This window comes from Micromesistius poutassou (assembly GCF_964030765.1).
Source record: "Micromesistius poutassou genome assembly, chromosome: 19".
Classification (NCBI taxonomy): Eukaryota; Metazoa; Chordata; class Actinopteri; order Gadiformes; family Gadidae; genus Micromesistius; species Micromesistius poutassou.
In genome coordinates, this window is record NC_140289.1 from 14,773,993 (window position 1) to 14,843,708 (window position 69,716).

A 69,716-nucleotide genomic window follows, 5' to 3' on the forward strand; every position below is an offset into this window, starting at 1 on the left:
TGTGGTACGATGAGTGACCTCTCCTTTTTTAATGTGCAGCCTCACTCCAGAGCAACTGATTGCTCGTCTGTAGTCGCATGCTGCTTTATTCCTCAACACCGCTCTTTACTTTTCATGACATATGTTGATCCTGTTGTATAACATATTGGCTTCAATAAACGTTTCAAGACAAATTTGCGTTTGTCATTAATCTCGTTCAACTCTATCCGAGTCTTGTACGAGGAGAAGAACCCTATAATGAAGACTACTAATATGTGATATGAGGCCATTGTGTTTCTGCTTATAAAATTTGATTTCAAAAGAAACAATATTTCTCACGGTTCTCAAATGTAAGCACTGTGTAAAAGTTTGTTGCCTAAATGTCATGCCATAGAATGTATTTAAATCTACACAATCTTTAGAATTTACAATCGAATAACCATTATTTTACATCTACATCAATCACAGGGCTGTATCAAACGTAGATGGCGGGACGACCCAATGTTACATGTTCTTTTACATATTTGTGGTGTCCAAATTAAGAAATACAAATCCCAAGGTTTCAGAAGCATTGATAACGCTTGCAAGAAGTATAATACTCAATCCAACTAAAATGGATAGTCTGTATATAGGCTATGGGGGAGAACGGGTTGAATTGTAACAAGTGGAAATTGTGACATCTCAAATTGAACACAAAAAATATTATGCACATGGTCTGGGATAATCCATCTATTTCCCTACTCTCCACTCTTTTTTCACTCTACTCGTATTTCAATTATGAAAGTAAACTATTTATTTTATTTTATTAAAATAATTAAGCTTTAAGACCTGTGTCTAAACGTTTTTCAACGTTTTGCAACGTAATGACTGAAGGCTGTATTTTGCATGGATTGATTTGTTTCAATATGTACGTAGCTGGTGTTTAAACAAACTACTGTATCCCATAACAATTTCAACAATTAAAATATTACAATATTTACTACTGGAGCAGTATTAAAAAGCGGAAGCGGAAGCGCTTCCACACTAGAAAGTCGTTCCAAACTCCGAACGCTACAAACGCTAGGCAGCACTCTTCAAATAGCATAGCACCTGATCGCCAAAGGACGCGACTCGCAAAGAAGCATTCTAGCAAGGCTGCTGCCTTCACATTGGGAAACATGTCTGGTTTTTTCAAAGGCAGAGCAGGATACCTAGTGCTCGTTTTACACCGAACGTCTTTTCTAGCTACTGGGGGACCATAGGCAGGCTAGGGGAACTCATATTTATGTTAGAAAACCTCAAAGTGAAATGTTTATGCCATGGGACCTTTAACCCTAATGTCTATTAAATAAATCGGTCTACTTATGATGATCGTTCAAACATTTGCTATCTTTGTCTAGCATTCTTATCATTTGGTTGTGTCTAGCCATGGGTTCATGGGTTGGATGATTAATAGGCAATTGTAAAACTTAAAATTGACGGCCACAACATCCAAATAGTTATTAATAAATGAATAACCATTATTAATTATAAATTGTTCATATATTCGTTTATATAATTAATTAAACTGGAATTAATTGTTGATTGGAGATACAATTGTTTTACTTTTTCATTAGAATTAGTTTTTATATTTTTGTAAATAAATAGTTCAAGTTTTTGAGAAATGCCATGAAAAACACATTGTTTTCACACCTACCCCAAGTCTCCCTTCTATGTTTGTTCTTCATTTTCTAGACCACCGTACTAAGGTAGGTTCTGAAGGAGAACTACACTAGTAAAAACAGACATAACAGGGAAAAAAATAAGTATAAATAAAAGACACCAGGGGGAGACCTTGCAAGTAAAAAAATACTCCAAGCAATGCATGTTTTAAGTTGCGTTTTAAGTTCTTATTTGATGAATGTTCAATACAACTTCTGTAGGCCTATTTTCACATTCTTTAGAAAAAAACGAACCCAATGTCCCATGTCCTCGCTACTGTGTGTGTGTGTGTGTGTGTGTGTGTGTGTGTGTGTGTGTGTGTGTGTGTGTGTGTGTGTGTGTGTGTGTGTGTGTGTTTGTAATGTTAGGGTGGTGCCTGCGCATCCCTGGAGCGAGGCGCACCTGGATTGGACCACATGTTCTAGTGGTCTGAGGTCAACACTACTTAAATTTATACCCAAGGCTAAAGAAGAACAGCTCTCCCAGGCGTCCAGTTATCACAGGACAGGGTTGGAAAATCCATTGCCACGATGAAGTCTACTTTTTCGTGCGTTTACTGCGTTTTGCTGTTGCTATCTGGTGTTTTGGGCACATACCCACCGAGCGGACTGGATCTCCACCACATAACTGCGCAAAGTTACGCACAGTCTAGAAATATTGCTCGACCACCGCACAGAACGCTGAACCCATCAAGTAAGTCTCGATATTCATTCTCTAAAACTTTATTTATTTTTTATTATCAGCAAGTGTTTCAAAAACAATAATTATTTGTATGATATATATATTGTCTCGTAGGTTTGTCTTATTATACGTAAGCATATATAAGTCTTTTTTATATGCATACAAGTAAGAAAGAAAATACTTTTTCTAGGTAAAGGCCCAATGTTCTGAAACTAGACCTACACACTATTTTTCTATAAAGATTAGTTAAGTTAGAGATAAATAAGTGTTATTCAGCAAATTGTAGTTTCATCTTTTAATATTTCCGGCCAACCAATAAGTGAAGCCTAACATTTCACCACATATGACGTGCATGATATCTTCAATATGCCTACTGCAAAGTCCCTAAACATGTTAAAAACGGTCTAGGTGGCTGTAACTACTAATGCCTTAACTAATAATTTGTTCATGCTTGAACAAAACAAACAAATAATTTTACTCTATACAACTTGTATAAAGAAAACTTTCACTCTACACTTTCAATTCTCCCTTCAAGCTGTTAATGTGCCCTATCGCTTCTCCTTTCTGGTGGCCCATAGTTCACGGCAGTGATTACAGGTATAGAGGCTATCACTACCAACACCAGCCACCCAGGATTCCACCGCCGGTGGTGTACCATCCCATCCCTCTCTCTCCCCCAGTGACTTACCACCACAGACACTCTGTCCCCATGCCACCCCCCTACCACCACTTCAATGGTGCCATAGCACCCCAGTGGTACAACATCCACAGAGCTCACTCACCACCTCTAGTCCACCATCACAGGGCTCACGGCCCCTTCCCCGCCACTGGCTATTACAGACACCAGGCTGTGTGTCCATCCCCCCCACCCACGGTGCAGCCAGACCCCACAGTAGCAGCAGCCACCTCTAGCCCCACCCCAGTGGTTTACCTCCCCACCACCACCCTGCCAGAGTTGCCCTCTACAACAGTGGTAAGCCAGGCCACTGTGCCCCCCACACTACCGGTGACCACCCTTCCTCCTGTGACCACTACCACCCCCGTGTTGGTGACCACCGAGCTCCCGGTGGAGACCCCCGCTCCTGTGATGCTACCGGTCAGTACCCCAAGCGGCAACGCCACCAGCGTCAGTCCTGTGGAGACAGGTAGAATATTCAAAGTCAGGTTTGCTTTACGAAACGAACATGAATGTTTCCCAATGCTTTGAAATGTAAGTTCTTGTTTGTTTTGACAAATGATGGCAAAACATTTGCAAATGGAATTGGTGTAAAAGGACACATTTGGATTATAACATTATGTTCTGTGTGTGGGGAGAATTAAAACATTAGATGAACAAAAATAAGCCATTACAAATATAGTATTTGGATTTTCAGGCTTTCATGATCCTAACCACTATTCCAGCACTGCTCAAATAAATGGCCGGAAAAAAACTTTTTTAATCCTAAAAATGCTGAAGAACTCTTTCTGACAAACATCTTGGTGAACCATTAAAAGCTGGCTACAGTATGCCCTCTAAGACATACTGTATCATTTTTATTAAAACCTCACAAGTTCCTGTCAATTGACCCTAGTAATGTTTCAAAACATACTTGTTAACCCTTTGTTTTAATCTTCTGTAGACTGTTCGCAACCCTTTAATTTTTTTTAACATAATTGTTATTTTTGTGAAAGGTGCAATCAATGCGGTGAATGTTTCACAATGTTTGCAAACACAGTTCATAATTCCAAGCAATTCAAGGCAATGCCTGTGATTGGTTGCCATAGAAACCGATTCTCAGTGCAGGAGTCGTCCCCTGGATCTGGTGTTCATCATCGACAGCTCCCGCAGCGTGCGTCCCGGCGAATTTGAGAAGGTCAAGATCTTCCTGGCCGACATGGTGGACACGCTGGACGTTGGAGCCGAGGCCACCCGGGTGGCCGTGGTCAACTACGCCAGCACCGTCAAGATCGAGTTCCTGCTCAAGGACCACCTGAACAAACCCGACATGAAGCGCGCCATCACCCGCATCGAGCCCCTGGCCGCCGGCACCATGACGGGCCTGGCCATCAAGACGGCCATGAACGAGGCCTTCACCGAGCAGTCCGGCGCCCGGCCCCGCTCCCGCAAGATCGCCAAGGTGGCCATCATCGTCACGGACGGGAGGCCCCAGGACCAGGTGGAGGAGGTGTCGGCCGCCGCCCGGGGCTCGGGCATCGAGATCTACGCGGTGGGGGTGGACCGCGCAGACATGCGCTCCCTGCAGCAGATGGCCAGCATCCCCCTGGAGGACCACGTCTTCTACGTGGAGACCTACGGCGTCATCGAGAAGCTGACCTCCAAGTTCCGGGAGACCCTGTGCGGTAGGACTGTGAAGGGGGGAGGGGGGCAGGGGCACGGAAGAGACCATTCTCCCGTTAACCTTAAAGCCGTGCTTCCTGAGGAACGCTTTACAGGGCGGTGATCCCTCTTCACGGATCATCGAGGTAACTAATAATAATTGCACCTGGGATTATACACTAACTCTGTGGCTGAACGTTAACAATGGAGCTACATTCTAAGTGACCTCATGATGTGGAGCCGGAAAAGACCACATGTTGTCACACGCACATGGAGTGCAGATGTGTGAGCTAGCACTGGCTTGTAGTTGCTAACACAAGCCCAGCGGAAAGTATTGGGGCCTAAAATGGTCCTCAACTTTCACCTTCTTTTTCAACAGCAGAAAGAAAGAATGGTGCTCTGTAATTATAAACACGGAGAAAGCTTCAAAGGACCGAGCCCATCAAAGCATCGTCACCAAGAAATGCTTTAAGAATATTCTCTCTTAGCATACAGTGATATAACTCCATAGAACTTTGTGTATCCAAACTACAAATAGCTGACAGTTGGAGAGACGAAAATACAAAGAAACATAGACTAAATACATTGAAGGAAACTTACGGACTCCAAATTCCTATTGTTGAGATAATACTGCCACCTACACTTAAACAGCTGTGCTGGCTAAGCAAGGTTCTACAGAGTTATTTATATAATTAAGCAACTGATGGGTCAGATTAATCAATGTAAAATGTGCACGGCTCCATAATGTTTCTCTGTGTTTTAGCTTGTGTTGTCCAACACACGGTTAGCCTAATCAGTGTGCAAATGAGATGTGGCTGAAATGTGAAGGTTCTAGAGAGTGTCTCTGGGTTTCTATCCAGAGAGAAGTGCACTTCTGCCGGCAACACTTAAACCGCTGCGTCGATAAGAGGCTTGCTTCCCAAAGATAACGCTTGATGGCATGGGAAAAACATCCCTTAACTATGTGTGTGAATAAATATGTTATTCGAGTGCAGCTCAGTAGGAATACATCAAAAATATGGATTTCTACAGAATATCAATCTTTCAAGGGATGGCACTGAGGTAAATAAGGCATGCCTTATTGACATCTGTGGAACATTGGATTGGTTGATGGTTACAAATGTATCCCCAAATTTTATATTAGAAAAGTCTCCTCACCCACCTTCATCCCGCCAAGGCGCCGCCATCTTGGTGGCGCCTCCTAATCCTGGCTTATTCCAGGTGTGGACCCCTGCGCCACGGGACACCACTGCGATCACATATGTGTCAACAGCAACGCCTCCTATTACTGCAAGTGCCGGAACGGTTATATCTTGAACACGGACAAGAAAACATGTTCCATGAAACGTAAGAACCTAACGGGGCCCTGCTTATCGGCGCCATGTTGTAGAAATGATCATACAAACATTTAAAGACGACCTGAATTGCTGATGTGATACTTATGCCATTTAGAGACGTGCCCATTACAGCTTTAAAACAACAACTCCAATGCTTTAAACAAATATTTCATTTATTTGCCTAAATTGAAGTGCGTCCTAACATCCCATCCGATTGGAGCAACACAGCTTGACTCCTTTGATTGACTGTTGTGGTTTCCCATTTGTTGGACAATAAGCCATGTGGCACTCACACGATATGTGTTAAACTTAGTTGAGAACACATGAGACACAGTACGCTTTTAACAGCATGTCTGTTCATACGGGACAAAGTGCAGAAGGCTGATGGTGAGTTGGTAGTTACAAAGTCATTCGGGATTATACTACTCTACAGGACGTGTGACATGTTATATTTTCCCATCTTCTGTGGAGAAAGAAAGTAAGATGTTTATCCAAAGTATGCATTTTTGTGCTTGATCAGGAATGTGTTGTTAAACAAAAGCACTGGCTGTATTGCTGACGTGTGTGTGTGTGTGTGTTTGTGTTTTCGCCCTGCGTACGTAACCATTCTGTTGCACGGATGTGAAATGTGTGCTTCCCCCTCCTGAAGAGGTGAAAGCAGTGGTGGTGGAGGACCCCTGTAAGTGTGAAGCCAGGCTGGCGTTCCAGAAGCAGACGCAGAACGCCATCCAGCAACTCACTGCTAAGCATATCCTTCACCCGCTGTCCACTGGCTGATCTGACCCACTCAGGGGTCATTCCCCACTGCCCTCCGCTGTCTGGCAGGCTTCCTTGAGCAAGGAGGTTTATTTTTTTGATTTCAGTTTTCTTTTAAAACAATCACATAGAGCAAGAACGCCTAACGCCCTACCTGTTCCTTAAGGTCGTGTGTCTGAGGTATCACTAGAAGTGGCTTTGCGTATGTGGCTAAATAGCACTATATGGGAATGAATACGGTGCTGAGACAACCCCAATAAGGTCCTCTGAATTCAAAACAAGCCTTGTCAATGGTGAGGCAACAGGAATAACCATACAGCATGTTAACATCGGCATCCACCAACATGTTTGTAACATCCCGTAGAGAATGTGTGACGGCCTTGACTGCCCCCACTCAGTGACGTCAGCGGGAGAGTGAAGCAGCTGGAGAGCGTGCTGGGTCGTGCTTAGGGCGTACGCTGAGTAGGTGAGTGAGGCTTATTTCTCTCACGGCTGATTGGTGGGCAAACAAAAACAAGACACTGCCCACAGTTTGACGTTGTGTTTATTTGACCTCCACAGACCCACCAGACTGTGTGCATCCTGTCGGCGTCACGGACGTGGACCACTGCAACACTGGCACGCAGTCCCTCTCACTTCCTGTGTCTATGAACGGCAGGTTATACAGAGCTACTGTTCAGAAACAAAGGGCTTTTTCATTTTTTAGCCATTTATACATTTTGTTTGTTTTTGGCTATTCATAATTATTATTTTGTCATGTTGATGTTGAAATATGCTGTAACAATTTGTGTGGCATTTCACTTAATTCCTTAAATACACACATATATGTATGTATATATATATATATATATATATATATATACACATACTTATATATACATATATATATATATATATAATAGTTTGAAAAACAAACTAGTTTGAATAGTTACAATTAACAAAACAAATATATAATTTCTGCTGTTAGAATGTGTTTTTCATTTTAATTCTGTTCATCATTCTTGTTCCTTTATTACAAAATTGATTTACAGCATTGTCTTTTGTAAAATATATATGAATAATTTAGGTTAATGAAAATGTGGTTAGCTGTTGCTTTATTTACAACTTTATATATGTTTTTTTGCATTTATTTATATTTTTATGATAATTGCAAGATATTATTCTCTTTCCTGTTCCCCATTATCTTGCTTTAAAATAAGTATTGTAATATGTTGTTAATCAGCTCTTCTAAAGATATAACACTGATTGGTTTTCTGTCTTTCCTTTTTTATTGATATTCTGAAAAGTTATGACATTAAACATGTTTTGTTTTTTCAAATTAAACAGCAGAAGAGTTTGTTGTGTACAATTCAAGTGATTAAAATAATTATACAGTAGTCTACAAGACATTGATGTCTGTATTTTTCATGGGATCATGTGAAATGGATGTAATGAAAAAGTAAGATGCAGCTTCTCTATTTAATCAAAGTAGTATTACTATATGCTTTACATAGCTCCAACTGTTATGCGGTCCGATTTCAAAGAGTTTCTATCCCATACCAAGCTGAATACCTATGTCTCCGCCATGTCTTCCTATAGCCTGAACGTCAATATTGAAAGTAAATATCCAGCTCCAGTGAAGAAGTCTGTCCTGACAGCGTGTTAAAATGGACCGTGGACCTCCAGTGAAACCCTCTCATAGAGCCAGGGGTCAGGGAGACAGATCAATGTCACTGGCGGACGACCAGTGTGTCTGGCTTTCTCTTCGGACCTAGGTGTCACATGGGTCTGCTTCCGATACCATGATAACACAACCGCTCTTGAGTCAAGAGCCTTTACACATGAGAGTCAAATCCAGTTATGTTTCCAACACTGAGCCCCTGCCCCACTGATCAGAGAAATCTTAACTCTTATACTCCTAAAACATCCACAAGAGGAATGTGCATGTTCATATGTGCCTTTAAACACCACAGACAACAGGACTATGACTGCTCTGTGCCTGTGTGAGGCCTGTGAGTCAACACACCAACATTTACCTCCAGTCTGGCTCAAATCCCCCCCAACCGTGCTCTTACCATTCAGCCAGCGGTTGTCTCTTTGTATGCTGGTGGCTTTCTTGACTACCACACATACAAAGACAGAGACAAACAAAGGTTACCTCAAACCAGTGGATCAATAGAAGAGCAATGGAAATGACATGCCTTCACTGTTGACACGTGAACTGTAAACAAGATGGGATGAAAAGGAAAACATGACTGGCATTGTCCCCTGTTTTAGTGTGAGTACCTACGCCTAGTTAAAGGTTGAAATCGTATGGTTTACGGTTACACAAATACTAGTGGGAAAGAATGTCTTGTTGGTCTTTTCGTGCAAAGGTCCATGTAAAACAAGCTTCTAGTTGTAATTGTAGTGTTTCCTCCAGATGCAGGCAATAAGCTTTGAGAGAACACCTTTCAGCCATACAGATATTGAATTATCATTATTTAGCTTTTTTATAGAGGTTAGCAGTTCATATCCCACTGATATACTTCCATATATAGGCCTCATGGAGATATAAGTGGAAATATTGTAGGCCAACCATTAGATACAATACCAATGTATATTTTTCTAAATTCGTGTCTGTTTGGTGAAATGCAAATGGAGATTCCCTCACATTCCCCATTTAGAAATGGGAGATTCTTACTTATTGTGGCAATGAGACCGCATTTTGGGAAGGTATTGCGTAGCGTGCACAAATAAGAAGTGCTGCTAGGGTGCTGCTATGCGGCTTTAAGTCCATAAAGTGAGTGGCTGGGGGGTACAGGACATGATGATGAATGTTTGGTCAAACCAGAGGACCTTTATCCCCTGTGTTAAGTCTCTCAGCAAACCGCAATATTTGAACTTACAGAAGAGATGCCAACTACTGGGACTTTTAGAACAAGATTCAGATGAACAAGTCATGTTTGCCAAAATATAAAGGTTATTTTTGCTTTTTACAAGGGATACGGTTAACTAGATCTGTTTTTATGGAGCATGTAAGAACAACTCTCCATCGGAAGCTTTTTATCGGCCTGAATGTGTTTTGTTTCAGGATGCAGCATCAACAACATACACCTAAATGCTAGAATCTCCAACTCTGGCCTCTTTGCTATTAAGGAATGATCGTCTTCAAGAACCTTTATCCTTTTGCAGGTGGAAAGCCTTAATGCCATTCAGACAAAATGTCAGCAATGTAACGTCTACTACAGAGAATGCAAGCCACATTTCCACTGCGGCTCAGTGAATATAAAGGTTCCAATGTTATTCTCACGCTCGTCTCTCTCAGTAAACAGCCTGCTGCATGGGTCGGCTGGTCTTCCTTTGATCATAGAGCAGCACACACGTGCAAACTGATAAGACATGTGGCGGGGAGAAGAAGACCTAACCTATAGCTCCTCTCAGGGGGCATTTTCCACCAGGACAGATGAGATATTAACACGGGAGAACGTTCAAGAATTTCTTGTTGGCTTATGGAAATGTTTCTTTGAATGTTTCAGTGAATCATTGAGATTTTACTGCCATGTTGACTTTGAAGTGAAAACAGTAGGCTACACACGACAAAGATAAACTAAAGCAAAATAATTTTTTGGATGTTATTTCTTGTGGATTTTGACACCTTTGAATTCTTTCCATGACCTAATAGGCGCACTGTAGGGCTGAACAATACGACAAACCGAAGCCGAATGTTTTACAGATAGACAGAAGGAATGTAAATGTTAAATGCGAAATATTTCCTTGAAAGGGAAGCTGTGGAGCCCCAGTTTTCCAACACATCACTGTTAAGATTCCCTTCCAATGTATAGCTCAACGTTTTTTTCCAAGGAATTGTTTGGCTTTAGACATGTATTTTGCTTGCTTTGGGGATTTATTATAGTTTAATGTAAATAAAGAGACACATATCAGTTGTGATAAGTGATCCATTACTCGAAGATGAATCAATTGGAGCCATGAACATTTTGGATTTATGATTGACTTGCCTGGATGTATGTGTGTGTGCGTGTGTATGTGATGTGTGTGTGTGTGCGTGTGTGTGGTTGCATGTGCATGCGAGAGAGAGAGATTGCACAAATCCTCCATGTAAAAACTGTACCTATCTTTAATTTATCTGTTTATAGGAGATACTGTTTACAATATCGCACATTTAACTTTTTTATAATACTTTCATAGTATAATATCAGATATGTATATATATTTTGTATTTAACATTTTGTACTTATATTATACAATATAGGCTACCTGACCTTTTTACCTGACCTTTTTATTTTATTGTTCACCTGCTTTGGCAATGCAAATGTACATTTTTGAATTGAATTGAATTGAGAGAGAGAGAGAGAGAGAGAGAGAGAGAGAGAGAGAGAGAGAGAGAGAGAGAGAGAGAGAGAGAGAGAGAGAGAGAGAGAGAGAGAGAGAGAGAGAGAGAGAGAGAGAGAGAGAGAGAGAGAGAGAGAGAGAGAGAGAGAGAGAGAGAGAGATTCTGCCACCATCTGGTTGTTTTTAGAAACTACATAGTAACAGCCAAGCCGTCATCATAGCTCAGATGGTTTATTTTATTGTTTGGTCCATCCAATTAATGAACCTAATCAATAACCTTACTGCATGGTCAATTTAGTATTTAGGCCCATAGCGACGTGTGCTTCACAGAAATGTAATAGCGACGCCGACCTCTCTTACGTCACATCCGCAAGGACGTGACGTCACGACCATAACAACCCGACATGGAGAGCGAAGATGTTTTATGCGTCGAAAATAACCCTCAAATACTTGAGAACGCTCACTCGGAGTTTAGAAAACGTAATTTTGAACTGGCAGAAGAACTTTATACGAAGTTCATTTCGTCGTGTTTGCATAAGAGGTAGTACTAGTGATCTTTTTAAGCCTACTTTCATGTAGTTAGAAGCTTGTATCTGGCCAAGACAAACAGTTCATTTCCTGTGATAATAATATTGGTGTCTATTTAAAACAAACATAGTTAACATATTTGTTCCATGTTTGAATTCAGGATAAATGTGTTTCATTGAAATAATGTGACAACTAATAATAATCTTTCATGATATTATTCTATACACATCTTACTCGTAGCTTGATTTTCAAGTTGGTTCCCGATAGCCAAAACTTCATCCAAAGTCAGCCTCATGTGGCTGCTCACACAGTCTTTAAACCAGCATCCAGTGAAGGCAAGAGAACATTAGGTCCAGTCCATAGAGCAACATACCAAGAAGATATTTGGTGCAAGAAATTGCTTTACTTGGCTGTTTGTTCGTTTTCCGATGTACCTGCGACGACTACTGCCACCATCAAATTCAATAATACGCTGTGAATATCTGATCCATGTTTGCAGGGAATGTGAGGCAGGTGACCTAGCCGCCGCATACAACAGCCGTGGACAGATCAGATACCTGAGGGTGGACTTCACTGAGGCAGTGGAGGACTACACTGAGGCCATAGGGGTCCACCCTCGTTTCGAAATACCCTTCTACAACAGAGGACTGATCCACTATAGATTAGGTATTACATCGTTAGTTTAAAAGTTAGACCATATCGTTGTACTAATGTTACCGATGGGTTATACTCCATTTCCAACACTAGATGGAGCCAACGAAAAGACAATGAAAACATGTACTTTAGAATGAAATCATGCATGTGCAGCAGAATAATTAAAGACTGTGTCTGGTGCCAAATCATGCATATTAATTATATGCATGATTTTCTGAACCTTTACGGGACACTGCTGCCAACATAAAGTACACCATATATTCATTCAGGGTCACCATCATTGAGCGTCCATGAAATGTACATTTATTCTACAGGGTTTTTTGAAGAAGCCAAGAGAGACTTTCAGCAAGTCCTGAAGATCAATCCAGACTTTGAAGAGGCCAAAGTCAGTCTCCTCCAGACGCTTCAGGACCAGCAGCACAGAATGACCCGGGGATACTGACCATGATGGACCAGTAACACACAATGACCCAGGGATACTGACCATGATGGACCAGTAACACACAATGACCCGGGGATACTGACCATGATGGACCAGTAACACAGAACGACTAGGGGATACTGACCATGATGGACCAGTAACACACAATGACCCGGGGATACTGACCATGATGGACCAGTAACAGGCCTCAGTCCATGATGGACTGAGGCCAATGATTTTTTTTTCTGATTTTTTTTGATTTACATTCAATTATTGTTATTGTTATTAAGTTAATAAAAGTGTGTGATTATTTTAATGTTCTATTTTTCCTGAGTATAATGTAGATATTGGATTTGTCTAAATGAAGGCATAAATGAAGAACCTATAGCCCAGTGCATCTGTAAAGCCAAATAGATAGTATAGGTGTGTATTAGTGTTACGTTTGTATGACATCGCCAGACCAAAGCAGTCCCGCTTGTAAGTCATAATAACCAAAAACATATCTACCCTTAATGGGTAATTCTGCTTAATACCCTACAAAGGGGGGCGTTTGGGTAGGGAGGTTATCTTTGCTATACAATAGGCCATACGCCTTTACATTGCTTGCCCGTCATTTAGGGCTATGGGTTTTGATTGGCTATTGTGCGGGGACAATAATGAAGGGTGTTTTATTACGGGCTAGTGCAATCTAGCTGCCTAATTGGACTTATTGATCAATTGCTACGCATGCGGAGTCCCGTGCTGATTAGGTTAAAACTGGTTAAAACAGCTGTTCCAGACGCCCTCTAATCACCTGCGTTTTTATTAACAGCTTGGTCTACTTGGGCATGTGTAGGCTTGCCTCTCACTTGCCATTATGAAGATACACTCGAGTTTGTACGTATTTATTTAGACGTTTACTTGTGAGTTATTTATTAATGTTGGGATACATCTTGAGTTCCTGTTGTGTCCTTGTTTCACAGCGTATTCTGGAATTTGATGGTGGCAGTAGTCGTCTCAGGTCATGAAAAGCCACACAGGAAAACGAACAAACAGCCAAGTAAAGCAAGCAGTCTTGCTAGAAATATCTTCTTGGTATGTTGATCTATGGACTGGACCTAATGTTCTCTTGCCTTCACTAGATGCTGGTTTAAAGTCAGACTGTGTGAGCAGCCACATGAGGCTGACTTTGGATGAAGTTTTGGCTATCGGGAACCAACTTGAAATTGAAGCTACGAGTAAGCTGTATATATAATTATTCATGTACGATTATTATTAGTTGTTGCATTATTTCAATGAAACACATTTCTGCTGTATTCTTATTCTGCTAGATGGCACTGAACATATAGTATTGACGCCAGGCTTGGCTGCTAAATGTGGATATAGCATGGAATCTGACCCATGGGGCAACACCAGAATCTATACGTCATTGATGGGCTGCTATGTTGACAACACGGTAGGCCTATGTCCAACTACAAAAAAAAGAGAAAAGCCGGATATTGGGGGGTGAAAAATAACTTGAATGAAATGAGATTTTTATTTGTTTTCCATAGGATGATAAACTGTTCAATATTGAATTAAGACTCAAAATGTACAGTGAAGGGACACCGGATGTGGTTACTCATGACGTGACCAAAACATGCAGCTACTCTGCCTGGGCCTCCCAGGAGATCGTTTGTGACAGAAACTACATGGAAGTAGGTCCCTTGTTGATCATTATATAAAGAACGCTTTCTGTTTTTGAATTGGCAACGTTTTATTAATCAACTTGATTAGGTCTCCAAAGACCTGGGCCAGAGAGACACAAGCCCTTACACCAAAGGACATGCTGGGAACATTAAGGATGACTTGACGAACAACGCAATGGAGGCTGTATGTTAAAGGCCAATATTATTATTGTTTTAGTTTGACAATGCTTTCATGGGATCTACCTAACGATATGTCTTGTCCTCAGGTCAATGACACGGCATATGGTATCTGGAAGATGACTTTTTACACCCCTGAGCCAACCGTGATGATGCTGGATGAGGTTCACCAGGCTGGCTATGGCGCTATGACTACTCCTAATCGACTGGTTGTGCGAAGCCCATACAACACGGCACAGACCTACTCAGAAGATGTAGGCGTTGACTGGAAACTCGTATCAACATTTTTCTTAACCCATTTTGCATTTGTTTAATCCTCTTGTGACTCTTTCAGGTGGCTGGTGTGCCAATGGAGGTTGTCAAAGTGGCCACTTACTTCACCACGCCACAGGGTCTGAGAATTGTGGATTCAATGGCTGCTTGTCCTACTGGTGAGTCCCCTAGTCAGTGGTGGAACTTGTTACTACCCCTCATCTGGATTGTGGAAAGCACTACAATGCCCCAATAATGAGTTCACTATGTTCTGTTTAACAGGTGGTGTGACCATTAATGATGGCGTGATCTCATGGAACATTCCACGCTACATTACACCCCTGTTGAATGGCAGAGTGAAAATACTGGAAATGCACATGGGCATTAATGGCCAACGGTTGGATAAGGCTCAGATGGCTTCCAGGGGCTACACGCTGGCTTCCACAGAATATCACCTGGTCATTGAGCTCCCAATTGGCTCCCCCGATGGTTACTACAAGGTTGGACTCTTTACTGTAATGAGAAATGCTTCATAGTGGGCCACAGGTCAGTGGTGTTTTATTTAAAACTGCATGAATTATTGCAGAGCCATGCCCCAGATTACCAGTACCACCTCTCCTACACCGTGGAACCCATGCTTGAGTTGCTGTGGATTGCAAAGGCTTCTCAGTCTGATACAAGATATAAGGTTCTCTTCCCAATCACAACCCCTTTGATGCCCTGGTATCCAGATATTGTCGATGGTAAGTCTACTAAAAAAGGAATACTAGAAAAATAATTGCATTCTTAAACAAGCTTGATCCCTTTTTTATTCAGAAACCGTCCCAGAGGAAGGAGTGTTTAAGGTTTGGCTTGGCATGGTGCTGCATGATGTGAACTTGGTGAACATCACCTTCTCAACTGGGGTTCTGTCTGCTGCGGAGTGCAATGCCAAAGGGTTCCTTCACGAACAAAAGTACTCCAATGGCTCAAAGGTTTATCTGCTGCAAGTGCCCTTCTCTGACGACGTTGTTTTAAAACATGTAAGGCTGCTTGATGACTTAGAAACATTCTAAATTCATCCAGGCTGCTGTCTTAACTAAACTCTAATTTCTTCAGAATCCAGAGCCCTTGCTTACTGGCTACTTCCTGCCAGTGACCTACGGGTTCATGGTCATGCCAGAAGAGACACCGTTTTCCTACTCTCTTGCGGTGGACGCATCACTGCAAGATGTTGGTAAATTCACTTTAAGCTGATAAAAAAGTAGACCTGTGATCTCCATCTGAAGCACTCCTTCTTGTCATTGTAATACAGCTTGGGTGACAATGATTTCTCTCTAGTTCTTCCCAGTGTTTTTGGCACATGCGATGATGCTACATTCTTCATTACTGTGAAATATGGGAGTCAGGGACGCAACTTTGAGACGATGCTAGGAACACAGATGCTTACTCCGGAGCTTGGCAGAGTCTATGGTCAAACTGAAAATGGAACACACTTCAGCCTGTCCTTGCCATACAATTCCCTGGATGTAGCTTTTGAGGTATCTTCAAGTGCTGTGAAGCAAGATCGCTCGCTATCACTACACTAAATACATCTGCATCAAGCTTTTCATTTGTCTTCCAGTTGTTCGATACAGCTTCGGTCAAAGCAAGGCTTGACGTGCTACTGTGGGAGCCCATCAACAACTGGACCCTCAATGATTTCTCCCTGGCCTGCAGCTTTCCTTTGACCACAACAAGTAACATGTTGGCCACATGGTGTCATTGTTGTTTGTCAGGTTGACACACTGGTGACATTTGGTGTATTTGTATTCTCAGAATGTTACTCCAATGGGACCATGACTGCCCTCAGTGTGAAGTTGGAATCTGTCCCCAATCTTGTTCCACATCAGCTAACCCTCAGAGACAAGTCGTGCAAACCATATTTCAGTGATGACCGGTTTGCACACTTCTCGTTTAATGTCAATTCCTGTGGGACCAGTAGGGTGGTAAGTAGATGACCTCTTGTCGCCATTGATGGTAAATGTGGTAACACTATCGAGTAACAAGCTTTTTCAATCTAGTTCTTTGGAAACTACTTGCTGTATGAGAATGATGTCTCCCTGGATTATTCAGCGAAGGCCTACACGTCACCAGTTGAGCCAGACTTTAGGTGGGTAGTTTACGACCTAACCTAACCACAAGGTTATTGGAAGCATGCCTAACCTATTTCTTCCTTGCCCTTCGATAGGCACACTGTATCTTGTTACTACTTGGTCAATGACACTAAAATACTGGAGTTTGACCATAAACCATTGGTCAATATTCCATCAGCAAAAATTGGTACAGGACAGCTGATGGTTGTAATGAGACTGGCCCTGGGTAAGTCGTATTGCTGCAATATTTAAGAACTCTTATAACTACTGTGAACTCTTGGCTAACCCCTTTTTTATCTTCACCCAGACGACTCATACAAGCTGTTCTATCAAGCACAAGATTATCCTGTGCAGAAGTACTTGAGGCAACCGGCGTACTTTGAGGTGGCGCTGCTGCATTCGGCTAATCCCCAGTTGGAGCTCATCTTGGACAACTGCTGGGCCACACTACAGGAGGAGAGGACTTCTCTGCCTCGTTGGGACATTATAGTAGACGGGTAATATGTTTGATATTGTGAGAGCAGCACGTGTCACTGTAAGCCTGAAGGTGACGCCATTGTGTACCCCTCCTGTTAAGCTGCGAGAACCTTGAGGACCGCTACGTCACGGTCTTCCACCCGGTTGTGAGTGACCCGAGGGTTGTGGTTCCCTCGCTCTTCAAACGCTTTTCCGTCAAGGTGTTCACCTTTGTGAAGGATAAGGAAGTTTTGCAAGATGAGGTAGGCTAGATGTTATCTAGAATATGGTGTGATATGCTATCTATAGGTGACTTGTGTAACACCAGTATTGTCAACAGATTTATGTCCACTGTGATGCTGTAATCTGTGACTTGACTGCTGGAGACGGAGACTGCAGCCAGTGCCACGGTTCCACGGGCATCAGACAACCACTTGCTGCAAAAGGACAAAGGGGTATGAACAACCTCTTGATATAAACATGTAGCCTTTATTGCAGCTCTTTTCTGATTACTCACTCTTTGGTTGCAGTGCGAAGAAGTACTACTTTAAACCAATGGCAAATCTCCACTGGACCAGTTCTGTTCAACTCAACCTCCTAAAATAAAGTCTTAATTTTATTGTCTTTCTGTTTATGTAATGACCTCCATGGAACATATCGTAATGAAGCCATTGTAAACAATGCAATTTTTACAATAAAAGGACTGTAAACTATTGGCATCAAACCCATGTATTGAGCGATTGTAGGCACATTTGTGCCTTTTCTGGGCACTGCAGCCTAACTACACTATCTCCAACCTTGTCCCTGACTGCTGATGTTCATGTCTCAGACAGCTAGACTGAACTTATTTAGGTTATTAAGCTTGAGACATTAATGCACACCTAAATGCTGGAAATAGGGGTGCAGGGTGATGTTACTTTGAAGACTTCTACCTCTCCATTGCCTTCCTGGATTAGGACAAGTAAACTACTCAATATCATCATGCATCCATGATGACAAGCAGTGTTGAAAATGCAGAGGCAAATTGTGTCTACTCGCCGTGAGTCATTCATCAGACTTAGAATGCCATGTCTACCAAAATATCCCGTGTCAAATGTGCAAGGTTTCCAGAATGGAAAATCATCAAGAGTAACTGAAAGGTATTTTGTGAAGACTTGGGTAAATTATTCTACTGAAACGCATTTTAAAAACATGTTGCCCATGTTCTGTTCAATTAAATAAACTAGTTTAATGAATGGGTGAGTTTATGCAGTATTGTAGAACGGTATACACACACTAAAACAAAACAGCTCACTACCTCAGTGGATCTCGAATGATTATATATCCTTAAGGATTTTACTATCCAAACCACCATTCCAAAACACGAACATTTTGAAAAATAACCCTTTAAATGGTTACTTCTGGTGATTTTTTTTGGGAAAAATTTACAGATTGAGCTTCCAAATATGACAACCAACAGAGTCAAGGTATCTGCTGAGACCAGATCATTGTGCAAATGTGCCTTGAACTTGGCAGAAACTAAGTTTTAATCTCATGTTCATTTTAAGCCATTTCTTTATTTATCATAAGCCTTAGAAAAAATAGAGGGGGCGGCCCCCTTGTGGCTGCGGGGCCCGATGCAGCCGCATAGTGCTAGTAACCTACTCAACCAGTTCATAACATACTATAAATTTTTTTTTTTCCATTTCTCACTTTCAGGACAGAACACATTTAAATTCTAAAAAGTTAAATCACGATTTATAGGAGAGGAGTAGGGCAAACCAACCTATCTCACGATAGTCTTAGTCCCAGCTCACGTTCCCTAGTAGTGGGTGGACTATCAAACCCTTGGGGAATTCTGCTTCACACTTTTACGTTTGTCATCACTTGACTTATGGTTGTTTTATGTGGGTGTTTCTAACAAACACCAAACCTTGACAAACCAATTATTCCAATTGTATTATTCACTAAGTTGAAATAAAGAAAATATCATTCATAAAATTATGAACGTTAAATATTTTCAACTATTGTAGAACCTATATACACAATACCCTGGTTAAAATCCACAGGACTAGTTCTAGGTTTGATAGGAGTTGGGAATTGCAATCAATAAAAATAAAACTTTCAAATAAAATATATAATTAATCGTGGTTCAAGTTCAATTCACAAAATGAAAACTGCCGCTCAGGCAGAGAGAAACAGTCCAAGTGTGCACAGCGGATCCTCTCACTGACACGAAGACGAAGATGAGTTCATTGTCCGTTGGTTAGCTCGCCATCTTGAGTCTCATGTCTGCATGTGTCTCTGGACACACAGAACGAATGTAACGGATTTCAAAGCTGTATCATAAAACCTGGCCAAAACCCCTGTGGGTTTAGTTTAGAAATCCGCACAGATCCCCGACCAGGTAGCTAGGTTTTTTTTCATGCTTCTTTAGCTTTCTTTTATTGGCTTATATCTCAGTTTATTTTCCAGTATCTCTGTCTCTTGTTTTCTCTAATCTTTTATCATTATTTGTGAACTGTGATCTCACGCGCGCTCACACAGCGAGTTGTTAAAGGGCAGGTTGATTTTAATTATTCCCATTAAATGAATGTTTTAATGTAAAAACATTTTGAAATTGAAGTCACCAGTTATAACTAGACAGTCAAAGTCTGTGGAGATGCTAGACAATAATTCTGTTTGTGTATAATAAGTCATCAAAAAAATCTGCAGAGTATGTGGGTGACCTGTAAATAATTAATAGGAGAACTCTGGGGGAGCATTTCAATACAGCACAAAGGTATTCGAATGATGGAAAATCACCAAACAACATGTTTCCCCTGAAATACATGTTTAAATATAGCAGCAACCCCTCCACCTCTTTTCCAGATCTCTCTTCCAGATCTACATACATCAAAAAAAGTTATAGTTGGGAGGAGTTGTCTCTATCAGAACGGTTGCACTGTTATTTTGTTCTAGCCATGTTTCAGTTAAAAACATAAAATCCAGTTGAGAAGTGGTAATAAAATCATTAACTAAAAAAGATTTGTTATTAAGAGACCTAACATTAAGTAGACCCATCCTGATGGTGTTATTGATAGGCTTTAAGGTTGATTTTGGTTTGGAGGGAATAGGTATGAGATTTGTGAGGTTAGCAGTGAGTCTAAGTTTCCCTTTGTTTACTCTCTTAGTGGTTACAGCAGGAATGCAAAAGTTGCCATGTAATAATCAGGACTACTATGAGTACAGGGGGCGGGCTGGGGCACCCTCTGCTTGGGTGTTATCAGCCTGTGGCAATGACGTGGCTATGGTATCATTGACACAGATGCAAGTTTGAAGACAACATTTTCAGTTTCTTAAATTCGTCTGGGAAATCATAAAGGGAGGAGACAGTGGAGCTGGAGTTGTTGTTGTGGCTATGGGAGAGATGAGGCTGGAGGTCATCGTCGATGGGGGAGTGCTGGAGGTCATCGTCGATGGGGGAGTGCAGAGGAGGGGCGCGGCCATTCCTCACCAGCAGCATCTGCAATGGTGTCGATGGCGTCGGGCGGGCTGTTGTCTCTCTTCAAGGTCTGTGGTCTGTCTGCTATCTGTGTCAGATAGTGGCACAGAGGCTGTAGTCTCGCTTCTTCTCAACCTGTGGCCTGTGTGTCAGACCGTGGCAGGGTAGATTTGTGGGACAGTGAGAAGTGTCGAGTGTTCCAACCTATAATGGGTTTTTATAGTATGAGGGCTATATGAGAACCTTCAGTTGCACTAGGTGGGAAGACCTCTCCTGAGCCGTCGCCTAGGAGGGGGGATACCCGATACTGGTTTCTCTTCGGCCCCGGGGCTTAACCTGTGCTGGCCCTCTTTGTACGTGTTAGTTCCTCGGCCAAGCTCAGTGGAGGAAGACTCTGGTCTATGTGTCCAACACAGGTCACTCGTTTAAGCCCCTACGAGGTTAAGCTAAATTTAGGCTATACGCGTTTCGATCGAACTCTGTGGCGTCTCTTACCACCCCAGTCCCTATGGGCCACGAAGCGGGGAACAAGTCTGAACCTCTTTACATTGCCTCACTCTCCGGACCAGTCACAATCAACCTTGTTTGTGTCATGCACCACTCACCTATCGTGCGGAGGCTGGGAGAGCTGCGAGCTGTCGGTTGGGCCCCTACCGAGGAGCCGGGTCAATTACTGAAGAACCGATTCAATCGCCTACTACAAAGTGTAGTCAGGTAGTTTTATTTAGATTCAATAAACTCGTTTTACACTATGACAGAGAAACGGGATTTTCAAGAGAAAGAGGTTAAATGTTAACGGAGTCTAATATATAATACCGTTTTACAAAAAGTTACAGAAAATTATGATTACATTAAAAAAGAGTCTAAAACATTAAATCAACATTAAGGTTTCTATTAAAGAGGTCTACACGCTCCTGTCTTTGCATATCTATTAGAGTCAACAATTGAGTCTAGTAGACTGCACGAGCAGTGTTACAATAAACCATACAATCAATTATCAATAAACAATACAAATTATCAATAAACAATATAAGTAAGATTAGATATAAGGGTAGTAATCCTAATAAACCTGAAAAAGAATAAGCTAAAGAGAGGTAATCGCAATACGCAAAAAAGTAAAGTAAGTAGAGGGAGAAAGGGAAGAAGCAGTGACCGGGGTCCAATAGAGTCAACAAGTGACTCCATCAAACCCCGTGGGTTAGTGAGTAAAAGAAGGCAGGAGAAGAAGTGCTGCCGAGAGGGTCCTGGGTGCGCTCTATATGTACCAGTCGACAGCTGACTTGTGCGTGCGAAGGCAGGCGCATGCGTAGTTATGATACAGTTACATTCAGTCTTAATCAGAGGTAGAGAGGCATGGAGGTTCCTGTTTTTCTTCTGGGGCCCTTTGGTACAATTTTTGCTGACGCAGCAGCTCAGCAGTTTAACAATTCAATATCTCAGTATATTCCACGTGATGCTCGCACTAAATTCGGAAGTCCTGTTCATATATGGTAGTGTCATTCGGAAGTCCTGTTCATATATGGTAGTGTCACTGAAAGTCCGTTTTTTTTCAAGAGCAGATGTCCACGATTGTTCCTGTTTTCTTCGGAGGCCACCGATATCCTTAGCATCGAAACTGCATATCAGCAGTTCCAATATTTCAGCATATATCGCAGTCTTTTTTATGAACAGATGGTTATGTTGGTTCCGCTTTTCTTTGAGGTAGACAGTACACTTATTGTTGAAACAGCAGATCAGTATTATAACTTTTCAGATACAGCAGATCATTAGTTACAACAGTTCAGCAATTCAACAGTGTTCATTTATTGTCCAGATTAATAGCAGATGTCCTACCCAGCGATTGGGCAGTGGGAAGCTTAGGGCTAGGTGCGTCAACGTGTGGCCTCACGGGCACACAACATCCTCCTACGCACCTATGCCCTTTCTTCGTTGGGTGGGTAGCTGGTCCCCCAAATAGGGGAAGTCCCTGGATCCTCGATGTAGATCAGGTGCAGCCCGCCGAAGCTCTCCAGGATGCAGAACGGCTTTCCGGTGGGCCTGTGTCGATAGAGCCACTTGGCGATGGGCTGGATGCCTCGAGGGAGTTTGTCGCAGTTTGGCTGGTGGGGGTGGTGGTTCAGAAGTTTAGAGCAGGAGATCAGGTGCTCCGCCTCTGCTATGTTGTCGAGAGGCCACTGGAACTGATGCTCCGGAGGAACTAATGGCCATCCCCTCGGTCCACTGACCAAGCCACCGATGTTGTAGTAGGACCATGTCGGGTCCTTGATACGGAAATTATTGATCTTCCGCCAGACACCACACTGGAACTGGTAGAACTGGTTCCGTCTTCCTGGATTGCGAGTCACTGAGAATTGAGAAGAAACAGAAGGGGGAGGGGGTCTGTTGACCCCTGAGGGTCCAGGGGCAGGGCCACCTCTTGGCAAGGTCGGTCGGGAGAACCTCGGTCCGGTGCTTCTGGGCTCCATGCGGGCCCGTACCCGGGGATGGGTCCCCAGGGTGCGGTTCCTTGGAGGTTCAGGGGGGGCCTGCCTCTGGGCGGCTTGGGGGGGCTCAACTGTTATCTTGGTCCTAGTTGTTCTCGCCCTTTCTTGCTTAGGGGGTGAGAGCAGAGTAGGGGGACCGTGGACAACATCCTCCCTCTTTGGAACTGTCACGTTGCATACATGAATAACCACTTCCCCTGGTTTAAATCTATCTGTAGGGGGGCCTAAGAGGCTAAGGGCATCTCTTGAAACAGGAATAACAATGCGTACCTCTCCATCTAAGCCTAAGACCACTCTTTCTCCTGGTTTGCATATATAGCTGGTGAAAGGGGGGTTACCCTGATGAAACCAAGATTCGCTCCTATCAATGCTATATTTACTTCGGAGGGCTTCATATTGTTGCCGCTCATACAGCTCCTTATCTTCTACTGTTGTATCCTCCATGCCATCGCCCAGAGGATCCTGTCCGGAGACAGGAACCTCACCAATGACCTGGAGGATCTCTGAGGAGACGTCCCTAGGGACGTCTTGTTCTAGGAAAAGAGTATAAGGAACTCCTCCCTTTTCAATCGGGTCCAAAGTTGGACTCACTCCAGTTTCAATAGAGCTCCCTAGGGGAGGACTCCTAGGTTGAGTAAGTTCATTAATTATCTTATCAATTGCCTCCTGGCATTCTACAGCTACTGTGCTATCTAGATAACATGCCTGAGCAGGGGGTTCTGAGGATATTACTAATGGAGGAAAGTCTGCTTCTGTCAAAGGGTCTACCTGTACATCCACGAAGTCCTTCGGACCCGTCATTAAATCCCCCCAAGCTGGTCGTTGGGTCGGCGTAAACGCCTGGTCGGGTGCTTTGGACCTGGGCCCCAGGTTGCTAGCTGGGAGATTATCCAGTCCTTTCTTCTTTTTGCGCCTGGCCCCTTCCTGGGGCGGGCTTGGTCCCACCAAGGAGGTATTGCCTCCTGGGGTCTTGGAAGCGGCTTTGTCCTTTCCTCCTGCAGGGGTTGTGGTGCTGAAGGCTTTTCGCACTCCTCCTGCCCCTGCTCCGGGCTCTTTTCCCAACCCAGGGTTAGGGCGTGTTGGCCTCTTGGGCTCTCCGGTATCTCGGGGCTCGCAGATCTGGACGACCTTAGCCAATCCAGAGATGTCTGACCCCATTGTTGAGATACATTTGTTTAAATAATCCTTGGTAGGTGTGGCGGTGTTGTTCCCCATGACTAATTTTTTTCAATATTTGTAAGGTCCGTGGCTTTTTGGTTTAGAAGTCGTAAGACTGGTTCGAATCAAAAGCTGAAGTAATGTTAAAGAATGATATTCTTAAAGAGTTAAAAAAGCAGAACTTGCTCTGGCAAGATCCTACAGCGGAATGATTCTCCGGGGTTCGGGCAGCTCCTTTTCACGGCCCCCTCAGAGGGCCGGGGAAAGTGTCACTTCCCGAAACGCTCTGAAATTGTTTGCTGAGTAGACTGGTTATTAGTTGTCAAAACTCGCAACCAACGATGGTAATCTTTACACTGATGTCTCTGGAGAGGGGCGGTAGCTTTTAACAGCTCTGGGGGCACACATTCGAGCCAGGCCTAGTTTTATCAGGTAATAGATTATGCCTATGCAGAGCAAAGCTGCGAGGCCATATCCGCACCAGATTAATAAGGTCTTCACTATGGACCACAACCATCCACCTAGGGTGTACATGGTATCTTGGGCTAAGCCTCCTACTGCGTTGATAACAGCTCCTCCTACGCCCAGTGTAGATGTGAGGATTTCGGAAATTACGGCCCCTGTTGTTTTTGGCCGCTATTTGTGCTGCGTCTCCGCTCGGTCTGCCCAGTGGTTAATAACACCTGGTACAGTGTTGGAACAATATGTCCCCTCTTGTTCCCTAGTGTCTTTCACCCACCTATCTCCTTTGAGTGAGGTGTCTTTTGAGGCTTTTGAGCCTTTACTACCCAATAAGTCTACCGCTATATAATTGCTATTGTACCCTTCCTCTCCACAGTGAGTTACTACAATTCAAGAGGGGTAGGGAGCCTGAAGGGCTTTTCTCTTTGTGCTCCCTTTTGAGCCCCTGATCCGCTAGCTTCGGCAATCTGAAAAACAGGTTAGTTGTGTATATGAGTCATTGCTTCGTGATCTACTTCAATACTAGTGGGTTTCCACCTTTCCTCCAATTGAAGTACGGGCGCGAAACAGATGCCCCTCCCAGCCCCGCAGGTTTTACAGTAGCGCATACACACAAATTGGTGAGGTTGATGTGAAGGAGAGGACCAAGGCAGTTGTTCCTCCGTTCGCCTGTACTACGACCCAAGGGTGCGATCTGGTCTAATTATAGGGAAGAGTCTAGTCACTTTTCTGTTTGGAAGTTTTAGGATTTTTATTAGGAACTATACTACCCAGGGGACAACTTGTGATCATTTGCACAGGTCCCGTCTTTTCGCAAATCATGTGACTGCCATCAATTCATTGACTATAATCCATGCTTTAGTGCACCCCACACACCTTTCGGCCACCCCATTGGTGGAAGGTTTGTAGGGGGCACTCCAGATGGGCCTGACTCCTGACTGCTCCAGGAGGTCAGCCACATACTGGTTTTTGAAGTGGGTAGCATTGTCCATCCTAAGGGTTTTGGCCGAGCGCGTAGTAAAGAAGTCAGCTAATTTATAAGCTACCTGTCTACCTGTTGCTACGGTTAAAGGGTACACCCTGGCGTCGTGACCACCATTATCAACGACGACCAGGAAGTATTTGTGGCCCATTGTTGTGCGGACAAATGGGCCTGCGATATCCGCGGAGTAGTGTTCTCCTTGGACATCACAGTGGATTGCTTCCGGGGGGCAGGGAAGCCGCTTTGCACCCCCCTTATTTGCACATTCTACACATTGAGATTTCATTTTACGAAAAACATTACGCAACTGCGGTATTCTTACATGAGTTTTATTCAACCACAACATGGTTCTCTTGTACCCCACGTGCCCTAAGGCTTGGTGAATATTCTTTAGTTGAACCATTGCGTCACTCTGTGGTATGATAACTTCCCCATTCTCTTCCCACTCTCTCGGGTGCATGATGAGTAAGTTACCATAGACAGCTCTGACATGTTTGGGACAATCTGAGCGATCCTGCGCTATTTTATCCACAATACGGTTACCTTCACATTCTTGTGTTTGTTTTCCTGTATGTGCTGGGACATGCATCAACTTTATTGATTTCCTTTTCCTCAACTCCTGGATACACTTCCACAAAGAAGTATGAGTCAGTTCTTTCCCCTTGTGGTTCTGCCAATCTCTCACTACCCAGTGGTCCAGGCAGTCCGTATAGCTATTGACAGTATACGCGCTGTCCGACCATATGTAGGCTTTTGATTTTTTAGCAGTGTCCATCCAGGCCAAGGCCTGTAGGAGGGCGGTTACCTCCGCAGATTGAGCTGTCCCTTCCACATAACCAGAATTTCGGGCGATTGTAGTACCAGATGGGTGAGTGACAACAAAGGCCCATTTTGCTGAATCTTCTTCCCTGACCTTCGAGCCGTCTGTATATATATATACTTCCGGGGTCCACTCTTCCGGAGGGCTCGGGGCCTTGAGGGGTTTGGTTTTTGAGGTGTCTAGGACATATCGTACCCTATGGTCTGTTGTCATGATATGCCATTTTCCATATCTGCTGACCTGAGCTTTCGCTCCAGTGGTTATGTCCTTGGTTGCCTGTTGAATCAGGGGATGTGAGGTGACAAAGGTCACCTTTGGGGGATCACCCAGGTTCATTAATTGTGGATAAAATCTATAATGCAGACACAACTCCTTCTTCTGAGGGCTAAATCTTTGTTCTGCTTCCGAATAGGACATGGAGTGAAAATAGCAGGGAGCTTTTTCCCTTGCTGGCCCTTCGAGCTCATTGTACACCACACAAGTTCCTCCTTTCTCAGTAATTATGGTTTCCACACGAATTGGAGCACCCATTTTTCTAGCTAACAGCGGCTGGACTTTAGATAAACAGTGGGTTTTCAATAAGTCCAGTGCCACTAATTCCTTTTCCGTTAAGTCAGAGTCACCAACGGTTTTCCCATCCGGTTGCTTTCTCCTTATCCTGCCTTTGGCCTTGTGGAGGAGGCTAGCATGTTCTGAGTATCCCGGGATATGTCCAGCCACATACTCGCAGCGGCCCAGGGCAGATTCCATTTGCTTCACTGTTGTGATTTTTTGCTCAAAGGTTTTGTCTAAATACCCGGCCAAGACTTCCGTTCCCATCTCGGTCACCTGAAACCCAAGGTATTTGACTCTATATTTGCCAATTTCGCATTTCCCTCCACCTATTTTAAGGCCTGCATCCGATAATTTCTTGATTACTCTTTCCAGGGTATCCAAGTGCTCCTCTTCATCGTCAGAGGTAAAGTATATATCATCGATATATACTAACACTGGCTCTCCCTGGAGAATGTCCTCCACTACTGTTTGGAACACATTAGGGGAATTATGATATCCCTGCGGTAGCCTTTTCCAGCAATATGACATCCTTTGGAATGTGAAACAGGTTTTAAGGGAGCTGAATTTTTCCAATGGGACGCTCCAGAACCCGTTTGCTAAATCCAAGCAAGTTTTGTATTTTTTGTTTGGCATGGTTTTGGTGGTTCTGTTTGGATTGATAAGCGATCGACTGTCACGCGCAGATCTTTTGTTCAATTCTATGAGATTACATACCAGCCTATATGTTCCATCGGGTTTTGCAACCGCTTGGATAGGTAGGTTACATGGGGGGTCTTCAACCCTTTCGAGTACTCCTAATAGCTCTAATTCCTTTATTGTAGCTGCTATTTCAGCTCTGGCTGCCTCTTTGATTGGATATTGAGATATCCTTTGAGGCATACCACCGCGGATCTCGTGGGGGGTTATTTTTGCTGCAAATCCTACATCGTTTTTGAATTCAGCATACTTCCCGAGGTCAAGTATGTTTTTTAACCGCGCTTTATTTTGTATTTCTGATTCCTCTATTAATTTGACTTTTATGCCCGGAACATCTTTTGGTTTCATAAACGCATGCACCTGATTTATTTGTTTGTCAATTCCCTTTGCTTTCATTGGGTTTTCTGGGCTTTTAGACCTGTGTGTACTGGCTTTAGGGAGGTCCAGTATCCCTAATAGGTTTTGATGTCCTTCTACTCCGATGATCGGTCCTAATGTTTTAATTCTGGCTGTTTGTAGGCTCCCGTCGGCCAATTGTATGGTCATCCTTTCTGTGGGATGGGTCTCTCCCTCATTGGGTTTAAGGCACGTTATATTAGCCCCAGTGTCTACGATAAATTTGGTTTTCCCTTTAGGGTGGGGTATCATAGCATAGAGGGTCTCTCCCTCCTGGAAGGCCACTCTGTCTATTTCCCTCTTTATGTTGAGAGGGGCTGTGCTGCTTTCCAAGCCGCGTACTGGGCCTTTCTTTGGTCCTTCTGCTCTTTGGTTAGCGCAGCATAAGCGTCTGAGTCCAGGAAACCCGGTTTCTGGGGAGCTGTCTGGGCTCTCTGACCTTCCTGCGCCATAGACTGTGTCTGGCTGCGGGTAGTTGGTCCCTGTCGGGGTCCTTTGCTTCCAAACCCCGGACGACCTCGGTTAGATGGCTCACCTCTCCCTCTGGGGGAACGGTTGTCTTCCCTTATGTCTGACACACTGTCAGCTCTAGGGGCCTGATTGCGGGAGGAACTACTCACTTCCCTATTTGTTTCCCTGTAGTCTCCTGCTCGGGGAGAACTCTGGGGTGTGGGTCTGTTTGATTTGAAGTTTTGTGCTTTTTGGATTATAAGGGACTGAGTGTCATAGATGGTTAATTCTGATGATCTCTCTTTTTGAGACCAGTTTCTCCACCCGGAGGCTAGTCTATTCCCTCCAGGGATTGCGAGGCAGAGTTTCTCTATGTGAATCTCTGAGGCCCCTTCATCCAAAAGATTGTTTATTGCCGTAACGGTGGTCCCCATGCCCTCTCTTATCTTCTGGGCCTCCAATCTGACCATTTCGTCAATAGAGTTTTCTCCAGGCATTGTGGTACAATTCCCAAGCCATTCGGCCACCGTCTGTCCTTCCGGGAGTTTTATCCCTTCTGTCATTTGCAACCTAAGTCTACAGGAGGGTGTATTGAGTTGGGCCAGGCTTGCCCCTGACTTAATGAGCTTTTTTACGAAAGCCGCTGGGCTTTCTTTGAGTTGCCTATGAGGCAGGAGTTTCATCAACTCCTTCATGGATATTGGGTCAGTGGTTGGGTGTGTGGCCGGGGGTGGGGGCATTGCACCCGTTAGATCCCCACTAGGGCCTGTCATTGGAGTGTAATATTTCCTCACTCTGGGTGGAGCTGACTGGGTTTCCTGTGTCGGATGGGTACCGTAGTATCGTTTTAGGATCCCAAGGCCTGGTGTTGTGGTCCTGGCCGCCTTATTTCTGTCTGATCATAACCCATAAAGGGCACAGGTCCACTGTGTCCATACTCCCTGAAAGGGTTTTGCTCCCGGTTGGGGGTTATTTCTGGCCCTAGGGGCCTTTCCAATGAGTTAGGCCCCTGGGTAGGAGGGGCTGCGGCTACATTGGTTTCGGTTCTCCTATTCCACTCTTTTTCTGCAAAAGCCATTACACTTTCATCCCTATTTATGCACCCTTGCCTAAAGGCATCATAGCCGCTTCCGAGGAAAGCGTTTTTCCAGGGGACAGTGATCCCTGGGTAGGCGCATACCTGGTTTGCGGTAGGGGCTATTCTGACTAACTGTCGTTCCCTGGGTGAGGGGTCGTACCACAGTGGTTCCCATTGCTCTGTGGTGGGTGGAGCTGGGATTTGTTCAAACTCTGTATAGAGTGGGTGTTGCATCAGTGGGCGCTCCGCACTTCTGCAGATAGTTTCCCTCCCACAGGGGTATTTGCTTGCATCTAGTTCCCTACACTTATATCCCTGAGACTTCTTTCGTCTCGCAGCAGGGGGCCTATAGGGGTGGTACTCGTCCTCTGTTTCCTCATCCTCCTGGTTCTCCATTTCTGGTTCGTGTTCCGGGACGGATCTTGGGAGGGACTTTCTCCTTTGTGTCACAGTAGGGGGGTCTGGTTGGGACACCCCCCTCTGTTTATTTTGGCTCCCGATTCTCGGGGGGGCTGTATTCATGGCAGCCGGGGCTTCATCCCGATATTGTGGGGTTGGGGCAGGTGTACCTGACCTTCTCCTTAGAGTAGTGGACCGTTTGGGGTTGTAACCTGCGAAGCCTGTTGATCGCCGTATTTTATTTGTATATTGGTCTCCCTCATGGGGTTCATCAGAATCGTCTGAGTCCTCAGATGATCGATAGCTTCGATTGTAGGCCTCCATCAATTCGTCTATCCAGGCCTCACGGGTTCCTGGGTCCACCAAAAGTTGGACATAGCCACTCACCCTTCCTCTAATTCCCCAAGGGATTGAATCCACTATATTTTGCATGAACTGCTCATTTGTCTCTCCCGGGGCCATCCCGGGGCCATTTGGCGTTCGGTTCTGAGCCTGAGCGTGGTGGACGTGTGGTGATTGAGATCAGATAAAATGTTTATCCATAATTGGTGCATGTGAGCATGATTTAACCCTCCTGAGGAATATCCTACCCCAGCAGCCATTACTGGGTTAAAGGAGCCTCTTGGTGGTCTCTCCCTGTCCGATTGTGACCCGTATCCCTCGCGGGTGCCTGTCCGCGGTGGCAGGATACAGTGGCCACCAATTTTTCATTTCTGTTTCCTGTGGCCTTATGTATTCCCAACTCCTGATCCCTTGATTCCTTAGGGTGGTTAGGGGCCCTGGGTGGGGGACTGCTTGGTCCACTCCCTGTTCTAAGACTATCCATTTCCAACCTCCTATCTCAAGTTCCCTATTCTCCTTGGGGGGAGAAGGTAGGGGACCTGTAGGGTTGGAGATTGTGGTTTGATTTCCCGGGGAGAGATCCCGTGGCCCTTGAGACTCTGGGTGCTGTTGAAGCAGTTGACGAAGCGTGTATGAGTCGTTACTTCCCTTATTTGGGTAGGGCAGGGCTTCCTCGAGCTTAGGTAGCTCTGGGTACATGGGTCCCTCGAGGGGTTTAGTTTCTCCCTCCAGGGGTGGGGCGTTCGGGGTCGGGTTTTGTGCCGGAGGCCTGTAATTCCACATTGGGGGGGTCGGGGGGTTTGATTCTCCCTCCCGGAGCTCTGTTTGGCTCCTGACCCTAAGAGCATCTTGGATTGTTGTATAGTCATAGTGCGAGTGCGCTATGATTGTAAAGCGCACATCCTTCCACCTGCCTATGAGATCAAAGAATGCTCCAATAAAGGCTGCTAATGTATAGCCAAATTGCCCATTCCCAAACACGGGTAAGGTTATTTGAAACGGTATCCCATACGGAGGGCCATTGTTATGGATGAGTAACACTCCTGTGTCCATCACCTCATACAGGGTGTCCACTTGCTGGGCATGGGACTGATTTTGATTTGGACCATAACAGCAGTGTATTATTCCCTCAATACCATGGCTACGGGTTGCCTGCTTGCTAGCCGAGGGGTCATTCAGTGGGATCAAACCCTCTTGTCTATTCCTTTGGGTGTGTGCATCCGTTTCCATGGGAAACCTGTCCCTGATTGCTTTAGCGGCTCCTGCCTGGTGATCCAGATATATGTTAGCTGGATTTAGGAGCCAAGCTCCTGTCTTTCCCAGTCGTTTTGGGTTTAGGGGACAGCTATGTATGTCTCCCTGACACACAACCACATTCCCATACTGCCACGGTCCAGCCGTGAAGAGGGTTGGGTGCCATATCCTCTCTACAGGAGGGAAAGAGAGCGGTTCTACTATCGTTTCTGCCGGGAGGAGGGTACTTCCTCTTGGGGACATAGGGCCTTCTTGTCCATTCTCGTCCCACTCCCAATCACTTGCACCTTCTCCTAAGTCAGAGGCTACCGCTCTGCTTCTTTCACTCATTGTTCCTTTTTATGGTTAAATTAAACCCCTAACTGACTTTTTCTAGTCCAGCTATTTCTGGTATTTTGGATAGATAGCTACTTCTTTCCTCAATACTACGGGCGTCCTCTCTTGGTGACTGCTCCCTCAGTTTTTCGGCTTGATTTAATTAACCTTTTAATCAGGGGGAAACCAATAACTCCGTTGCCAACCTGTGTTGCCTTTTCAAGCGGCTCGACAGGTGGAATATTATCGTCCTGATCGATATCTTCTACTAGGACTATTAGTAAGCATGTCCTTGGTAGATATTATCTCCTTAGTGGTGCGGTTCGTGCACTGGACTGTTATTTAGTCGTAATCACTAATTTACAGCCCCACGTTGGGCGCCATGTCGAGTGTTCCAACCTATAATGGGTTTTTATAGTATGAGGGCTATATGAGAACCTTCAGTCGCACTAGGTGGGAAGACCTCTCCTGAGCCGTCGCCTAGGAGGGGGGATACCCGATACTGGTTTCTCTTCGGCCCCGGGGCTTAACCTGTGCTGGCCCTCTTTGTACGTGTTAGAGTTCCTCGGCCAAGCTCAGTGGAGGAAGACTCTGGTCTATGTGTCCAACACAGGTCACTCGTTTAAGCCCCTACGAGGTTAAGCTAAATTTAGGCTATACGCGTTTCGATCGAACTCTGTGGCGTCTCTTACCACCCCAGTCCCTATGGGCCACGAAGCGGGGAACAAGTCTGAACCTCTTTACATTGCCTCACTCTCCGGACCAGTCACAATCAACCTTTGTTTGTGTCATGCACCACTCACCTATCGTGCGGAGGCTGGGAGAGCTGCGAGCTGTCGGTTGGGCCCCTACTGAGGAGCCGGGTCAATTACTGAAGAACCGATTCAATCGCCTACTACAAAGTGTAGTCAGGTAGTTTTATTTAGATTCAATAAACTTGTTTTACACTATGACAGAGAAACGGGATTTTCAAGAGAAAGAGGTTAAATGTTAACGGAGTCTAATATATAATACCGTTTTACAAAAAGTTACAGAAAATTATGATTACATTAAAAAAGAGTCTAAAACATTAAATCAACATTAAGGTTTCTATTAAAGAGGTCTACACGCTCCTGTCTTTGCATATCTATTAGAGTCAACAATTGAGTCTAGTAGACTGCACGAGCAGTGTTACAATAAACCATACAATCAATTATCAATAAACAATACAAATTAGCAATAAACAATATAAGTAAGATTAGATATAAGGGTAGCAATCCTAATAAACCTGAAAAAGAATAAGCTAAAGAGAGGTAATCGCAATACGCAAAAAAGACCTCCGTAGAGGCTGCCTTACTAAGTAAGTAGAGGGAGAAAGGGAAGGAGAGGAAAAAGCAGTGACCGGGGTCCAATAGAGTCAACAAGTGACTCCATCAAACCCCGTGGGTTAGTGAGTAAAAGAAGGCAGGAGAAGAAGTGCTGCCGAGAGGGTCCTGGGTGCGCTCTATATGTACCAGTCGACAGCTGACTTGTGCGTGCGAAGGCAGGCGCATGCGTAGTTATGATACAGTTACATTCAGTCTTAATCAGAGGTAGAGAGGCATGGAGGTTCCTGTTTTTCTTCTGGGGCCCTTTGGTACAATTTTTGCTGACGCAGCAGCTCAGCAGTTTAACAATTCAATATCTCAGTATATTCCACATGATGCTCGCACTAAATTCGGAAGTCCTGTTCATATATGGTAGTGTCATTCGGAAGTCCTGTTCATATATGGTAGTGTCACTGAAAGTCCGTTTTTTTCCAAGAGCAGATGTCCACGATTGTTCCCATTTTCTTCAGAGGCCACCGATATCCTTAGCATCGAAACTGCATATCAGCAGTTCCAATATTTCAGCATTTCGATGTTTCACATATCGCAGTCTTTTTTATGAACAGATGGTTATGTTGGTTCCGCTTTTCTTTGAGGTAGACAGTACACTTATTGTTGAAACAGCAGATCAGTATTATAACTTTTCAGATACAGCAGATCATTAGTTACAACAGTTCAGCAATTCAACAGTGTTCATTTATTGTCCAGATTAATAGCAGATGTCCTACCCAGTGATTGGGCAGTGGGAAGCTTAGGGCTAGGTGCGTCAACGTGTGGCCTCACGGGCACACAACAGAAGAGAAGATTGTCCCCCAACAGTTTTGAGCCTAACCTGTTTGGGTGTAGGCCATCTGCTCTGAAAAGATATTTGCGCCCCCAGAACAAGTTGAAATTGTCAATAAATTGTCAATCTTACCCAGGAGGGCCCTCCTAGCTACTGTCTTTCTTACCCAGGAGGGCCCTCCTAGCTACTGTCTTTCTTACCCAGGAGGGCCCTCCTAGCTACTGTCTTTCTTACCCAGGAGGGCCCTCCTAGCTACTGTCTTTCTTACCCAGGAGGGCCCTCTTAGCTACTGTCTATCCTTATGTAACCCAAATGTCCCGCTGCCTCTCTATAACCCTGGGCCTCTGCGTTGTGTTTCATTTGGTGTGATGGGTAGAGAAGGACCATGGGACACAGATGTTTGGGATTTTGGAAGACGCTGGCAATTTATTCCCCAACAGTGGCAATTCTTCAGCTTGCATTCGGTAGAAAGTAAACATCGAAAAAAAACACTCCTGCTACAGTAAAAATGCAAAAAACAAAACAAACTATAATTAAATGAATATTCTCTTTAGTAAAAACATATTATATTGCAAATAAAAGAAGAAAATGACAAAAATACAGAATTAGGCAGTAGACACTGCCCCACAGTGTCTCTCAACGATCGCCATTCTAGCCAACATTACTCAACAAAAGAATCATATCAAACGCCAGCACACACACTCAACACATATACAACACTCAACAGGTAAATAAACATTGTATGCAACACATGGACCAAACAAACTGAACAAATGGGTGGTTTTAACCTTCGATTATACAAGATTGTGCTAGACAGTAAGTAAGTAACAACCTTACACTTACTAGGAGGTCCCTCCTATCTACGGTCTATCGTGATCAGAAGGGCCCTTTACTCCCCTTTAATGATGAAAAAAACTAACCAATACAAATAGAAACTAAATCAACAAGCATGTTATGTCATATATATATATATATATATATATAAAATAGAATAATAATGTATTTAATATAATATTATTTTAGTTATTGTAATTCAGTATGATCAGTATAATCGTAAGAAACCATACTCAGCCTATGGATTTGCATTTGCTATAGAGGTTGCACGACATGTCACATCTGACAAAGTTTCGATAAGCCTAGCTCTAGGTATACATTTATTAAGGATTTTAACTATCTCAGAACTATCTCATCAAAAGTATCGCAAACAAATAATCCCATGATGTACAAGGCCAATTTTGAAGGTGTTTTAAAACTCCTTCATCCTGCTCGGCATAACACCTGGTCTTAATTGCTCAATTAGTTGGGCATGCATGGACAAATGCTTTGCTGATTAAGGGGATATAAAAGGGGTTAGCGGTTTCTTGACTGCTAGGGCAACTACATTGTCAGCAAGGGCAACTACATTGGCTTGTTCTGACCTATGTGTCAGCTGTCATTATGAGGGTCCTCTGGAGTAAATTTGAAAACTGACATCGGATGTAGTTACTCATGACGTGACCAAAACATGCAGCTACTCTGCCTGGGCCTCCCAGGAGATCGTTTGTGACAGAAACTACATGGAAGTAGGTCCCTTGTTGATCATTATATAAAAAACACTTTCTGTTTTTGAATTGGCAACGTTTTATTAATCAACTTGATTAGGTCTCCAAAGACCTGGGCCAGAGAGACACAAGCCCTTACACCAAAGGACATGCTGGGAACATTAAGGATGACTTGACGAACAACGCAATGGAGGCTGTATGTTAAAGGCCAATATTATTATTGTTTTAGTTTGACAATGCTTTCATGGGATCTACCTAACGATATGTCTTGTCCTCAGGTCAATGACACGGCATATGGTATCTGGAAGATGACTTTTTACACCCCTGAGCCAACCGTGATGATGCTGGATGAGGTTCACCAGGCTGGCTATGGCGCTATGACTACTCCTAATCGACTGGTTGTGCGAAGCCCATACAACACGGCACAGACCTACTCAGAAGATGTAGGCGTTGACTGGAAACTCGTACCAACATTTTTTTTAACCCATTTTGCATTTGTTTAAATCCTCCTCTTGTGACTCTTTCAGGTGGCTGGTGTGCCGATGGAGGTTGTCAAAGTGGGCACTTACTTCACCACGCCACAGGGTCTGAGAATTGTGGATTCAATGGCTGCTTGTCCTACTGGTGAGTCCCCTAGTCAGTGGTGGAACTTGTTACTACCCCCTCAACTGGATTGTGGAAAGCACTACAATGCCCCAATAATGAGTTCACTATGTTCTGTTTAACAGGTGGTGTGACCATTAATGATGGAGTGATCTCATGGAACATTCCACGCTACATTACACCCCTGTTGAATGGCAGAGTGAAAATACTGGAAATGCACATGGGCATTAATGGCCAACGGTTGGATAAGGCTCAGATGGCTTCCAGGGGCTACACGCTGGCTTCCACAGAATATCACCTGGTCATTGAGCTCCCAATTGGCTCCCCCGATGGTTACTACAAGGTTGGACTCTTTACTGTAATGAGAAATGCTTCATAGTGGGCCACAGGTCAGTGGTGTATTATTTAAAACTGCATGAATTATTGCAGAGCCATGCCCCAGATTACCAGTACCACCTCTCCTACACCGTGGAACCCATGCTTGAGTTGCTGTGGATTGCAAAGGCTTCTCAGTCTGATACAAGATATAAGGTTCTCTTCCCAATCACAACCCCTTTGATGCACTGGTATCCAGATATTGTCGATGGTAAGTCTACTAAAAAAGGAATACTAGAAAAATAATTGCATTCTTAAACAAGCTTGATCCCTTTTTTATTCAGAAACCGTCCCAGAGGAAGGAGTGTTTAAGGTTTGGCTTGGCATGGTGCTGCATGATGTGAACTTGGTGAACATCACCTTCTCAACTGGGGTTCTGTCTGCTGCGGAGTGCAATGCCAAAGGGTTCCTTCACGAACAAAAGTACTCCAATGGCTCAAAGGTTTATCTGCTGCAAGTGCCCTTCTCTGACGACGTTGTTTTAAAACATGTAAGTTTTGTGAAATAATTAGTTTGTTGTACAGTCTATAGTGGAGAGTTTGAACACTGTTCAGAGTCTGCAGAAATGGTGACTAAAAAAAATAAAAAATTTGAAACCGAGAATCTCAGTTGTTGAAGTGGGCACCAGTACACTGCTGCCCACTGTTGCCACGCAGCATAAATGGACAGGGTACGGGCACACTGTTCATTCTTTTTTAACATGTAGCTGTTGACACAGCTTTGATGCACTTTACATCTTTTTTTTGGTTGCAGTGCAACTACAAGCCAAGGGCAGACCTCCTCCGGACCTATTCTCTTCAATTTTTAATTTCTGAAATGACGCTTAATTTTAATCTTGTCAGACATTAGTGATTCCAGTTAATCTTGTTGTTCATAAATGTGCTGTGTCTAGCTTGACCACTTCTGCTGAGCTCCTTGAAGTGGATCCACATATTGGTTTACAATGCATTAATTTCTACCCCATGCCTCTCCTGGCATAAACAATAAAATGTTTCCTTTATCTGAAATCTTGCTGTGTAAATATTTTTACTTCATGTTTCTAAGAGCGGCTTTTAGTGTTGGGTGGGCTTGTACAGTGTTTAAATACTCAACCCTTTGGCTCACTTAGCCAGTCAAATCTGATGTTCACAAAGTGCAGCTGAATGGCAGCACTTGGCTGACAAATGTGCATTAGTCAAACTACAAAATGCTGTCATGCCTACAGAGTGTGTGGGGGGGGGGGGGCAACAGCAGTGTACTGGTGCCCACTCAACAACTGAGATTCTCGGTTTCAAATTTTTTTTTTTTTGTCACCATTTCTGCAGACTCTCAGTGTTCAAACTCTCCACTATAGACTTGTACAATGAACTAATTCTTTCACAAAACACGGTGTTATGGAGAGCACTATAACGGCTGCCTTGCATGGATCCGTGGTCACCGCATGAGCGCTCAATAGACCCTAAAACTGGTTGCTCATAACGGCCTCCTTATGTACCAGGGCACTGGTAGAAAAGCCTCTGGTCCATCCTGATCACTTGACCCTATTCTGTTTTGTACATGGATCAGTCTGGTCCTCTTGTCGCCCACAATTTTCCCCAATTTCCCTATTTGTAAAATGCGGGCAAAACTAATGGCATCTCTAGAAGCAACAGTGGTAATGTTGCTTATTTGTATTGTAAGTAACATTACCAATGGCTGTTAAAGATTAACAGCCGTTAGTGCAGTTTTTGCAAAAATCAAATTAAACAGAGTGCAGTTTTTTGCCATTCTTAACATGTCACGTTTGTTTATGCTGATTGGCTGAACGACTTGGTCAAGGCGAGTACTCCCTCCCAAGTCAAGTGTGGGCGGCGAGGGATCCAGATTGTCCATGTAGCAAAACTGAGGTCACAGGATCAGGAGGGTGACCATTCTACTGGTAAAATGGAGATAAAGATAAATCTACCCGGCTGTGGCCCTATTCCTAAAAAGAGCCGACTGAATGTTATTGTGATGAGCGGCATCTGTTTAAATTGTATTTGTATAGCCCTTAATCACAGGTACAGTCTCAAAGGGGTGATATCATGCCACCAGGTGTGAGTGTGATTAGCCATTACAAGCAGTTAAAACCTGCCTTTCCCTGTGCCCTAGTGACATCACTAGTGAATGTGTACACTAGATGTATGCTGGGTAGATCAGTCCACCAGCCTACCCAGTGGACTGTGGCAAATGATTGTTGATTTTCAAACGGCTTGTAATGGCTAATCACTCACACCTGGTGGCATGATATCACCCTTTTAACATGCCATATACTGTATTTATGACACCCCCTTGACCCTAGCCCCCAACAGGGCAAGGAGGAAATCTTGAGAAGGAATGCAGAGTGGGGGATTCCATGGACGATCAGGAGTGCAATGGGGCCATCACTGACATAAAGAGGCAAACCATTCTAGATCTGTGATGGCCGGTTGGCATAAGGAGAGTCCAGGCATGTAGTTGTAGTCACTGCAATAAGCCAGGCATCCAGTCAGTCAACGCAACACGCTAAAACAGACAGCATAATGAATTAGACAGGCAAAGTGCATACAAGAAATGTAGACTACTGCTAATTTAGTAACACAAACAAACACGCATCGATACAATCAGAAACAGACATTCACATGATCAGACAGACACTGACACATCTTCCACGCATTCGGCATCAGTCCCGACATCAGCATTGTTGGGCACCCTTAGGTTCCAAAAGAAAGACTGTTGAGGTGGTTTTCAGCTTTGCTTCAAATAGCTCGACAGTCAGCTTCCCCGATTACAGTGGGCAGACTATTCCATAGATAGGGCACTTGATAGGCGAATACTCTGTCCTGTAGATTTCCTTTTAACCTTTGGTAGTGAAAGAAGGCCAGCTCCCGAAGACCGGAGGGGCCGAGATGGACTATAAGGAATGGTAGGGTCCTTCAGGTAGGATGGTGCTAATCCATGCAAGGCTTTAAGCAGTAGTACCTTCAAATCCGATCTGGCAGTTATTGATAGCCAGTGTAGAGAGGTGATCACATTGTCTCGTTCTAGTCAATAGTCTAGCTGCAGCATTCTGTACAGTGCCGCCGCTCCCCATACGCAGAGTACACAGGGCCCCAAGTACCTGGGGGGGCCTCCAAAATTAAGGTTGATAATTATTACATTACAATTTACAAAATATATAAATGAATTACAAACAGGCCCACTGTTATTTCTTAATTTTGAGGTTCTGATTCTGTACAAGCTCTTGTGGTCGAGTTAGATAGACCAGAGAACAATGAATTAGAATAATCCAGTCGTGATATAAATGCTTGAATGAGTGTCTCTGCATCTGCTGCCAATAGCATTGGTCGGATTTTTGCAATATTTTTATTTCTAGTTATACTTTGTGTATGTTTTGCCATGTTGGGCAAAACAGCATAGGGTCAAACAAGACATCACGATTTTTAACGCAGGCACTTTGCGGGATGACCGAGCCATCGAAACACAGGGGGGCCGATGATTATCTGCTCCGTCTTCCCTGTATTGAGCCACAGGTAGTTCTGGGAGATCCACATTTTTATTGCAGTCAGACAGGACTCAACATTCTGGATCTGGGCAGAGTCCTTTGATTCAACAGGAATAGAGATTTGGGGGTCATCCACATAGCAGTGGAAGCTGATTCCGTAGCTATGGATAACATCACCCAGGGTGAAAATCTTATATGAAACAATGCTGTGCAGAGCCACTGACAGTAATACAACTGTATAAATGCAACAAATGTTTGCTTGTTATTATTCCACATCCACTTTTGTCTGCAACCAACTGTTCAGAAAGCATCTAGTCTTCACATGTGGTTTAGTCTTTAATGTAGGCACTGCAGTCCAACAGTATCCCCTAGATACACTTATGGACCTGAGAACATTCTGTTGGTGTACACCTGGCTTCCAATATTAAATACATTTCCTGTTTAACATGTATCCAGTCCCCATACTACAGACGGTGCTGAAGCAAATGCTAAATAGCCCGCTCATTATTTGCACACATGCACCACCTGACTGGGTGCTTATTGCATCCTGCAGTGCCACTAAACAGAAGCATCTGCATTCTTTGTCTCCGCACATTTAGTCATCTAGATTGGACAATTTAGTTTAATGAGCAATACAGCCATCAAGTCATCTAAGCTGCAAGTTTTATAGAATTGAGCATAAAATCTTTATCTAAACCATTGAATAGACTGTATAAAGGAGATGGTATAAAGACTGACATTAAACTCACATTTCAGCACTATTCTGTCAAATTTCAGTTGCATTATTGAGCCTTGTAGAAACCCAAAAAGGTACTTGTGTGACAATTTAACCATGTCCAGCATACAAGTCAATAAAGATAGAAATGATTTGCTAAAAAAAACAAAAACAGTGTGCACACATTTCTGAAGGGTTAGGAATCTCAACATACTCTAGGCCAAGTTCAATTTATATTTAGAAATACGAAACTGCAGAGATGCTTGATTATTGATTGTTCTTTATTATAGAAATGGGTCCAGAAGTCAACTCATTGTGACTGTGTACAGGGGTTTGTGCCGGATGTTGCAGACCTGTCAAATCATAGCGAGGGTTAAGGGTGAAGAAATGACAATTGGCAAACTTGGTCATTTTAGTCATACATACCAACGATTTCATTTCCCTGACTTGAACACTGGCCGCTGCATGGCCCGCCCATCACGTTACGGCCGTCACAGAGCACCACGTCACAATGGACAAAGAGCTACAAGGGGGAGATTTGTTGCTATTAAATATTATTCTTTAAAAACAACACTTTCCATTTTGATGAGTTACCTGATCACTCAAGTAATCTTGGTCCTTGGCAAAGGCAAACATCTGGCCCTCAAAGCGTTTGTAGTGGGAGGGGAACTGCACTCTGGAGTCAGCGTAGACGGGCTGGAACACCACCCTGTTTGGGTCCAGTGGGTTTGGACAGCTGGAGGCATTGCGAGAAAATAATTATACTGCCATTATCCTCAGATGGCACTCCCATCATTGCCTACAGATCAGTTTCAAAACTGATGCAACATTAATTTCACTGCAGCCATCCCATTACATCCTCAACTGAAGAAAAACACAAAACAGCCCTGGGCTTAGCGTCTAGGTTTCCCCAGATACTAAACATTTAAAAATGCGTTTCATGGTTCTAGATGTTCAGTCACCCATTAATAATAAGATTCCATCTGGGTAGGGATGCGCTGTCAGCCGTCAGTGTGGCCCAACAGTTCTCCAACTCCAATGACAGCTGGGGGTTGGTGGACATCAGCGCCACCTCAAAATAGAAAGGCTCTTGGAGGTATTTTGGGATAGGGTAGTCTTCAGGTCCATGGAATGTTGTGTAGGATTCATCTTAAACACAAACCGTATCAAAGCATTACACGCCATCAGTGAGACACTTTAAAGTAGGATAACACAAGTCAAAGGGCTCTAGTGTACAAGCGGCAGGGTGTCATTCAAAAAGTATATTTAGGTTTGTCTATTAAGAGACACATGTTTGTTAAACCAGCCTAGAATGCAAATCTGTTTACATATTCATCATTCAGCTCATCAACACACGAGGCTAAAGGGGGCGCGTCCCGGGCATCGAGGAGGAACTGACCTGAAGCCATGCGCATCACCACCTCCAGGCCGCCTCCCGCAGGATCCGCGTATGGCTCATGGTTTGCGCGTGCGGCAATGAAGCCCAGAGAGTTTGTGGCGTCGTAAGCATAGTAGCACTTAACCTGCAACCTGCGCAAGTGATTATAAAAAAGGTAAAAGACCAGTACACACCATGCCTAGCAGCGTGCAGTCCCGGGTTACTTGAGGTCTTGGAGGCATGCATTTTGGTAACCAATAGTTTGCCTGGCAAGTATTTATTGTAAAACTCACTCGTATTCAGGGGCATCTACCCCAGCCATCGACTCTGGGAGAGAGATCTCGTTCTCATACAGCAACACATTGGATAGAAACTAAGAAAAACGAGACGCATGCAAGCTCAGTCAGTGACGCCCCTAAAGAATTCAAAACAAGGTAAACCGAGGCCCTCTACCTTTCTGGTGGTTCCACAAGAGTTCACTGAAAAGGTGAAGGAAGCAAATCGGTCGTCGGTGTAGACTGGGCCGCAGGTGGGGTCGTTGAGGGTCAGCTGGCTGAGGTTCATAGTAGGAACAGACTCAAACTTGACCGCCATTGCAGTCATTGTGCCATTTGGATAGCATTCTGAACGGTAAAATAAATAATCAGAATGGATCGTTTTGTCAGATTTAAAACATCCGTATTTTTTTTTTTTAAACCAACCTGTTAGAATGGAGGGAAAACTGCAAGAGATTGAAAATGCTTGAAACACCTCACTGGTTTGTGGATAGCGCAGAGCCATATCTAGCCTGCTTTTGATGTGAGAATGTTCAATCACCTGGAAAATGGGGGGGGGGGGGGGATTTACCAAAAGATGTTTAACATTCATAGCCATGAGGAGCAACATAAGGATATGCAACCATAGCGCTGGGAAGCATTTGGCCCATACCTCAAACACGGCACTCTGGTCTGTAAACGGCACAGCAAAAGAGATATGCGTCCCATGGTCAGTCAGGCCGTAATGCTGAGCGAGGGTCGGGGTCAGCCATTGGTTGCCCAAAACAATTTGAAAATGGAAGTCGGGCGTCCCGTACTTCACCATGATGTCAAAGTTCTGATGAGCACAGCTACCAGACAGCACGGGAGCCACTGCATGCGGAGCACATGGGGAAAGCGATACAGACACTTGACTGTAAAAGCATATTTTTGCTTTAACTGGAGATATTCATCTTTCTATATAGATACAATTTTATGTGGGCTATTTAATCATACAAGCATTTTTTTGGGTTAATGCCCAATGTTAAGCAATGGAGATGTAATGGTAGGCTAAAGCATCTCCTCTGCTAGAGCTCACCTTGATCAACCACCCTAGACTCCAGAGCCACAGCGTAAGCAAGCGGAGATGAATCGTGTGAAACCTGCAGGCCGAAGACCAAGTGAAGAGAATGGAGGGTTGTCCCCTCTTCGTTCTATTTTAAAGATAAAACTCAAAATTAGGTTGTTGCGCCACTTAAAACCAAGCTTAATTTATTTAAAAGGTCCCATGGCATGAAATTTCACTTTGAGATTTTCTAACATTAATATGAGTGTAAAACGAGCACTAGGTATCTTGCTCAACAATCTCTTTCTCCTCAATCTCAAACGCAGTCGTTTGAGATTCATAATATCATCTGGCGGCACAAACTGCTTGGACCATGATAATATATTATATAGATAGACATTATTTAGATATAGAGCTCCAGGACTCCCACTGGAGCACCCGGAGTGTTCAACTGTAAACACTAGCGCATGGTACCGTGGCAACAAGCTGCTCAGGGCCACACCCCCACCCTCCACCTTGACCCGCCTCTAAAAACGGCGCGTTTGTGGAGAGCTCATTGTGGGACTGGCTCGTAGTGGCTGTAACTCTGCACCAAGGCTGAATTTCTTGAACGTCTTCAATTACTGCATTAGGGGCCCACTAACACTTATATTAAAGCATCCATAAAATAGCATGCCATGGGACCTTTAAAACTTCAAGGTGATGGAGGACGCTTACAGTTTTCAGCACAAGGGGGTCCATGAAGGGTACTTGCACCATGAAGGTCTTGAAGCCGTTGTGGGAGAACAGCTCCTTAACATCAAAGCCCCTGGCGTTGCACTCGGCCACAGACAGAACCACGCCGGAGAGGGTCATGTTCAACAGCAGCACGTCAGCCGCAAAAGGCCCCAGAGACACCCTGAACAAGTTCTCACCCTGTACAGTGTCTGTACAGGGGGGGGGGGACAGTGGAGGGGTGCATTACGGGCTGGGATGTATAGGGAGAGCTTCCATTTTTTCCACAAGGAACACAGATGCCAGAGCACTCACTGTCGATAAGTTGTGGCTGCATGTGCGTCAGCGGCGTGGAGATTGGGAAGAGGACTTTGTATCTGGTCACCTCGCCAGTCATGTCCTCAGCCCACAGCAACTCCAGCATCGGTGCAATATTGTACGACGTGTAGTATTGGTTGTCTTTAACGGCGCTCTGCACAAGGGATTTGTCAATGTTTCACAGGAGGCGTATAGGTCCCCTCGTCTTAAAATGATTACATCCGCCTGTGAAAGGCAATTCTAATTGCGTTAAAACACGTGTCAACCAGACCTTCGTGTAGCCGCCGATGGCCCCCACAGGTATTTTGGTGATGATGTGCACATCATTGATGATTAGAGCGTACTGCCTGGCAGCCATCTCTTCTGCATCCAGCCTCTGGCCATCGACACCCATGTGCACTTCCAACAGCTTGAACCTGTCAGCGGAGATGAGCGGGTCAATGTGCCTGGGCATGAACCAGGAGAGTGTGTCGTCCGTGACGGAGAAGCCACCTGCACAGAAACCCAAGTTAGTATTGACGGTTCTCTATTCCTCTCCTCATTTAAGAGAGCCATGTTTGAGTGTAGGGTCAGAAATATTTTCTGTACTCGTTAGGGAATACAGCTTGCCTGTCAATTACAGTTCTGTGAAGTAAACATATTTTAGGTTGTTCAGTTTCTAAATATATTTCTGCCTTCTACTCCCCTTCAAATCTTACATACAACATCAGCGCACAAGTCCCATAAACCAACAGACCTGTCGGACAGGCTACAGTAGCGTCAATCTGAGAGGCTATCCACTTCTTCTCAAATATGGTTGACGTGTGAAGGATGGTCATAGGAACCCCGGCCACCTGTAAAAAGCCAAGGACAACACATGGATTTAAATAATTAAAAATATTGTAATTTATATTTTGGCATGCCTTTCATTTGAACAGTCAAACATATGTTTGACTTGGGATATCCTTAAAAGTAAGGAAGGAATCAGGCCTGCTTACATCTTGATGGTAGGTCTCTGGTGCAGTCGGAGAACCTCGCACAACCAATCGTGTATGTCCGTTTGTAACCCCATAGCCTCTTCCCAGGGCCTGAGTCACACTCATGGGCCTCTCCTCATGGCTGAAGAACACAATGGCTTTAATCTGGAAGGCACTGCTGGGCTGGTCCTGGGGAGCAAACAGTCAAACTCACTGGACAATTTAGACAGACATATTTCACAGCTAAAAGCACGCAGACCATGTGTTCAGCAGATCGCCGAGGGTCAGTCGCCTTGTTCCCCTTCACATCCAGAGAGGAGAAGGGAATAGGTGGGGAATCATCTTCAAGCGCCCTCCTCACAGACACCTAGAAAGAAGAAAGCCAGTCTAAAGTAAGTGGCCATGCAGACACTCCCCCACAATGTCAAGTGACCCAGCCTCGATGTGCCCCCCCACCCTCCCCCTATGTGTCCTTGATGTGCCCCCCCACCCTCCCCCTGTGTGTCCTTGATGTGCCCCCCCACCCTCCCCCTGTGTGTCCTTGATGTGCCCCCCACCCTCCCCCTATGTGTCCTTGATGTGCCCCCTCCCCCCATGCAGGAGCCTTCACTTGCCTCCATATAGTTGGGGTCACAGATTATTTCTCGGGAGGCCCATGCAGGATAGTGACATGTGTCAGACACATGGTACGTCTCCTCCTCATCTGTGGCACCATAGACCCGTAGATTGAGAGTAGTGGTGAATTCTTTATCTTCCTGTAGCAATACATTAGAGAAGGCTGATCTTTATCTCAACAATTGTTACTGACTGCAAGTCAGGAGAGGACGTTGACGGTCAACGTTACCACATTGTGAGCGAAGCAGTTCTGCAGAGAGACGTAGAGCTCAACGTGTCCCGGGTGGTTCCACAGGCTGATGCCACATTGAGATGCCAGGCGTTGGGTGATGGGGATGATGGAATTATCTGAGGACACAGCCGACGTGGTCACATCTCCAGCTGCAGCGCCAAAACACTCAATAGATAGAGATGTGCCAACTTACTGTAACCAACAGAAACTTCCAGAAAATTAAGGCTGAGTGGACCAGCAATCACACGCATTACATTTCCTAGACAGTCTACCTGGATACCTAGAGAACAATACAGACCGCCGATCAGAATTACACAGCAAAGACCCAGACATGGATCGACAACGATTGGGAATACTTTACGGACTTATAGAGGGCTTTGTTTCTGCTTGTATGGTTACAACCAATATCAGGCACAAGACCAGCATTCTGAAACATCAAAATACATTTTAAATCAAAGACATTTAACTAGAGGAGCTGTTTCAAAAGTCAACTATGTCAAAGAAATACAATTAAAAGGGCCAAACCTGCTGTAAGGAACCATGTTGAGAGAGAGACCCAAACTTACTCACTGCCCTGCTCTCACTATTTATGGACTGACTGTCAAGTCAAACAGGAAAGTTTTGTATGACAAATACATCCATAAACAGGTGTTCTGTATTCAGCCCAATCAGGCTAATTGATAAGAGAGTGCAGGTTGGACAGTTATCCTAAACCGGATTATTCCTGACTAAAAAAGTGGCAGTTTATATGAACATAATAAAATATAGTATAATATAATAATATTATATAATATATAGGCTAATCTGTGTTTGAGGTTCCACCACATTGTTGTTCAAGAGATGTGGAATTGGATAGAATATAACCTTGATTTTAATAATAATAATAATTTGCATACTACACCCTCAATGATTATAATTGAATTCACTTTCATCTACCTCAGTAGACCGAAAAACCGAAAATATCAACCACTAAGCCTTCACTCCACAACGAAAATAACAATAGGCTTTTCACTGATGTCCAATGATAGAATTAAATTATATTGCACACAACTTCCAGAACCTGTTGGTTTATTAGTGTTATTTAAGGGCCATTTATCTTCAAGGTGTCTAGGTATACCTGTATGGTATTTTTAAATGAATGAATATCGTTCGTTTCATTGGGCTATAAACACCGCAAATGCTGGAAGATTTCTGGACTACGCTTTCATCAAATTGGTAATGATCACTTCAGTGACCAACTCCTCGGCAATGACAATCTTAAATAGGCGTCACTAGGCCTCGGTTTTTGTCATAATTTATATTCTAGAATCATGAGATATGTAGGCGAAATACCTACTGCAGTATGAGGTCCAGCTCTCTCACTTCTATCACATTCCTCTCCTCTCCTCTAGCCCCTCTCCTATTCTCTTGCCCCTCCCTCTTCAGGCGGTGAACACCCAGAGCCTCGTGCCGCCTCCCTTCCTCCCTCCTCCCTTCCTCCCTCCTCCCTTCCTCCCTCCTCCCTTCCTCCCTCCTCCCTTCCTCCCTCCTCCCTGCAGGCAGCCCGTTTAACCGAGTCAAGTCACCCTGTCGGAGCGCCGCGGCAGCCAGGCTGCAACGACTTTCATCCATTTACCTAAATCAAAAGCGCCCGGAATTTGTATGTGGAAACTTTACCAAGCATTACTTTAATGGAAAGAAATGCTGCGTTAAAAGGTAGGTTTTAACTTTACCCATTTGATTAAAAAAAAAATCAGTTATCAAAGGATTTAGGCTATTTGGACCTGCAGGACGTCTGTTGACGTTTGGCAATTGCTTTTAGTAGTTCCGCAAAACTTCTACGTTTAAGTACATGTTTCATTAACATTTAAAATTCTTAACCGGACAATTGTAATAATTGCGTTGAATAAATGCGTTAGGCTGAGTTTCAACTTGTTGCCTTTCGTTTTATTTGAATTTAGTGATTCGTGGAGTGATGATCTCCAGGCCTACTTGAGCCTCGGGAGAGGCAGCGGCGGCTTTCCTTCTGCTACTCTATTGATTTTCTTCAGAAGGCTAATGTACTTCTCAAGCAATGCCCTCAAACATAAATACTAACCGATTCATCCTACAATACAGTTTTTGTGCTCCTGATGTTCACAGTACAGTCGGCATTTATTGCCTTTATTTATATTTCCGTTATGTTTATGTAGAATAATCACTGTAACCCTGAACTGATCTTCCATCTCTCTCTCTCTCTGACCAACCACTACCACTCCTGCTACTACGACTGCTACTACTGCTACTACTTCAACCACTCCTCCTGCGTGCCGTTCCTCAGCACCATGGGGTACGGCCAAATCCTCCACCTGCGCGGGAGCGAGGAGGACCGCGTCCACCTCAACGTGGGAGGGGTGCGGCACCAGGTAGAGCGGGACACCCTGCTCCGCTTCCCGCACACGCGGCTGGCCCAGCTGCTGTGCTGCAAGGGCGAGCCGGGCATCCTGGAGCTCTGCGACGACTACAACCCCGCCGACGGCGAGTACTACTTCGACCGGAACCCCCGCATGTTCCTGTGCGTGCTCAACTTCTACCGCACGGGCTGCATCCACATGATGGAGGAGCTGTGCGTCTACTCCTTCAGCCAGGAGATCGAGTACTGGGGCATCCAGGAGCTCTACCTGAGCCCCTGCTGCAGCGGCTGGTACCAGGAGCGCAAGGACTACATCGAGGACCGCGAGTGGGACGTGCGCAGCGACGACCAGCAGCAGCCCGACCTGGACTCGTCCGTCGAGGAGCTCTCGACGCGGGACAAGGACCTGGACAAGTTCAAGGGCGCCTGGTGCGGGGAGACGCGGAGCTATATGTGGCTGCGGCTGGAGGACCCGGGGCACTCGCGCTCCGCCAAGGTGATCGCCGTGGCGTCGCTGGCCGTGGTGCTGACCTCCATCGTGGCCATGTGCGTGCACAGCATGCCCGAGTTCCAGCGCACCGACGACAACGACAAGCCCATCGAGGACCCCGCCTTCGCCGTGGTGGAGGGCGTCTGCATCGCCTGCTTCTCGGCCGAGTTCGTCCTGCGGCTGATCGCGGCGCCGTCCCAGCGGAGGTTCCTGGGGAACCCGCTGAACGTCATCGACGTGGCCTCCATCCTGCCCTTCTACATCACGCTGGCCTTCGAGACGGACGGGGAGCGCTCGGAGGAGAACGAGGACCTGGAGAACGTGGGCAAGGTGGTGCAGGTCCTGCGCCTCATGAGGGTCTTCCGGATCCTCAAGCTGGCCCGCCACTCCATCGGCCTGCGGGCGCTGGGGGCCACGGTGCGCCACAGCTACCAGGAGGTGGGCCTGCTCCTGCTCTTCCTCTCCGTGGGCATCTCCATATTCTCCGCGCTCATCTACTTTGCGGAGAAGGAGGACGACGACACGGACCTGGGCACGATCCCGGTGGGCTGGTGGTGGGCCACCATCACCATGACCACCGTGGGCTACGGGGACACCTGCCCCGTGACGTTTGCGGGGAAGATCGTGGCCACGCTGTGCATCGTGTGCGGCCTGCTGGTGGTGGCGCTGCCCATCTCCATCATCTTCAACAAGTTCTCCAAGTACTACCAGAGGAACAAGGCGCTGGAGAAGCTGAACCTGAGCCAGGAGAAGAGGCAGCAGCAGGAGGCGGCTGCCTCTATGGTGGACCTGCCGTACTACGGCGTCCGAGACCTGTACACCCACAGCATGTACCCCTTCATCGGAGGCCTGGCCTTCAGGAGCAGCCTGAGCAGCTTAGGGGGAGGGACGGGCGCGTCAAGTGTCCGGGACGCAGACGAAGAGCTTGACACTCGTTGATGTGTGTGTGTGTGTGTGTGTGTGTGTGTGTGTGTGTGTGTGTGTGTGTGTGTGTGTGTGTGTGTGTGTGTGTGTGTGTGGAGGGGGTATCCAAGTGACTGTTAACTCTGTGAATCTAGCTGCTTTATAGATGCAGTGCATAAGGAAGCCTTTCAGGGGAAAGCGCTCCTGTCATTAGCCACGACTCCTGTAGCCTCTTCCTGGACTTTTTTTGATAGAGCATATCTGTACCGTTTAGACCAGGGGTGTCAAACTCAAACTCTACAGTAGGGATGTAACGGTATGAAAATTTAACCTCACGGTTATTGTGACCAAAATTATCCCGGTTTTCAGTATTATCGCAGTATTTTTAAAAGTGTGTTCAATATGTTCAGAAAGCACTGATTGGCCTACGGAAACTGAAATAGTTAAAAGTGTTTATTATAGCCTATTTATTTATATTATCAAAAGTGCAACTTTTAACATCAAAGGAACAAGGGTTCAGCATGTAAACAGCTTATTTATCAGGAACATTTACAGTAGTGCAGGTTTAATCCAAACATTCAAGACATAAAGAACAATATGTAAACAATTACGCGCTCTCCGTCTCCCGCCGACACTTCCTCCGCAGATCGCCGTGACCGCGACCTCATAATGTTCACTTTACATGCACATTCTTGCCTTTGACCTCAATGAATTTGAAGTAGTGCTTATATCTCCACCTTAAAAATACCAACTTTTCATCGGATTGCTCCGGACTCGCCATTTCTACTGCTTCATCGAATCTGTTTGGTGTTTGTGTGTGCGTGTGCGTGTGGCACGCGTATCCTGGCTTGTGTGTAAAAACACTGGCTCCGATTGGCTACCATGAAACACGACTCTGCCTTAGCCAATCATAATCGCTAACCCACCCGGTCTCCGTCCTCACTAGCAGTTTGTGTGTGCAGCCAGGGGTGCGTTCGGATTACGCAGTTTATTCAATCAATTCATGGTAACGCACCGCATTTAACTGTCAGTAACAGCGTTGTAACGACGGAAAAATTAATTAGTTAGATTACCCGTTACTGAAAAAATAACGGCGTTACACTGCTCGGATGAAGCGCTGGGAAGGATTTAATCACACGGTTTCCACACCGCGGGCGCGGTTATCCACCGCGATAATAATTTTATTTGAAATGAAAACGGTAATTGTTATTGACAACATTTTTATCGCGGTTTACCGTTACACCGGTAACCGTTACATCCCTACTCTACAGTGGGCCAAAATTGAAGTCTTGGACAATTGCATTAATTAATTGCATTAATTGTGGTCATTACATTGTGACAGGGAATTGTTGACGGGGGGGGCGGATTCAATTACACTGCGGGCCGGAATAGGCCCGCGGGCCGTACGTTTGACACCCCTGGTTTAGACCGAAAGATTAGAAATATAATAATTTGATTGTAGCTTCCAGGTTGGCGGGACCTTTTTGTGCCCCAGATGAAGATGAAGATGATGCATGTGTGCCATAACGTTAATGTTCCTCCAGGTAATGCTCTGTATCGATTGGTCCGCTTTGTGAGGCTCCAGACGAGGATTACATTCAAAAATAGAAAAGTTGAAAGAGGGACTGACACTAAATGCACCAAATGATGGATGAGCATGCCCCATGTTGATTCAAACGGGGTGCATGAACAAGCAAAATGGCTTTTTAAAAATACCTTAGGTAAGTACTTCTTTAGCACAGGTGATTACATTAATACGGCACATGAGAGAAACGTCTCCTATTGGCCACATATCTATTTTACTGAGTAGTAAAGCAGAGGCATTTCCAACTACGGCTTCAACTTTGTGGCATGCCATGCGAGGGTTTTAAAATAACAGTGTCAGAAATGTAATAAAATACGAGTCAACCAATAACCATGTATCTGACTTATGACGGTATCGTAAAAGCTATGGCAGCCTCATTCACCTGATTTACTGGAGGCTACGTTGGTGTCTAACAGAGCTCCTGTCAAAACATCTGAATAATTACTACTTTGCATATTTACTACAAAATAAATAATGTAAGTGAAGTGTGTGTATATGTAAATGCTTAATGTAAATACACACACACACACACGTGTGTCTCACTAGTTGTATTATGTATCCAGCGATATACATTAGACTTTTAACTCTATTATTCCTCTTTTATATAAAATAGTCTCCAAAAGGGGTTTTGGAGAAAGGAAGATATTGGATTTGTATGCTTGTCGTTTTCTCCATCTTAATAGCTATTGATTTCCTGTCCCGTGCCGTCGCTCCTGCTTGAATGAGCTGCGCCCCTCACAGTTCCTTCATTCGTGGTCAATTTGTCCAAATCACAGCAGGGACACACACACACACACACACACACACACACGTATGTATATATATACTGTATATATAGTATATACAGTATATATACACGCATACACACACAAATACACATATACACACACACACAGCACTGTGCTCTCTGTTTTTTTGCAGCTTGGTGAAAAAAAAAGGATAACTGCAATGTCTGCTTTCCCGTTTCCCTATTTAAATTGAAACTTTGTCACTTGCTCGTGTGTTGCATGATAACCCTTCACCCGGCCCCATTCATTATAAAAAGAAACTGCTGTTTAAGTTTTGCTTATAAAGCTCATGAATAATTACACCATAGGCATTTGTTCAGGTCCATGTGTTGGCGGGAAAAAAAGTACATAAAAAAGATGCATGGTTTACATTCTAAGGAAACAAAATCGATTTTGGTAAGACAAGCAGCCAGGATCAGATAGTCTAAACTTAATAAAGGAGCTAATTCCACTTTGATTATTTGTTAATGCCAGACACTGAGTTTGATGACTGTGCCTCAGGGTCGGCTCGATGCAGTGTCAGGAGGATGTGATAATGTTAGCATAACAACAAGGCCAGCAGAACTGGCTCACATAATGGCTGATGACGCCAATAAGAGGACCAATAGCCCAAATTGTTTTCTAGCACTCAAACAATTATGGCTGCTGGAGTGTATTTTGGGCACTCATTCCTGCGGTTAAAAGCTGAAGCAAGCGGAGTTGACTTAATCAGGGGTTAGGCCAGTTCTTACTGGTCACTTCTCAGGTGGTTTGCCCTTAGGCTACTCTACCTCACATAAAGGACCTCTTCACTGGCAGCTGCTCCACCTTGCTCCACCTTTACCGTCACTTTTTGGTGTCTCCCCAACTCCATCACTGAGATGGACCACCCTGTCTGGGGGGGATCCCGTCTTCGTGATCCAGTGTTGAGCTTCTGCTGCGGTGCAATCACTGGCTTGGTTAAACAAAGTGTTACCCAGCGATCAAACGTGGGCGTCAGGGGGTGTAGAGAGAAAGACAAGTGACAGCGGCCCCCTGTGTGCTCTGAGTCGGGGGGGTTGACGAAGGCCTGTGACACCTGCCACGCTATAGAGACGGATGTGAGGGGGTTCAGAATCACTCCATCCACAATCCCATTAAGTTACTTTTTTATATAAATGGTTGGTTCTAAATTATACTGGCACTTGTTTTCTTTTAGGGTGAGAATATTAATTTAACACTCCCTCATTCCTGCAGTAGGGGAGGGGGGGGTCCCCCTCATGTTGCTTGGATCGCAGCATACAGTAAAGGTCACTGCCATGATGGATGGTGTACAAAGTCCTACCTTAAAGCTGGAGAACAATAGCGATGGTTGTAAGCACAGTCCAGTAAAATCATGCAGTATTTCCTTATTTTATTTATTCATTGATTGATTTACTTTCGGAAGCATTTCAGGGTACAGAGTGTACGAGCTTGTGGGGGGGAGGGGGGGTGGTAGCGTACAACGGTTTCCTCAGACCCTCAATAGAGATTATCAGGCACTCGTGTGAATTCAGAGGAGAATTGAGTTGAAGCCTTGTTTGGCTGAATGGAGATGGCAGCGTCTCGCTTGATTGGTTGGATTTGTCTTCATTATGCTGTAGTATTTGCTGACTCTACCAACAGCCTATTCCTCTGAGCTGTAACCTCCAGGTTTTTTGCGATTGTGGTTTGATGGACTACTACTACTACTACTACTACTACTACTACTACTACTACTACTACTACTACTACTACTACTACTCTAGCCACGAGGCTCATCATGACCACTTTCACTGTCACGCGAACAACAATGGCATTGCTTTAAAAGGCACAATCAATGTAGGGAAATTGATTTTCTATATTAAAATAGTTCATAGTGTTTAGCATCAGACAAACACAAATAGACACAATAGTACATTCCCTGTCTCCATCCCACCTTAACCTTCATCGCACCTCAGACCACCGGAATGGCGTCTTGAACCAAACAGAACAAAGAAGGCGTTAGCGATTATCCTTCCCGGCTCTGCCTGTTCTCTCCTGGTATGAGTCACAGACTGAACCCCCCTCTCCGTTACCGAGGGCGATCTGCTGTCCCAGGTGGGACGGTGCTGTCCCCGCTCTGTGCCTCGCTGCGGGGGGTTGTCCCGGGGTGCGGGTGCGGGGCTGGTCAGGCCTTATCAAGCAGGGCGCAGTGACCCAGCGACCGCCCCCACCGCTCCCTCCGTGGGGAACTGCCCGTGGTGCCGCAGAGTAATTTAAAACTTGTTTTCTTGAGGAGGTTACACTGGCCACAGCGTAAACACCGCAAGGTTACACTCAACCAGTCACACTCACGCAAACACGCAGACACACACACACACACACACAGACACACAAACACAGAGAGACACACACATACAAACACACACACACATACACACAAACACAGAGAGACATACAAACACACACACACACACACACTATTGCTACGCTAGGCTGTTCTGAAAGCAACTTACCAAGGTGACAAAAGCACCATACGCTAAACCAAATGGATGGCGTTAATAAAGGACACGCGTTCATGTTTTCAAGCACCATTTAGCGCCCCTCCTACTACACCCCATGACAGAGGCGGAGGCTGTGCTGGTGGCTGAGGCGAGCAGGGGATGAGGAACAGCCACTGAGGACGGCAAGGCTTTTAGCAGAGAGGATGAACAAGCATGCTCCACTCCTTATCTGGGGAGACCTAAAATGGAGAGAGAGAGAAACTGTGTGTGTGTGAGAGAGAGAGAGAGAGAGAGAGAGAGAGAGATAGAGAGTAAGAGCGAAGGAGAGAAGGAGAGATGGAGAGAGATAAAGAAAGAAAAGGCTTTAATGGGAGAAGTAAAGAGGGTTTGGGGGGGGGTGGAACTGTGCAGCCTGCTAATGACTCAGATGATGGGGGCTCTTGAGGGAGGGGGGGGCGGGGGGTTGATATGTGAGGAGGACAATACGGCTCCATATCCTGTTCAAACCGCTGCTGTCATGGAGGTTTTGAGAGGGGGGCCTGCAGCGAGCAACCCATGGTGTGCTGAAGGGGCCATGTGCGAAATGAGCTCACCCTAAAGAATGATGTGTCATGATGTTTGGATGCAGAATTGTGTGTGTGTGTGTGTGTGTGTGTGTGTGTGTGTGTGTGTGTGTGTGTGTGTGTGTGTGTGTGTGTGTGTGTGTGTGTGTGCGCGCGCGTTTGTGCATGCGTATGTCTGTGTGCTTGTGCGTCCGTACGTACGCGGACGCACGTGTGTGTGTGTGTGTGTGTGTGTGTGTGTGTGTGTGTGTGTGTGTGTGTGTGTGTGTGTGTGTCTGTTTTTGCGCACCGTGCACAAAATGTTTGACCAAGCAGTCCGACCATGATCACATCATTATTGATCAGCTGAAAGACCTCCAGAGCCACAGCTATATTGGGGCTAATAACCAAGATGAATGACAACTTCAGTTCAATGACGCCATAAAACGACCACCCCGCTCCGCGCTGAGACTATTACCTAGACGCGGTCACGACGAAGATCTTTCCCCGTGGAAAAACGTTACGACCCTCCCTGCTGCGTCATTCCCACCAGGACTGCAAATCAACACAATGAAACTTTGTTTTAATCTTTTCCCATTATGGCGTTTATATCGCAGTGACTTGCACGCCATTGAACAAGTCTTAATTCCAAGCAGCTCATAAAGTGACGATAAAGAATGATGACGTCAAAGTCATTGCCCTCCGTTTGGCTTAACCCCTCACAGGCAAGAATGAGAAGACCTAATTAAGGAGACGTTTTGTGTTGGAGCTGCATGGGTTCACGTTGATCAATGTATCATGGTCGTAGACAATACATCAGCCCCGCTACAGACAGATATTTTATTAGGAATAATGGATTCATAAATATTTGTAATGGTGACAAATTGCATCATAAGTAATGGCATTTTGCACAATGTCCCAATGTCATTTCCGTTGTGTTGGTTTTTCATTTTGTTAAAGGTTGGAACAATCCACTCTTTGAAATGCTGTGTACTTTGTGGAGACGGATGTAATCACATAGTCTCATTTATAAGTAATAATGTAAGCCTCCTCCCCCCTCTCTCTTAGTCTCTGTCTCTTCCTCCTCCTCACTCACTCTCTCTCTCCCTCGCTTTCTGCCCCCTCATCCCCCCCCCCCTCTCTCTCTTCTCTCTCTCTCTCTCTCTCTCTCTCTCTCTCTCTCTCTCTCTCACTCTCTCTCTCACTCGCTATGTGTCCCCTCATCCCCCCCCTCTCTCTCTCTCTCTTTCTCTCTCTGTCTCTCTGCCTCTCCCATGGCTACAGTGTCAGGGCCCTGCAGTGTCCTCTCAAGGTGACGGGGGGGGGGGGGGCGTTCTGCCAGCCTGTGTCGGCTCTCCTTTGTTCCTCCAGGATGTTGTGAAGCCACAACGCGCCCTGGAGAGCCCACATCCAGCTCGTGTTTCAGTGGGGTGTTGGTGTTGTGGGTCGGGTGACTCCAGACGCCAAAAGCCACTGGGTTCCATCCCCGGTGTCGACACACTAACCTGTAAGGCAGGGGTGTCAAACTCAAACTCTACAGAGGGCCAAATGGGCTGCCGGAGTTGACGCGCCAGGGTTACCGCGTCAACGCGTTGACGCTGAAATGCGATTCGCCGGCGGGCCAGTTCTGATAGACATTCGATATTATCTGGCGGGCTGGATTAAATTACACTGCGGGCCGGATCAGGCCCGCGGGCCGTACGTTTGACACCCCCGCTGTAAGGTATCCCTGAGCCTGAATGACCGGTATCAGATACTGCTCATTCAGGCTCTTTGGTTAAGTTGTTGATCAATTATTAAATAGTACCAGCTGGCTGAAATACATTTTCAACCCAAACTTATTTACTATTCTCACGAAGTGTTTTAGAATATAAATAACAAATTGAGAGAAGAATTGAGTTTCATTCACTTCATTTAACTGCAAAAATGTAATTGAACGTCCTATTCGTCCTATTATCAATGGTCATTATGTATTTCTGGATTGGCTATTATAGGGATTTCGAAACAATAATGGATTAACATGCATTTGAACCAAACTCTCCATCCATATATGTACTATGCATCTGTCTCCACTGTACACACTAACATGTACGGCTATAGAAACCATTTATATACTGTATAATAACACAGGAGGTTGATTTGGCATGGCATCTCAATTTAGGGGACTGGCCAAAGTGGTGAGGCGTAGATCTGTCTTCTGCAGGCCGAACAGACGGACAGACCCAGATGTAAGCGGACCGCGATGGAACCTCTGGACGCAGACACCATGGCCCTGCTTTGACCATGCGCTGAAAGAAAGAGGCACACGGAGCCATGGAGAAGAGGACCGGCTGGGCAGACACCAGGAGCCCACAACACCAGAGTGCACTTCAAACGTTCCCAGTGGGTCAACGGACAAGTGCCGCAAAGAAAGTCTGTCGATATTGTTGAAACAGAAATGATCAAATGATCAACAGAGATTTTTGACAAAAAAAACTCATAGATTTTTCATGGCAAAGAAAAGTCTAAAGAAAGGGAAGGAAATCACGTGAAAAATGATCATAGAATAGCATGAATAAACGCTTTAATGATGATGCACAGTGTGAAAAACGTGTTCACATTGAATAGTGTTGCGGCTCTGTTTCAGTACTGTTTAGTGTCAGGAAGTACGTACGTCTGTACACCACATCTGTTCCGTGTCCTTTCCCACACACCCAATCTGCTGGAGCATCTTGTTCTGCAGCGGCCCTGTATCACAGGCATCGTGTTTCTGCAGCTGTCCCGCACAGCCGACATGTGCACCGAGTCACAACAATAACCCCGGTGGACGGAAGCACCAAGCCCGTGGCAGGACACAGAGAAGTGTAACCGATGATGACAACGGTGAAACCTCTGGATCCTCTTCAGTATGGCAGTGGTCAGGCCAACTGGCAGATCGCCAGTGATGTTTTAGCTGAGCTGTGAAGTGTTTAATTATTATGTTCTTAAGCATCTTTAATGGAAGCAGATCGATTTGGAGTCATTCAACCCTGATGTTGGGTCCCCATAAATCTACCGCTTTAATTGAACTTTAAGCAGATATTTAGGCTTGGTTTGCTTTCTTACCATGCTTTTTTTTTTCTTCAGTCTTATTTCTGCTGATACAGACTTCCGCTGTGCACAATAAAGGGCCGTAATGGTGGTGGGGGTGGTGGGCCGTGGAGATAGCAGGGCCCGCTCTCTCTCTCCAAAGCCTCAGGAGTCAGCTTTACTCAACGACCGGGCATCCAGAGGACATTGAATCGTGAAGCACTTCACTTTCTACAAAATTGGCAATAACTACGAATAAACAATATTCGGCAAAATACACGTTACAGAAAATAAACAACGCCAGATAACAACGTATAAAAGGTGGCAAACGTTTTTTTTATTGCCTGAGCCCGCCAAAATAACTTGTTGCCGCACAGCAATGCAGGCAGCGAGACCTCCATTGAGGACGGCTCGCCCTACGAGTTGGCAAGCAGCTCCTGATCAGATTACACTTGTGCTGATGGCAGCACTCTCTCCGGACGCTATTCTCTAGCAGCTAAAGCTAATCAGCGTAACAATAAACAGTGTGGACACACATCGATCTGGGCCAGATTGAAAGCACAGGCAGAGCTTCCTCTGGTTAATGCTGAGGCAGGCACTGTTTGAGAAAAGTATTTATTTCAGAAGCAGTTTGAATCCAGAGCGGGCCGTCGCTGGATGAGAGGGGGGGACGCCTGCCTGGAGGACAGAGGTAAAGTTACACTGAGGCCTTTATGTTTAGCCGTGTGAAGCAAGGAGAATCACTATTATTATTTATTTAAAATATGACATGCTTTGACCACTTATAATTACGAGATCACAAAGAATACCAGTTAGGGAAAGCACCTCCCATGAAACGCAGGTATGCCTGACACCAACCGTTGTTAATCAGAATCCCAATCCGTTTGTGCGTGGTCTGTAATCGATGATCTAATTCAAGTCATCAGGGAGTTGGATCCAGCCCTGCCGACCGTGACCCTGAGCAGCAGGTAGACTACAGAATGGATAGATTAAGATGGATGGAATGAGGAATGGAGATATGGGGGGGCGTTTGCCCCCTGTGTACCTATATATCTTTATACACATGTTTTGGAACAGAAGAAGAACACGTCTATCCAGTCATATTTGTATGTATGTAAATGTGCTCTTCTCGCTACTTCTGAGCTTGGCTGCTGGTGTCCCTGCGCCGCTCTCTGAGGGCCGCGGTCCCTCCATGAAGCCCAGCATGTCCCTCTCTGCGCTCCGCCTGCTGTCGCCGTCACTAATGGCAGGCTGGCGGCGCCTGGCTCCACATCGATCTCCGGCCGTAATGCGGAGGAATCCACCATCGCTGCTAATCAGCCCTAATTCACCCCCTCCTCTCCCCGTCCCAAACACCATCACCACCATCACCCCCCCTAAACACACACACACACACACACACACACACACACACACACACACACACACACACACACACACACACACACACACATATACACAATACCCCCCCACCCTCACCCATTCTCTCAGTACAGCCACCACACCACCACCACCTCCTCCAATACAAACACCACCACCACCTCCTCCAATACAAACACCACCACCACCTCCTCCAATACAAACACCACCACCACCTCCTCCAATACAAACACCACCACCACCTCCTCCAATACAAACACCACCACCACCTCCTCCAATACAAACACCACCACCACCTCCAGCCCCTCTTCTGAAAACATACACCACCCCCTCCCCAATGCCACCACCATCCCCTCCTCCCAACACAAACACCACCAGCCTCTCCACCCCAGTACCACCACCACCACCATCACCACCACCCCCCTCCACCCAATACAACGACCACCACCATCAGCCTCTCCACCCCAGTACCACCACCACCACCACCATCACCACCACCACCCCCCTCCACCCAATACAACGACCACCACCATCAGCCTCTCCACCCCAGTACCACCACCACCACCACCAAAACCACCTTCACCAACCCCCTCCTCCCAGTACCACCACCACCACCACCACCACCACCACCACCACCTTCACCAACCCCCTCCTCCCACCACCACCACCACCACCACCGTCACCAACCCCCTCCTCCCAGTACCACCACCACCACCACCACCACCACCACCACCACCTTCACCAACCCCCTCCTCCCACCACCACCACCACCACCACCACCAACCCCCTCCTCCCACCACCACCACCACCACCACCACCTTCACCAACCCCCTCCTCCCACCACCACCACCACCACCACCGTCACCAACCCCCTCCTCCCAGTACCACCACCACCACCACCACCTTCACCAACCCCCTCCTCCCACCACCACCACCACCACCACCGTCACCAACCCCCTCCTCCCAGTACCACCACCACCACCACCACCTTCACCAACCCTCTCCTCCCAGTACCACCACCACCACCACCACCACCACCGTCACCACCACCACCACCACCACCAACCCTCTCCTCCCAGTACCACCACCACCCTGGTAGGAATCCTTCCATCATCCCCGGATGTGTGCAAGGTCTCCTCCACATCATATCGAGTTGCCGTGACAGCAGAAGAGGCGGGGCAGGTGGCACCAACAGATAGTAGTGAATTATTGAGACCCCCCCCCCCCCAGCTGCCTCCATCTCCATCTCCGGTGAGAGGAGAAGGCCGTTCCTGACGAGGCCATATGATAGATGCCCTATATGATAGATAGGCGCTTGGGAGTCCATCACATCTGGTGACGGGGGAGGGCCTAGAGGAGCATGACGCTAGTGGTGAAGAGGACCGCTGGCTCAGCTTGTTTGGGGAAACAGTTCCTGTGTCGAGTGCCACAGCGTTGTGTTTTTAATCAGGGTTGTGATGAGTTGTGGTTCATGGTTTGACAGAGCGGGGCGTCTCCTTAGCTAATCAATATTCATGTGTTTTAATTCAAATGGGAACCTCATGAAAGCAAAGAAAAACTGAAAACAATAATATAGCTGAGCAAGTTGTGGGTCAAAATGTTGTGTCTACAATTGAAGCATCCAATACGATATGTAGATAACATTTAGGAACTAAATATTATAGTATAAAAGCACTCTTCTCATTTAATGTATTGTCTGACGCAGCTCATCCAAATCATCTCTGAGTAAAAATGTAGAACGTCATCGAGCGTCTGTTCTGTTTGTCGTCACACAGTTTCCTCTGAATGGCGCCACTACGTTTATAGAGATGACTGCGTTACAGAATCTGATGGCTCTGAATGTCTTTGTGTAAAAGCATCCAATGGGGAGAGATCAAGAAACAAAAGCCCATTGATTTCTCTCAGGAAGTACACTCTGAGAAGACGATGATTGAAATGACTGGATGTAGGAAGTCATACACTGAGTGCATTTGGCCCGGCTGCCACCGCCACCAACTCTGTTTAATCATCTTAGTCCGGGCTTAACTCGATTAAAATAAAAAATAACATGTTTCAGTGATGCAGTTCAGTTGCCCCATTTTGCAGCGTTGACACACAGAGTACCAACCACTTCATAAGATGAGAGCCAACCTTAATCCATCACCGTGTAAACGGGGGGACTTTGGGCCGATATTTAGGTGATTAACATCTTGTTTTCTAACCTTCCTTGGGGAATTAAAGTGGCAAACAGTAAATTACACTCCATTACACTACAATTTTCCTATTGAATCTTCCTTATAATTCTCCTGTTGGCTTTGTAAACTTTGTAAAGCATAGAGGGAGTGGCAGGTGATGGGGGTGGGTGGGGGAACTGAGTCATGTCCAGGAGTACATAATACAACACTTCTAACGCACCGAAAGCCAAGTCCATCACAGCTTGGGGAAAACGGCAGCTCAGTCAGTGCCATAGATCTCTGCCCTAGAACACAGGGACTGTTCTAGGGCAGAGATCTATGGCGACACATCCAGGGACACCCCGCCTCACCCCCCAACACCCCCCCCAACACCCCCCCACCCCCAGTCATGATTCACTGAAACCGTACGAGATGAATGGGTCAGTGTGTCGAGGACCACTCCTCCAAGTCACAATGCTCACCTCTCCCACCACCACCTCCCCCCACCACCTCTCCCCCCACCACCACCTCTCCCCCCACCACCACCTCTCCCCAGCCCCTCTCCCCCCACCACCACCTCTCCCCCCACCACCATCTCTCCCCAGGCCCTCTCCTCCCACCACCACCTCTCCCCCCACCACCATCTCTCCCACCACCACCACCTCTCCCCACAGCCCCTCTCTCCCCAGGCCCTCTCCCACCACCACCTCTCCCCACAGCCCCTCTCTCCCCAGGCCCTCTCCCCACAGCCCCTCTCTCCCCAGGCCCTCTCCCACCACCACCTCTCCCCACAGCCCCTCTCTCCCCAGGCCCTCTCCCCACAGCCCCTCTCTCCCCAGGCCCTCTCCCCACAGCCCCTCTCTCCCCAGGCCCTCTCCCACCACCACCTCTCCCCACAGCCCCTCTCTCCCCAGGCCCTCTCCCACCACCACCTCTCCCCACAGCCCCTCTCTCCCCAGGCCCTCTCCCCACAGCCCCTCTCTCCCCAGGCCCTCTCCCACCACCACATCTCGCTCCACCACCTCTCACCACATCCCCGGTCTGCATGAAGGCTGCTGGAGAGATATACACTGCTGACGTAAGCTGTTCTGAAGGATGTGTTTAATCCCGCTAAGTGAGATGGCTGGGTGGTGGACGGGGCAGCAGTGAGTGGATCCATAGAGCGGCCGCCGACTGGATCCTGGGGGTTCTTGCGCAACACGACACCGACCGAGCCCTTGAGCAAGCTGAGCTCTTGTGAGATGCATTTTAAGAGGGGTAGACAAATAAGTGATGTCCTGTACTTTGCAACAGTACCTTGGTTTAAGTACGCAGCCTTGATTGACATTCTGCTCAAGTAAAAGTAATTAAGTACTTGGTATGAAATATACTCAAGTGCCAAGCATAAAAGTAGCTCATTATCTTGGCCTCATATTTAAATATGTAGACACATTTCTGCAGCAAACATTTCACTAGCCTTTGAGTTTCGCTGACATTGTTAAAATACCCAAATGGCTTGCAGACTAACGGTTTCTTAATATATTAATAAAATAAACGGTTTCTTATAATATTATAATATAATAATATATTATAATATAAACGGTTTCTTAATATATTAACACACCGAAAAATAGAAGTACTGCACTTCCACCCTTGTTGGGAAATGTGTGTGTGTGTGGGGGGGGGGGGGTTGGGGGTGGAAGAAGGTTGAGGAAGATGACAGCTTGACAACCAATCAAGGCAAGTGGCTGGACAGGTCAAGGGGTCTGATTAGATCCCCAAGGCCGGTGACTATAGGCTGCTGGGTTTTGAACGGAGGGCCATCGTTCACTGGGCTGGTGGGAGACGTTACACCAGTAAGAGGCTCACGGTGCAGCAGCAAGGCCAGGCAAACATTGGCATAACAACACCGATTGTTATCACATCTAATCACCACACACACACACACGTGCACACGCACACACACACACACACACACACACGCACACACACACACACACACACCAGAGTGACATTGACCCCCCTGTCACGGGTCAATTATGAAGAATGGCATAGAGTCTCACGTTTCATTAACAATTTTCCTCTCTCAGAGGGGGACGTAAATTGCACTCACATCTTCATTTGCATCAGTTGTTTGACCTTCGACCCCGCCCGCTTCACAACCAACCATTGATCACCCCTCTATATTACGCACCCCCGTCACTTCAACGACATTGATCGGCCCCCGCCCCACTCTAAACCCTCCAGGCCCCTCCCCACCAACCTTAAGCCTCCTGCAGCCACTGCGTTCCTCCTGCTGTCAGCAGGGTCCGTCCTGCGGAGGGACATCTGATCCTCACTACAAAGGGCCAGGTTTTACTCAAGACTCACGCCGTGTGTGTGTGTGTGTGTGTGTGTGTGTGTGTGTGTGTGTGTGTGTGTGTGTGTGTCTCTCTCTCTCAGAGCCGGAGGGCTCTGTTGTGAGGTGAATGGTGTATCGTCTAACTGGGCTCTCTTGCTGTTTTCTGTAAACGATGGCCCGCTTCCAAGAACCATAGATAGATAGATAGATAGATAGATAGATAGATAGATAGATAGATAGAGTGATAGATAGATAGATAGATAGATAGATAGATAGATAGATAGATAGATAGATAGATAGATAGATAGATAGATAGATAGATAGATAGATAGATAGATAGATAGATAGATAGATAGATAGATAGATAGATAGATACATACATACATACATACATACATACATACATACATACATACATACATACATACATACATACATACATACATACATACATACATACATACATACATACATACATACATACATACATAGATAGATAGATAGATAGATAGATAGATAGATAGATAGATAGATAGATAGATAGAGTGATAGATAGATAGATAGATAGATAGATAGATAGATAGATAGATAGATAGATAGAGTGATAGATAGATAGATAGATAGATAGATAGATAGATAGAGTGATAGATAGATAGATAGATAGATAGATAGATAGATAGATAGATAGAGTGATAGATAGATAGATAGATAGAGTGATAGATAGATAGATAGATAGATAGATAGATAGATAGATAGATAGATAGATAGATAGATAGATAGATAGGTGGATAGATAGATATTGGAATATGAGGTTCTATAGTTTTGTCAGCCTTTTCCCAAAAATCTATTTCTAAGAACGTTTCGAACAACGTGTGTGAAATGACACCAGTTGAAGGCGGTTGGCTCCCTCTTATTTCCAGGCAAACGGCTTCTATTTCATCCACTAATGTGACCGGTGGCCTGGCCCATTGAATGACTTATGGCTCTCTCGGCTCTCTCTGTTCTCTCTCAGCGACGCATCCAGGACCACACCCCACAGAGAGAGGACGACCAGGCCCGAGAGCAGACCCCTGAAAACGGACCCTGAAAGAAGACCCCTCTGCAGACCAACTCTGAAGATCTGGGCTTACACCACTGGAGTCTGTAGATTAATAATGAGTTAGCTTTAATGCTTGCCGCATTAACCTAAAATATGTAAATATTGTGACATTGTGATAAAATCTGTAATAGTATACAATTATGAATGCTACTAGGCATACCATAAGCCTGGTGCCAACTACTACTACTAAGACTAAAAGCAATTCTAACAACAATAATAATCGATATAATAATTGGAAAATTCATTAATAAATATTGAGAGGACCAAACAAAGTTATTCCACTGCCGCCACCTATTGGTATAAAACAGGAGGGACATGGGAACAGATGAGAACCGATTAATGTTTGAAAATGTATATTTTATTTCGCTCACATATACTACCACCTATAGGCCTACATACGAACTACAGGCTAAAACTTTACCATTTGTGAGCCTATTATATCATTTTTGAATTATTCAGTAAATTATTAAGTGAAGAGGTAAGTAGACACTATGTTTTTGATTGAACACAATTCCTCAATATTATTATATTATTGTTTATTTGGTTTAGTAACAAGAGTCTTTGCACCAGGACACCCTCCTGTTGAAGGTCTCTTGACATCCAATCATGAGGAGCTGATGTCACTCATCCTGGAGACGGGCAAAGCACGTCCTGCAGGCGTGGCCAGGATCCCCAAAGAACCTGGCCGACCTAAACGGGTGACAGGACCTCCACAGAGTAAAGGACGTTTTCTGTTCCTGGTCCATCCAACACCGGTGGACTGGTGGAAACATTTTAAAGGTCCCGTGACATGCCACCAGGTGTGGTGTGATTACAAGTCGTTACAAGCCGCCCAAGCTGCCCCTTATGACATCACAGGTGGGGGTGTCCACCTAGATGTGTGACGGATAGATGAGCAATGTTTGCTACAGTCCACTGGGTAGACTGGTGGACTGATCTATCCAGCACACATCTAGGTGGACACGCCCACTTGTGATGTCATAAGGACAGATTTCCAAAACGGCTTGTAACGGCTAATCACACCACACCTGGTGGCATGTCATGGGACCTTTAAAGACAGAGGGTAGCCTGATACATATTGGTTGGTTTCGGCTTGGTAGAGAGTTGGTATGTTCAAATTATTAGATTTCAGACTAGACATGGATGAGATGCTTTAGGCTGTTGAGTGATTTTACATAAACTTGATGCAGTTTGACTTCTTGATGCATTCTGTGCAATGTCTTATTGTTAAGTGCATGCGTGTTTCAGATGTGATAGAGGATGGAGGTGTTGAGAGCGAGGGAAATTAAGGCTACTCTAAGGTAGGGGTGGGAAAAATAATTGATTCTTCGATTCTTCGACGATTCCGTCTCGAGGCAGATAAATTAATAATCTGAATTATAATTTTTTAATTTAATTTTTTTTAATTTAATTTGTTTGCCTGCTGTAACATTCTGTTCACCTGCTGCAGAGCGCTACAGAAAACTCTCCTTTCTGCCTGCGGGTTCTCTGCGCAGAGAACTGACTTTATCTTAATATAAAAAACTTTGAAAATCTGTTGGTGAAGATTGTGAAGAAGGAAAAATAGAACACAAAATCATGTTTGCAGATGTTTGAAACTTTTTTTCAGGCTATAATCTCTTTTTTCAATGTTGCAAAACCTTTTTTACAAGGTGTCGAGTTTTCAAACACAGACTTACAGGCCTTTGAAACTATTTTTTTCAGGTTTGAATTATGACAGGATTCTAATCCCATAGTCCACGTGTGTCTCTTGGGTCTGTTTGGTTTTATGACACTCAGCGTCAGGGCCGACGGACTGCGGGTGTAAGTGGGACAGGTTTGGGGGGCCCAAGGCAGAGGGGGGCCCATTGGAAATTAAAAAAATAATAATATTTTTTTTTTTTGGTATTTTTTGATTGTTGCCCAAATAGTTTAATAACATAACTAAATGTCATGCGGCAATATGTCAGCCACAGTTAAATAAATTGAAGTCTGGCTCTCAGAAGAGAAAGGTGAAGAAAGACAGGGAAGGAAGGCAAAATTGAGGAAGTCAGGTTCTGATTAACTTATTTTCTAAGAAAGGTGAGCAGAAACGTTTAAACACACAAGATGAAACCCCATTCTTAACTCTGTTATCGTTGCTTAGAGACAACCCAAAGCAAGAGCAGACAATAGGCTACACTTTCAAATGATGAGGCCTTGGTTATTAAGGTAAAGGATAAATAAAGTGTACGGTAGGCTAATATTGCAACAGCAGGCTACTGATTTAAAGCAACCTAATATTAAATTAATACTAAGCCGTTATTAGGCTCCATGATAAATAATAACCTATGGCATATAGGCTAGTTAGCCGCAGACGTCATTGCATTACAAAATGGCTATATCATCCTAGCTGGGGGGTGGTGGAGGCCCATCAGGACTTCTTGTATATAGGGCCCAGAATGTGGTGCTACGCCCCTGCTCAGCGTTGCATATGAGGTGGAATCTGCAATGCAAAAAGAAACCAGATGTCTTAAAGCAGCATAAGGAATATTGGGTGTTACTGTTAAACTGCCGCCCCCTCAAATCTGTGTGGGAACCGTTTCACATCTGAGCCACACACACACACACACACACACACACACACACACACACACACACACACACACACACACACACACACACACACACACACACACACACACACACACACACACACACAATCGCGCCCGCAATAGCGCTCGTCCGCGATCCAACCCAGCCCCCCCCCCCCAACCTGCCCCTCAAAACTCCTGTGCACGTCTCTGCACACGCCATATGAATGCATATTTATGGGGAAATTACGTCAAAGTCCAAGGGAATTCTCAGTCAAACATGTTTTTAGTCAAATAAATGCTCAAAAGTTATGATCATTTGTTTGTGATCTTTTTTTCCATAATAAAGCAGCCCTAATTAATGTAAGTGGCATAGTCTGGGTCTAGTGATACAGTGTGAAATGAGTATCTGACCTAAACAACACTGATCAGATCCTCTCTGTAATCACTTTCCCCCTGTCGGCACAGAGTCAGAGGACACAGGTGCAACGGATGAGGGAGACGAGGGTCAGTCCACTGTGGATATTTAAGCAGATGTCTTCACTTCTCCGAGCAGCACTAGTCCGGTTTCAGTGATTCAGGAACAGTCCACCGGTCATCACAGAGTCCGCAGGCCAGCCTGTCAAAAGACCTAGAGTGCACAAACCTAAACCAAAATCAGCAGAGCACAGCATTGAGATGGCCAAACGTTCCCTGCTTTAGCAGGTCCAGAACACACTGTCAGGATCTAATGCAGATTCTGACGAGCTGTTTGCAACAAGTAGCCTCAGAGTTGATAAACGTTAAGGACAGAGCTCTACAGTTGAGGCTCAGGAGAAAGATAATGAATATTATTTATGACGCGCAGGAGGCAGAGCAGGCTGGCCATTCTCATTGTGCAGGTCTGCAGGCTAGGCCACCTTTGTATCCCATGCACCCTCATCAGGTCCATCAGTCCCCCCAGGACCAGGCCCTATCAACCCAGCTAATGTCTTTGCTGACAATGCTTAATGAGTAGCTGCTTAAAACCCAAAATGTCCAACATCAATACATACATTTACAGAGTTTACTGGTTCCTGCTGTTAACAAAGCCTTAAAAGCTGTAGTTTCAAGTTCAAGTTGCACTAAGTTTAAATGTTCTTTATGTAACACTATGACTATGATAATGTGATTTTGCCATCTACCTCAATGTTGCGGTGTGGTGCAGAACTGTTCGCATATTTTGTTAATAGAAATATGTTTTTATTTATTTAATGGAGCAAATCATTTTTGTATGTATTTTTGTTAGTACTTTCAAAGGGATTTTTAAAATTATTTATTTACTACTTCAGTTTCTATACAAAAAGAAAAACATGAAAATGCTTCTGTTTCTGGGTTACAAATATCTCCTTTCCTTTCGTAAAGGTTGGTCAGGAGTAGGGGGACCGGGTATGGTTGTAACACTTTTTTCTTCAGCACCTAAAACTACCATTTTTTTAAAAGCTACAGTTCTGGACCTTTTAGG

The 69,716-nt window shown here is 45.2% G+C and overlaps 5 protein-coding genes across 5 annotated transcripts; 4 read left to right on the forward strand and 1 right to left on the reverse strand.

The window, feature by feature from the left end:
- Positions 1 to 3,049: 3,049 nt before the first annotated feature.
- Positions 3,050 to 6,771, forward strand: LOC311363859 (matrilin-3-like; the record flags this gene model as incomplete). The annotated part of the gene is made up of 4 exons (XM_084483844.1): positions 3,050 to 3,485; positions 4,105 to 4,680; positions 5,879 to 6,004; positions 6,644 to 6,771. 4 exons carry the CDS (start codon positions 3,050 to 3,052, stop codon positions 6,769 to 6,771), a joined length of 1,266 nt encoding a protein of 421 aa, XP_084339970.1.
- A 4,694-nt stretch (positions 6,772 to 11,465) lies between these two features.
- Positions 11,466 to 12,862, forward strand: ttc32 (tetratricopeptide repeat domain 32; the record flags this gene model as incomplete). Its single annotated transcript, XM_084483549.1, has 3 exons — positions 11,466 to 11,602; positions 12,089 to 12,255; positions 12,558 to 12,862. The coding sequence occupies 3 exons, from the start codon at positions 11,466 to 11,468 to the stop codon at positions 12,683 to 12,685; spliced, it is 432 nt and encodes a 143-aa protein (XP_084339675.1). The 3' UTR covers positions 12,686 to 12,862.
- A 780-nt stretch (positions 12,863 to 13,642) lies between these two features.
- On the forward strand, positions 13,643 to 17,980 carry zpax1 (zona pellucida protein AX 1; the record flags this gene model as incomplete). The annotated part of the gene is made up of 20 exons (XM_084483845.1): positions 13,643 to 13,703; positions 13,786 to 13,881; positions 13,975 to 14,099; positions 14,197 to 14,340; positions 14,420 to 14,515; positions 14,598 to 14,762; positions 14,843 to 14,939; positions 15,043 to 15,260; positions 15,347 to 15,503; positions 15,577 to 15,782; positions 15,859 to 15,976; positions 16,081 to 16,280; positions 16,364 to 16,478; positions 16,558 to 16,727; positions 16,803 to 16,891; positions 16,970 to 17,100; positions 17,182 to 17,371; positions 17,452 to 17,593; positions 17,671 to 17,785; positions 17,861 to 17,980. 20 exons carry the CDS (start codon positions 13,643 to 13,645, stop codon positions 17,929 to 17,931), a joined length of 2,706 nt encoding a protein of 901 aa, XP_084339971.1. The 3' UTR covers positions 17,932 to 17,980.
- Positions 17,981 to 41,295: 23,315 nt separating this feature from the next.
- Positions 41,296 to 46,966, reverse strand: LOC311363861 (uncharacterized protein; the record flags this gene model as incomplete). The annotated part of the gene is made up of 20 exons (XM_084483846.1): positions 41,296 to 41,381; positions 41,455 to 41,551; positions 41,623 to 41,764; positions 41,991 to 42,177; positions 42,428 to 42,558; positions 42,700 to 42,779; positions 42,860 to 43,029; positions 43,108 to 43,222; positions 43,334 to 43,533; positions 43,739 to 43,853; positions 44,423 to 44,631; positions 44,735 to 44,891; positions 45,009 to 45,229; positions 45,474 to 45,570; positions 45,715 to 45,882; positions 45,953 to 46,060; positions 46,308 to 46,448; positions 46,538 to 46,656; positions 46,734 to 46,820; positions 46,906 to 46,966. 20 exons carry the CDS (start codon positions 46,964 to 46,966, stop codon positions 41,296 to 41,298), a joined length of 2,691 nt encoding a protein of 896 aa, XP_084339972.1.
- A 1,167-nt stretch (positions 46,967 to 48,133) lies between these two features.
- kcns3a (potassium voltage-gated channel, delayed-rectifier, subfamily S, member 3a) lies at positions 48,134 to 50,340 on the forward strand (the record flags this gene model as incomplete). Its single annotated transcript, XM_084483847.1, has 2 exons — positions 48,134 to 48,235; positions 48,840 to 50,340. Exon 2 carries the CDS (start codon positions 48,844 to 48,846, stop codon positions 50,338 to 50,340), a length of 1,497 nt encoding a protein of 498 aa, XP_084339973.1. The 5' UTR covers positions 48,134 to 48,235; positions 48,840 to 48,843.
- Positions 50,341 to 69,716: the final 19,376 nt, after the last annotated feature.